Source organism: Equus caballus, chromosome 27 (genome assembly GCF_041296265.1).
Source record: "Equus caballus isolate H_3958 breed thoroughbred chromosome 27, TB-T2T, whole genome shotgun sequence".
Taxonomy (NCBI): domain Eukaryota; kingdom Metazoa; phylum Chordata; class Mammalia; order Perissodactyla; family Equidae; genus Equus; species Equus caballus.
The window spans coordinates 43,978,920-44,038,031 of record NC_091710.1 but is presented as its reverse complement, the minus strand read 5'-3'; the positions used below and the strand labels follow the sequence as shown (position 1 = coordinate 44,038,031).

The following is a 59,112-nucleotide window of genomic DNA, read 5'->3' as shown; positions in this document are numbered from 1 at the left end:
GCAGCCCCGGGGAGGGGATGACCACTCAGGCCTGGCGGGTCCGTGGGAGGTGGAAGCGCGTGGGACCAGGACTCAAAAGGCAGGGGAAGTCCGTCGGCGGTGCCGCTGACAACTATGGAGATGCTGGGGGCAGGAAGAGCTAACCCGGAAAGGAAGGAGGTGCAGGATTCCACTCTTAGCTCTTCCCGTATGGCACGGGCTGAGGGGCTGCAAGCTGGCAGGGGCGGAGCCAGGCGACTGGCCTTGAAGCTGTGTTTGCACGGGGCTGCGTTTGCACGCTCTAACTCGGATGGTCTTTTACAGATCAACGAAAATAGCATTTTCCAAATACAAACATCTTTCCTAAATATGCTTTTATACCTTCTTTCTATAAGAGGGAGTAAACAGCGACAGTCCACATTAAAAGTGGCCTTGGGACGGGGGTTGGCCCCCTCTCCTTGCGCATCGCTCCTGTGACTGACAGCCGCAGTCGGACCCGACAGGGGCAGGATGCCCGGGCCTAGCGCCATCCCGGCTCCTTCGGCGCCACCCAGTGGCGTTGGGGCGGAACTGCAGCCAGCTCCGCGGAGCTGGGGCGTAAAACAACCCTTTGTCCTCGGAAGGTGCTTTTCCTGCCAAAGCAAACCGCCGTGTGTTACAACTCCTGGAAGAGCAATCCCGAGAAACAAAGCCCTGTTTTTTTATAGCAACAGTGGAAACCAGACCCCACTTCCTTCCTGCAGGATTAGGGCTCTATTGATACCGGTGGAATCGGTCCTCTGGTTTCAGGGTTGACCTGCAGCCAGCCATACTCCGAGAGGGAGAGAGGAGAAATATGCCCTGTCTCCCAGGGACTGTATCAAAGGTTTTTCTGTTCAGGTTACCCAACTGTTACAAAGGACTCTCTGATGGGTATTCCTTTCTTTTCTTTTTTATTAATTTTTTTTTTTTAAACATTGAGCCTGAATTTCCCTTCCATGCATGGCTGAGAGCGAATGAGCTTGGGAGCATTAATGAGTGACACCTTAAACGGCACACACCTTTCTGTGCCCTCCTGTAGGGAAAACAGCTTCCGGTTCTCCACCAAGGAGGCTTGCGTCTCGCTGCGGCGACCGAATGCATACAGTGGGTGCTGAAGGATAACTTTCTCGTTAATGAATTCAGGTGAAACCACTTCAAAATAAAGGTTTAGCCAACTTCAAAAATAAAAACGCCGTAGCCAATTATTATGCAAAGAAGGATGGGGGGGTGCGGGGGGGGGGGGGTGCGGGGGGAGGGGCGCAGAAAATCCCTTTCAGGCGGGGCGGGTCCAAGAACCAGCTTAATAGCTGTGAGCAATTCGCTTATCACCCCTTTAAGGCTCTCCGTCCTCTGCAAAATGAGGATGACAATAAAACCTTCTTCACAGGATTATTGAGAGTTTCTAATGAGATAATGCATATTTAGTGGTTATGAATTTTATTCTAAAACAAAGAATATAAAAAATACCACATTCAGAATTTTTCTAAATCATACCAGATCAACTTGCCTGTGTGGGGAGAAATGAAGCCTCAGTCACGTGTGCGGTCCCCACCCCATCTCTAGGGTCACACAAGAATCACTGGTGGATCTGTGGTGTCCAAAACGCCAGGGTCAGCTCTCTAGCCTTAGTCCATCAGGGTCACTGCCAACATCCACCCTTGCCCAAGCCAGCCTGGTGCCTAAAGCCTGTCAGCCCCCTGAGCGTAGGGTTTGGCCTCCTGAGGGGGCTCCTCTGAAGGGTTCAGAATATGCCACCCCAAAATATGCCACTTTGGCATGAGGATTATAACAAATTGAAACAGCAAGCATTAGGATATATTGGAGTATATGAGGAAGACATTTGGTATAAACCTAATTCAGCCTGACTTTGTTTTTTCCAAAAGGGCCTGACTGTGGCCATTGAGCACCCACTGCATATCCGCTTTAAAACATTTCCTATGGCAAGAACAGATGGCTTTAAGATAAAGGTGCAACTTCCCTCCCCCTCCCAACGTTGGCATCTCCTTAAAGACTAAGCATCTTTCCTTAGGCTGGGAACTGATTGCTGTGCTCACCTGTGACCACCCAGCTCAAGGCAACAGACCTGCCACCCTCCTGTGTTCACCGAGACAGCTGACCTATCTGCTGTTTCCATCAATCGCTGTGCTGACAGAGCAGCCTCGTGACTATTGTAAAAGCGACATTTCAATCATATGTGAAACATCCTCTTTGGGGGTATATAACCACTCTGTGCACCCCACTTCTTTGGTGCCCTTTCTTCCTTCTGGAAGAAAGGCCCCGGGCCATGGTCCTCAGATTTCAGCTCAGAATAAACTCACCCAAATTTTCATTTATAGATTGGTTATGGATTATTTTCATCGACAATTATTTTGAGCTGAGGGCAGTTGAGAATCAACCGACTCAGGAAGAGTTCTCTGCTCTCCCCTTAACTGCCTGAAAGCAGGGCATACATCCCCCCTCTCCCTACCAGGATGAGGAGAGCCTCTGTTATCACAGGAGACCTGGGCCAGCACCAAAATGAGTCTGCATTAAAAAGCCTTACTAAAACTACCCTTATCTTCCATTATTTTCTAGTCACCTTCCCACAATTTATCATCTGTCAAAGCCCAAATCCCGTCCTTTTGTCTAATCACTTCTCCACAATTTATCTTCCTTTGTAAAATGGTATATAAGCCCCTATGTCTAACCACTTCTTGAGGTTTTTACTTCTGTTCTATGAAGCCCTGTGCATGTGAAATTAAAAATGTTAAGTTTCTCCTGTTAACCTCTTTCACCAGTTTAATTCACAGGTGTCAGTCACTGAACCTAAGAGGATAGAGGAAAAAGATTTTTTTCCTCCCCTACACCTCACAGCCCAGTCCTCTGAATTCCTTCCTCTTCCCCAGGGGGCTTTGGGTGGGGGTGATGGAACAGGGCTTGTCTTTATGACTTACAGAATCCACTGAAATCTCTGTGGACATTGCCAACCTTGGGGGAACTTCTCCAAGCCTCTTGTCACTCCAGCACCTTCCACCTCTTCCCCTCTGAAGACCTCAGACTCTGTCCTACGCCCCTAAAGAAATATCTCCCACAGTCCCCAACACGACGAGGCAAGAGAGCCAAAACTTGGGATGGCAAAGAGGGGAAAAAAACAACAGGGAGAACAGCAACGCGAAAAACACAAATTACTCTCTCGGTAAATCATCCTGTAAAACAGTAGCACACGTACGAGGTCAAGCTTCAAGGAATGGAAATAATTGTCACTGATGCTAGAGGCTGGACTTGGGACTACAGAATTGTCGCTAGCACTGTACAATGGCTTTGGGTGGGGCCCATTCACGTGTTTCCTTTGTTTTATCCACCCACTCTCCCCTGGTGGCCGCCCTGCTGGTCTGGATGTGCGCTCTGGGAGCAGAGGGCCCTTGCTGGGAGCTCACTCACTGGACCATGCCTAGGTCTTTGCTAGGTGAGTTTCTATTTTTTTTTTTTTTTTTGAGGAAGTGTAGCCCTGAGCTAACTGCTGCCAATCCTCCTCTTTTTGCTGAGGAAGACTGGCCCTGAGCTAACATCCATGCACATCTTCTTCTACTTTATATGTGGGACACCTACCACAGCATGGCGTGGTGCCATGTCCACACCCAGGATCCGAACTGACAAACCCCGGGCCGTGGAGAAGCAGAATGTGCGCACTTAACCACTGCGCCACTGGGCTGGCCCTGGTGAGTTTCTATTTTTTCAGAACCTGGAGAGCTAATCAATTCAAACAGACGGTAGTGTTTAAGTGACTTGCTGCTGGTGAGCCCCCACTGCAGATTTGAACTTTCAACCACAAGAGAGTTGCTCAACTGGAAGAGGACCATGCTGGGTCGGGAGCCTGGGGCTGCCCCTGCTCTGATCCTCACTGGGGCACTTAGGTCAACATCCATAGGTTTCTCCTATGATGGGGGGGGGGGGGGAGCTAAAAGAGGTCCCAGATATTCAGTGGACACATTCTGAAAAAAAACCCCTCTGAAGCGGTCATTCCGTTTAGGGTAATACGACGTGTAGGGAAAAGTCAATTCCCAAAAGTGCCATGTCACAGAATAGCTTCATGCCAGCCTGACACACAGGCAGTGGCAGAAACTTGGAGACTGTGCAACTTTCTGCCCTCAAATTTGCATTCTTCATGCTGTACGACGGTTTAGCCATCTTTTGCATCTACGACCGCCTGCCCCTCGCTGTGGGAGGGTGGGGGGTGGAATCATGCCCACGTACCTCTCAGCCTGTCCCTGTCTCCCCTTCTTCCTCCCTCTTCCCCTCCTCTCTCTCCACCCCCTCCCCTACTTCCCAGCAGCCCGGATCCTTCTCACTGGTCTCCACCAGCAGGAGGCATGTAAATGGGATGGTCGACAGCCAAGAGGAGAGCCAGCGCTTAATGAAGGCGCAGTCTGTGTCGCATGATCTCATCAGACCTCGCAGAAACCTCTGAAGTAGGCATTGTCAGGTTTACAGATGAGGAAACTGAGGCTCGGTGATGTGTTGGCTTTGTGCCCAAGTTCACGCCGCTGAGAAGACACAGAGCTGGACGCTCCTCCTCAGTCCCTGGAGGCTGGTCTCTGCAATCCAGCAGCCCAGGCGGTTCCCACCCCTCCCTGTGGCCTCCTCGGAAGGTACTGTTCCCCAGCCTGGCAGCAGGTGGGGACAGAACACCACTGGCCCCGCTCAATTACCTTTGAAGTGTTCCCAGCCCATGAGGAGGATACCTGGGTGAGGAGACCAGGTGTCTGCAAGGCTTGGAGGAGACAGTGGCCCCAGGAACCAGCTAAGGTGGGTAAGGGCAGGTCAGCTGGCCAGGTAAACATCAGGGCCGGCAAATGTACTTCCTGGCAGAGGGGCCAGCCCAGGAGAGGAAAGGGGCTTTCACCAAGGTGGCCAGTCTGGCACTGTTACCTTGGGCTCACAGTAGAAATGGAAGCAACACTGCGTTTCTTCTTGGCTCTTTTTAAAGGTTATGCCATTTTCCAGTTTTCAGGGGAGAATCGTCCAGGAGGATCATGGTTCCGGTTGATTCTATAAATAAAGAGGAAGGTACTAAGTATTTTTGGTCACTACTGAGAGACCACAAGATGACTAGGAAAAGATTCAGCGTTGACAAGACGCATGTAGGAATTTCACAATGCTTCTCCGCCTCTGTGAATCTTGCAAATATTAATTTAATCTGCTGGGTAAATTGGTAATAAAATTCTCTTTGTATTAAGGAAGTGGTGAAGTTAATAGGCTGTAAACCAGAATAATTCTTGGGTGGTTTTATGGCAGCGCATGCCAGCACCTCTAATTGTACTGTGAAGGACTGAGTTACTTTGCCACCTCTTGTGACTGGAATAGCATTATCGTTGACTCATGTGGCATGCCCAGCCCTGAGACGCGCCCTGGCCCAAAGTAGTTGTTCAATAAATACCATTGTGATAAGTCTAACATTCAGTCTACACAGCACGAAATGAAAATTGAGAGGCTACAGTTAAGCTGAGATTATCTCGACTGATGAATCTTTTTTATTCCGTGGATCAGGAATAGGTCTAGAAACTTCTTCCTGGGTGCCCTAAAGCAGAGATCCTAGAAAGCCTTCCCAAGATGGTTTAGTTTGGGAGTGTTCCTGATTCTTTGGATGATCTAACTGATAGTTGACCCCAGTGCCCAGAACCATAACAAATTCTGAATTTTGACCATACCACCTAGCTATCCCACTGCTGGGTATTTACCCAAAGAACTTGAAATCAATAATCCAAAGAGACTTATGCACCCCTATGCTCATTGCAGCATTATTCACCATAGCCAAGACATGGAAGCGACCCAAGTGCCCATCGACTAATAACTGGATAAAGAACATGCGGTATATGTATATATATATGGAATACTACTCAGCCATAAAAAAGACAAAATCATCCCATTTGCAACAACATAGATGGACCTTGAAGGTATTATGTTAAGTGAAATAAGCCAGACAGAGAAAGACAAACACTGTATGATTTCATATGGATAAAGAGAACAGATGAGTGGTTACCAGAGGGGAAGGGGGTCAAGGAATGGGCACAAGGGGTCAAGGGGCACATATGTATGGTGACAGATAAAAACTAGACTATTGGTGGTGAGCACGATGCAGTCTACACAGAAACTGATATACAATAATGTATACCTGAAATTACACAACGTTATAAACCAATATGACCTCAATAAAATAAAAAAAATAAAAATTTTGGATTTTGTACATTCAATGTGGAAAAAAAAATTTTACCACTGAACTCAACAAAAATAACAACCTCGATCAAAAGTCTAGTGACAGAGGGATATTTTTAACAAATGCGTGCTATGCAGCCCCCAGCTACTCAGGAATCCAAGGGACCAGCTCACCCAGTGCTCACAGCTTGAGGCCAATGCCTACCTTAGGCTCTTTGCGACAACAAAACCCTTCAGTATCATCACTACAAAAGGCTGGCCATCCTCGTGTTTTGCTCACTTCATCACGTGATCAGTCAAGTGAGGAAGGCAGAAGTCAATGAGAGACCGACCCCTTTCCTATTAGACCACTGGAAAGATCCCTGCTTTGTGACCACGTGCTGAATAAATCCTGATGCCGTCTTGAGTGACCCCATTCACTATTTTGTTTCTGTTCTTTTGTTTTAATTCAGGACCCTCTGACCACATCTTGCCTGGATCACATTCTCACTTAATAAAATATTGACAGCTGTGTTGTTCAGCTTTTTGCACTGCACTAGAGTGAGCTAAGTAGTGGGGCTTCATGCACACACACTCACAGCGATGGGGGAACAAGAATCTCGAGGCAGTTGGCAGGCAGGAGTCATCATGAGGGACTGGGACTGGTGGGGGTTCTGGAAACAGGGCAGTGCTTTGTGGATCTTGACGCTAGCACCCCACCCTGCTGTGACTCGGCCACTTTCTCCATCTCTGCTTCTTCCTGTGGGGTTTCTCGCTTCTCCTCCTGCTACCAGGGAGCCACTGCACTCCACAATTTGCGTGGCACTTTTCCATGCCATAAGTTGTGCTCCATGCTCACGATTTCTGCCTCTTTTGAAACGTCAGCCCGCTCATGGTCCATCACGGCCTTCTACCTCATGACCTCTCCTTGTGCACTCTTCCAGCTTCAGAGGCCACTGATTTCAGCCTCTCTCTCTATGTATCGCTAACAGGTAATCTGATAGGCATCGGCGCTTTCATGTCAGGGCCCCCCCAGGCCGATGGCTGCCGTGCCACATGGTACTGAATAAGATCACCATGTGTGGGCAATAGCCTGGGTCCGCATAGGTAGAGCTGTGTTCTAGAAGGCGACAGGGATCACGGGGGTGCTATGATTGACATGTCTAGGACAGCAGCCTAGAATATAGCACCCTGTGATCTGCCGTTTTCCTCTGCCCCTTCATGTTTGGTTTTATTCATACATTCATCCGTCTACTCAGAATCACCAGTGACCTCCATGTTGTTAAACCCAATGGCCAATTCTCAGGACTCATTCTCCTTGACCTTCTATCAGCATTTGACCTAATTATTTATCTCTCTTCCTTGAAAGACATTCTTCCCTGGGCTTCCAGAATACCTCATTTGCCTGCTTTTGCTCCTACCCTCTGGCCGCTCCTTTCTCAGTTTCCTTTGCTGTGAGCATCTCTGAGCTTCAGAGAACATGGGATCTCAGAGAAGCAGGTCATTCTTCACTGAGATCCAGGGAAGGCGCCCACGGACGGCTTGCTGACATCAAATTGGTATGTCTCATCATGAAACTGCAGGACCACCTGTCAAAAAGCAATTATTTCTATGTCAGTATTATTCCAGCCACATTAGAATCTGATGACAAATCTTCTTCTGGTCATTTCAAACCATGTCAGAATGGCATTTAACTCAAAAACCTCAAGGTGAAATTTAGAAGGAAAAATCTTTATATAATTTAGGTAAAACATCCATATATTGAAATGGTCAGTGTTTATTAAATAAAATGCACTTCCTCTCTTTCTCATACATATTTTTTTATACTGTATATTTTTACATATATATATATATACACACATAAAAAAAATCAAGTTCTGGCTGAAAGAGTGACAAGTGGCTCCTGTAACAAGTCATTTGGGGTTCCTATTCATTCCTCCATTCATTCTCATCGCCCCCTCACCGCATTCTATCTAGTCGATCCAGCAGGCACAGGTGGAACTATAAAATTGGAAGAAGTTTTTGATTACTTTCCAGTCCCATTCAGGATGGTGCTGCAGCGGCCTGTCATCCTGCTGGTGATAAAACCTTTCAAATGAAACCTCCTCTTCCGCAAAGATAAAGAAAATGAGATTCACAGTCTAATCTCCTTGCGTCTTATAGCCTTCTTCTTTTTTTTAAACACTGGCTGCGAACATTATTTTTTAAGCCAAGAATGAATCTCTGTGCTTGCACGGTCCAACCTCGTCCTCCATGCCCACAGATGCTGCTGCCTCTGAATCAGAGACTCACTCACTCCCCTCAGTCTCGGCAAATGAAGCGATTCAAAGGCCGGCGAGGCCTGGTCTCCGTTCGCCCCTCTGCCTTCTGTGTTCCAGAGTGCAGGGCTGAAAGAGACAGCTCGGGGGAGATGGCATGGAGGAGTCTGCGGAATTCTGACAAGTGAGCCACGGGGTCAGTGGAGTTTACCCTCTAAGCCAGCTGGGGAAGAAGAGACACAATCTGTTTCATACAACCAACATCTGGAGACAGAATGGCCTGTCTGCCAGCCCAAAAGCCCACCCGAAGCAGTATGTCCAATTGCTCTTTTTCTGCGCTGTTTTTGCACAAACTCGCTCAAGCCAGATCAAGTGGTCATTACCATCGTCCATGCTTTAGGATTGCTCCAGCACACAGAAGAGAAGAAAACCTTTCCAGTTCATTTCTTGAAGTCAATATAACCCTGGAGCCAACATCTGACAAATATCTTGCCAAACTCTCCCCACACAAGACCATATTACTTACACTAGATGAACAATTTTAGAATTTTAGATAAAATTCTAGCAAAAGCACATTGAGAAGAGTGAATGGGTCCCAAGCCAATGTCTCGTATGCATCCTTCCCTTTGGAGGGCCCCCCACATGCCCTCCTTGGCTAAATAAACTTCTGGGGTGGGCAGGGATGAGGAGATCCTTCCATCATTCCTTCCGAAATCAAATCCAAATAAAAGACATACCATTTTTTTGGATGAGAAGCCTCTTGGGATATGGGATTTCTTCCCAAACTGATTTCTGTGTGTTGAATTACTCGACATCTCACATGTTGAGTGGTAGTGGGGCGGCAGTGTCTGTTGGTGGCAGTAATAGACTTTGACAAGAATGAGACTCAAATCCAAGATTCTCAAGTTCACCTGGAAGACATTTATTAAAAATAAGAGACTTCCACAACCATATATTAAATGCATATTTTAAAAACTGCAAGAGTCGCCGTGCAATTTTAGGAGCAATAGGCAGAGAGAGATTTGAGGTGCACAGAGGAGAAGGCCGTGTGAAGGTGAGGGCAGAAATGGGGGTGATGCCAAGGAGCTCCTGGGCCACAAGCAGCTGGAAGAGGTGACACAGCCTCTCCCTGCCGTTCCAAGTCATTTACAACATGCAAGCCCGGGGATGCCCAGCAGGAGTGGCTGCAAGGTCATTTCCTGTACTGCCCCATGGGGGCCAGCCTCACCCTTAGGAGAAATCAGTTTTGCTTCATTAATAAACATTGAGCTAACCTAAGACGCTTGAGTTTGTATTCTGTCATGCCTTTCCCCCCAGAAGACAAAATTTTGTGCTGTAAATTTTATCCCTGGACAAAATGCCTGGAGATGTCTCTCTTAGAGGCTCAGGGGCCAAGCCCCAAAGAGACAGCACAGCTTTCTTTACTTTCTTTCTTTCTTTCTTTCTTTTTTTGGTAAGGAAGATTGGCCCTGAACTAAGATCTGCTGCCAATCTTCCTCTTTTTGCTTGAGGAAGATTATCCCTGAGCTAACGTCTGTGCCAATCTTCCTCTATTTTGTATGTGGGACACCATCTCAGCATGGCTTGATGAGCAGTGTGTATGTCCACACTGGGGATCCAAACCTGTGAACCCCGGGCCACCAAAGTGGAGTACACGAACTTAACCACTATGCCACCAGGTTGGCCCCCTGCACATCTTTCTGGCTCCACTAAACTAGGGTTTCTCAAAGTCTGAATAACGTACCACCTGAAAGTCTAGTTTAAAATTCAGAATCCAGAGCCCTTGGTCTGATTCTCTGAATCAGAATCTCTTGGGGCAGGGCCCAGGAATGTACATTTTTGGGAAGTCTTCTCATGATCTTTACGCACACTCAAGTTTGAAAACCACCACTTTAGTGCATCTGTGATGTCTCTTCCCAGCTCTAGAGCACTTGACGTGGGTTATATTCTTGGTTCTATTACTGCTCATTGGCTGAGCCTCCAACTTCCCATCTAGAAGACAGAGAAATCTCACCTGCTGCTAGGTTGTTTTTTTAAAAGATTTTATTTTTCCTTTTTCTCCCCAAAGCCCCCCCGTACATAGTTGCATATTTTAGTTGTGGGTCCTTCTAGTGGTGGCATGTGGGACGCCACCTCAGCATGGCCCGATGAGTGGTGCCATGTTCCTGCCCACGATCTGAACCTGTAAAACCCTGGACAGCTGCAGCAGAGCACGTGAACTTAACCACTCGGCCACGGGGCCGGCCCTGCTGCTAGGTTTTTGTCTAACATTCTTTGAAATCCCGAGATGGGGGCCAGATAAACAGAGCCCTATTATTTATGAACCCTTCCCTTGCAAAGGCCCCCTCAGCAGTTCGTTCTGCCCTGCACTGAAATGTGCCAAGTCGGGAGGACCTGGCAGTCATGGAGACTATGCCTTCCCTCCCGGTCCACATATATGGGCAGGTTAAAATGGGACGCTTGAAAGAGCTTCAGAGACCTTTTTTCCCCTCTTTGCAATATTCTAAATCAAATCTGCCGACTGCCTCAGGCCCTGTGGAGCCCAGCGTAGTTTGAGCTCTTCAAGCCTCCACCGGTCTCACAGCCAGCCTCTGAAGCCAGTTGCTCAGTCCAATTCCCCAGCCACTCAGGGTCCGCAGCGCCCGCAAGTAAGCTCTCTGTAAGGTGAGCGACTGCTTGCTCTGTATATTATTTTATACTGTTATATAGTATTATTTCATTGATGCTCCAGCAACCCCATGAGCTGGGCTTTGTTGCTTTTATTTTGTAAGTAAGAACAATGAGGCTCAGAGAGGTTAAGTAGCTGGCTGAAAGTCACATGACTGGTGAGAGTGGCATCTCTGTCCTTTGCCTGCTGGTCTGGAGAATCCTGTCTGTGCTCCCTCCCTTTCCCCATCAACTGCTGGCCTATTGTGTGCTATACACTAAATGTTTTTGTCCCCCGCCCCCGCAATTCATATGTTGAAACTTAATCCACAATGTGATGGTATTTGGAAGTGGGACCTGGGAGGTGATGAGGTCATGAGGGTGGGGCCCTCAGGAATGGGATTAGTGCCCTTATAAAAGAGATCCCCAAGAGCTCCTTTCCCCCTTCCACCCTGTGAGGACACAGCCCCAAGACAGGCATCTGTGAACCAGGAAGCAGCTTCCCTCCAGACGCCGCATCTGCTATTGCCTTGATCTTGGACTTCCCAGCTTCTAGAACCGTGAGAAATAAACGTCTGCTGTTCAAGCCACCCAATCTGTGTATGTTTGTAACAGCAGCCCAAACAGACGAAGACACTGTGCTGTTTTCCAGACAGGCAGGGAGGCAGGCTCTAAATATTCTGCTTGCCTTCTGCCTGCTGGACCGTATTTCCACGTAGCCTTCACGAGTGAAGATTCATTGTTTTTCCAGGGTCTGACTGGCCTCAAGGTGAGGGTCTTCATCAAGGGCAGGGCCTATTTCTCTCTGTTTGACTGTGGCGATCACTCGACATCCAATTACACTCACAGACGTGACAAGATGCTGGATTATCGACACGTATGCAGGGACTTACTGCCTAAAGAGAGCGCCGAGCTTCCGTGATTCTTTCCCTCCTGGTGAGCCCATTAACATTACTACAAATTCACATCCTCCTCGACTTAGGATGGGGTAAATTATAAAGTGAAAACATTGTAAGTCAAAAACGCATTTAACACACCTAACCTACCAAACGTCACAGCTCAGTCTAGCCTATCTCAAACGTGCTCAGAACACAGTAACCTACAGTTGGGCAAAATCATCTAACACCAGCCTCTTTTAGAATGAGTGTTGACTATCTCACGTAATTTATTGAACGCTGTATTGAAAGTGACAAGCGGAATGGTTGTCTGGCTACAGAATGGTTGTCAGTGTCTCGTGATCGCGGAGCGGACTGCGAGCTCACTGCTGCTGTCCCGCATCACCAGAGAGTAACATACCAAATATCAGTAGCCTGGGGAAAGATCACAACTCAAAATTCCAAGTACGGTTTCCACTGAATGCCCTCCCTTACGCACCATCGTAAAATAAAAAAATCATAAGTCAAACTGTCGCAATTTGGGGACCATCTGTAATAAAAAAGCACAATCCCACAATGTCAGAGATATAGAGAGGAGCATTCAGCAGACTAGAGACTTCAATAAATTTACAGAAGGTGGAGAGAGTACAAAGCAGTGTGGGGAAAGCTGCCATTCAAAGATGTTGTGGCCTGGGAGGTAGCTGAGCTCCCTGGCAGAACTCCAGGAAGCTCTGGATGCATAGAGCTCAGGTGTGACAAGGAGAGGGAAGTGAGAAGAAACTGGACTAATGAAATGAAAGAAAAACAAACAAAAAATATATATATATATACATATCCTTGTAAAATTTAATTAATATTGAAATGCCTAAAGTAATGAATAGTCTTTGCCTCCCATCCTCCAATGGTTGGAATGCATCGCCTTACCTCCTTGCTGTAATCATTGATAACAACTTTTGTATCTCTTTCCGTGAATTTTCTTTTTCTTTTTTTTTTTTTGTTGAGGAAGATTCACCCTGAGCTAACATCCACTGCCAATCTTCCTCTTTTTGTATTCGAGTTGCCACCACAGCGTGGCCACTGACAGATGAGTGGTGTAGGTCCATACCTGGGAACTGAACCTGGGCTGCCAAAGCAGAGTGTGCCAAACTTAACCACTAGGCCACCGGGGCTGGCACAAATTTTCATTTTTTTTTTTGAAACATACACAAACACATATACATTTAGAGATTTTTAAATATAAAATGAGGTCACACTATACATATGTCTTAAAATGTAAGTTTAATTATCATTCAGGTTTGTGAGGTCAGCAGATCAGGAGAAGACTGTCATTGAAAAGATAGTTTGCTATTCTCAGTTCCCAAACAGAGGGGGCACGCCAAGCACCCAGGACCACCTGGGGAAGCACCACGGTCAGAGGCAGAAGGAGGAAGGGGAAAACACGGGAAAGAGCCTTCGCTGTTGTTTTTGTGGGAAGAAATGGGCGAGGCAGGATAAACGGGCTGGGCAGGTTTAGGATTAGCTGGTTTGAATAAGCGATGTAGGGACCAGCTCTAGTCTCCCGGTACCTGGCCCCGGGGTCATTAGAGCAGGGGGCTAGAGGCTCGACCTGTGAGAGCTCAACAAAGGAGGCAGGCGGTGGCACAGGCTTTGGATTGGTTGGTTTGCACTTGAAAGGTGCGCTCCTAAGGGATTCATCTGCTACCTGGAAGAATGAGCCCTGGGAGAGGCCGGGTCTCCAGCATCAGCAAGGCCTCAGATGCTAGAGCATCACAAAACCGGAAAATATAGTTAATACAACCTATCTCCAACTTTCTAAACCAAATGATATAACGGGAACAATGGTACATACACCACAGCTTTTTGTTTTTAATACCTTCCTAGCATCCCACAACCTGGATATTCCATCACTGGAATGTAAATTCCACAAAGGGACAGTTTTGTCTCTTTTCTTCACTGCTAAAAGTCCAGAGACTAGAATAGTGCCAGACATAGAGTAGATGCTCAAAAATAGCTGCTGAAGGAATAACAAAGGACCACAACGTATTCAACCATTGCCTTATCAACAGACATTCAGATTATCATTTCTCAGGATTTAAACAATGCTTCAATAAACATCCACGTATATAAATCCTTATGACTTGAACTAGTTAGGAGTGGGTTTGGAGAGTGAAGTAAAACCTTAAACACTGAGGCTGAACCCAGACAAATATTTAGCTTTCTCTCCTATGTTCGAGAAGTCTGGAGGTGGTCAGGTCAAGGCTGGTCCAGCTCTCCGTGGAGACGCCTAGGGGCCCAGGCTCCCTCTACCTTGCTGACTCTCACCTTCACGGCCCCCGTTCCCAGGACACCTCACAGTCCAAGCTTGTTGCCAGAACTGCAGCCAGCGATCAGCATTTCCGGGAGAAGACAGAAGCAGGGCCCTAGGAGCATTACTCCTTCCTTTGAGGACACTTCCTGGAAGTTGCCACCTCTGCGTATGTATTATTGCCTTGGACTGGTGTGCATGGCCACACCTGACTAGAAGGGAGGATGGGAAATGTAGTCCAGACTCCAGGTGGCCATGTGCCCCAGTCAGCATCTGAAACTGAGGAAGACAGGGTAGTTGAATATTAGGAAATAACCAGCTTTTATTTCTGCCAGATAAGTTCCCAGAAGTAAAATTGCTGTATTAAAAGATATATGCAGGGGCCAGCCCAGTGGTGTATCGGTTAAGTTCACATGCTCTGCTTTGGCGGCCCGGGGTTCGCAGGTTTGGATCCCGAGCACAGGCCTACACACAGCTCACCAAGCCATGCTGTGGTGGCATCCTACATACAAAATAGAGGAAGATTGGCATAGATGTTAGCTGAGGGCCAATCTTCCTCACCAAAGAAAAATAAAAATCATTTTTAATAAATACTAACAAAAACTTTCCGTAACGACTTTAGTAAGTGAATCCCACCACCAGTGTATAACAGAATCCATTTCCTTCCTTGGATGCTAACATGGGAAAAACTTTTAAAGAGTGATAATTCAATGAGCAAAAGAAGTTACCTCATTGTTGTTTTAATTTGTATTCATGTGACTACTAGTGCGGTTTAACCTCTTTTCACATACTTCCTGGCCATTTATCATTTCCCTTCTATGAATTGCCTTTTCATATCCATTGCCCACACTACTGGATACAATAAAAAAAGCTGTTCTTACAAAAGTGGAATCATGCTATGCATTTGATTTTGCAACTTGATTTTTTTCATGGACATCCTTCCCTGTCAGTACAAAAATAACTGTCTCATTATTTTTAATACTATGAATTAACAGAATTTATTTCACCATACCCCTACTGCTGGACACTTAGGTTGAGTCTAATTTTCACCTGTAGCAAAAAAAATGCTGCCATGACATCCCCATACATACATCGGTACACACATAAGTGTTGATAGATACGTCTGTGACATTATACCCCAGAGAGTTTCTTATTCATAGTTGACTGACTCTAAATTAAAACACAGTTTTTAAATCTTGGTTATGCAGGGGCCGGCCCAGTGGCACAGCGGTTGAGTGCGCACGTTCTGCTTCAGCGGCCCAGGGTTCGCTGGTTCGGATCCTGGGTGTGGACGTGGCAGCGCTTGGCAACCCATGCTGTGGTAGGCATCCCACATATAAAGCAGAGGAAGATGGGCACGGATGTTAGCTCAGGGCTAGTCTTCCTCAGCAAAAAGAGGAGGATTGGCAGCAGTTAGCTCAGGGCTAATCTTCCTCAAAAAAAAAAAATCTTGGTTATGCAGAGTATTAATCAGGAATCCTTTGATTGCAACCTAATCCAAATCGGCTTAAACAAAACAGTAGTTCATTGGGTGGTTAACCACACCGTCTAAAATAGCCCCACTCTGGCACTTCTCTTACTCTGTTCTCTTTCCCTTAATAGAACTTAGGACTACCAGATATTATCTATCTACCTACCTATCCATTCATGCATCCATCCACCTACCCATGTAATGTGGCAGATATGTGTGGTGAAACGGGGACTTGCTCACTGCTAAGGCTCCATACCTGGCACGGAGCAGGTGCTCGGGACTTTCCATCTCCATTTCTGGGTTCCACACCTGCCAGCAGCTTCAGGATCGCATCCTGTGCTCCGCATCCTATGCATCCAACAGACAGACACGTCATTTTCCTAGTTGCTCCAGCAAAAGTCTCCCAGTTGGCTCTCCACGGCCAGGTCTAGGTGGTGTGTCCCCTGGACCCAGGGATTGGGGCCAGCCCCACACAGACCACATGGCCGGCAAGGGAGTGAGAGGCGGAATCTAGGAAGGCAGGGAACTGTTATCGGAAGAATGGGGACCACAGCACACACCCATTATATTTGGTCAGCCTGCCTGCAGCAATTCAGACAGAGGTCAAGAGGGCTCTCAGAATTGACATCTGACAAACAGTTTGATGAAACAGGAAAAAAAAGCAGCACCACCGGAGGCCCCAGACTTCATCAACGGTCCTTCCCTTGCCAATGTTCTGTATGTTTATTTTCTTTCTCACTGTTTTCTCCTAGCTGAAGTTCTCATTAACATACATTCTCTAATCAAAATAGTGTGTGTTATCAACAGCATAAATATTTATCGAACATTCACAGAGCGCTGGGCACTGTGCTAAGATATTTGTGTGGATTATCTCATTTTATCCTCACAACAAGCTATGAGGTCGTCAGGGGTTCAGAAGAGTTAAGTAACCTCCTGGAGGTCAAACAGCTAGTTTGTGGTAGATGCAGTCATGGCTCCCTCACATCTCTGATGCATTCCTGTCTCTGAGCCTCTGATGGCCGTCTCCTCTTGCTCTGACCCAAGACCACGCTTTCCCGTGAGGTCCAGACCTAGACCCTTCCCCCAACGCACCCCAGTAGTCTCTCTCCTCTCTGAATCGTAAAGCACTTGCATCTTTCACTTGATATTTATGAATATTTTGTATACATTTTAGAAATACATGTATTACTGTCTAGTAAACTCCTCGAGGGAACAAACAGTGCCTCAACCATCTTTTTGACCTCACCACGAAGTACAAGGTCTCACCTGTCACAGACAGTGGGTGGATGACCACCTCCAGGAAGCCCACCAGTATGGTCCACTAGCATGCCAGTGAGCAAGGACTAATATTCATGATGGCGACTAAGAGGCTTTGAGGAAAGAGTGAATTGTGTTTAGGGATATCTGGAGAAGGTTTTGAACTGACATTATTGAAATAAAATCTGGGAGGCCTGAGGAAACTCACTTCAGGATTTTTACACATTCATATGAAAAACTTTATTCTCTTATATTCTCTTTATACCCACAAGCCCACTTGCCATCTGATACTTATCTAAAGTCATTTAGACTAAGAGGGTGAGTTAAATGATGACCCAAAGCCAATCCCGTTACTACCCTCCCACCCCTAAATAGACCCACGTTCCACCATCAGAGTTAGACCTAGAATCCTACAACTTCAGAGAAAGGGACTTTGGGTTCTCTGGCCCAATCTCTCCAAATTCCACATAAAGAAAGAGAGTCTGGCTTTTCTTTCTTTATTGCTTCCCCTTACACGCTACAAATTAGTCTCTTCCCATCAAAATAATCTCGTGTGTCCAGGGTCACAGCAGCCCCAAGGTGCTTGTCTCCAGGACATCTAGAAGGATATGGGTAGCCCCTGTCCTTAGAATTCCCCTAGGAGGCCAGCGGTTAACGCTTGCTGTGCCCCGAAGCAGGGGAGTGCAGGCTGCCCCTGGGTTTCTACGAGGAGCAGAAGAGAGAAGGCTCCTCTGTCTTGGAAGCCTTTGGGCGGTGGGGTGGGAGGCTGGGGAGAAGGGACTCTCTGGTCCCAAGACAAAGGGCTCTGTGGGGTCTGCACCAGGAAGGGTGGCTTTCTCAGCCCCAAGGAGCAGGCTGGAGCCTTTACTGACTCCTCGGGGGGCTCAGGACCCGGTCAGTAGACTCGAGTGCAATCCACTGAGAATACACAGCTCTCGCCCTCTGCCTCTCTCCTCCAGGCTGAAGCCAGAATTCTAAGAAAGATCGAGAGTGACAGGGTGAGCCCCAACCGGTGTTTCAGAGAGAGGCTTCGATTGGTCTGATGTCCTTTGCTTTGGGGCCCGTTACACTGTTTGGGTCCTGGCACTTGCTGCCAGGCAGGAATTCACGCGTCTTCAGAGGAAGAGGAAAGAAAGCAGAGTTAAGCAGATTGACTGAAGCTAATGAAGAGCCAAAGTCTGGAGCACTCAGCAACTTCCCTCGGATTCCTGAGAGCCCGGCAAGCACAGAGAGAGATGAAAGCGTCTCACTAACCTGGAGGGAAACTGAAGATCCAAGAGTGGATGCTACAGACAGTCACGTGACCGAGTTCATAGAAAACCGATATAAACATCTGAAGTTACCGAAGCCCCTTCCTGGCTGTGTTGGGAAAGATATCACCGTACTTAGAGAAAAATGACCAATGTGGTAAAAGCTAATGTAATATCATACATATTATTCTGGAACAAAATTAATAGAATGATACACTTTGTATTTCTAGAGTGCTTTTTTTTTTGACAATTTCAGTACCAGAGCACTTGGCCAACACTATCTTATGGCTTTACCATGTTCCCTTTATAAAAATTTCCCTTTATAGGGGGCTGGCCCGGTGGTGCAGCGGTAAAGTGTGCATGTTCTTCTTCGGCGGCCTGGGGTTCGCCGGTTTGGATCCAGGGTGCGGACATGGCACCGCTTGGCACGCCATGCTGTGGTAGGCATCCCACATATAAAGTAGAGGAAGATGGGCACGGATGCTAGCTCAGGGCCAGGCTTCCTCAGCAAAAAAAGGAGGAGGACTGGCAGTAGTTAGCTCAGGGCTAATCTTCCTCAGGAAGAAAAAAAAATTGCTGTTATATGTTCAAAACCAACTTCTTGCTTATGGAAAGACTCAAGAACGCCTTGGGAAGGAGGAAGTTGGGTTTGTAAATGTAGAAGTCTCCAAAAGAAGGAGACTGCAATAGATCTCCCGGGCAACACTTGGCCCTCCCCACTGGGCTCATGTGGGGCTTGGTTCCTTCTGGAATCTCGGGACAGTGGGTGTTCTATGTGCTGTGCTGCTCAGGCCCACGCAGAAAAGGGAATGGCACGTGAGGTGGCCCTGTTGCTCCAGACGCACGTCCAGCCCTGTAGTCACCAGGCTCTCTGCTTGTGGTTGTGGGTTTGTACTGTTTTCTCCTTGCCTTTTCAGGCACTGTGGATTCCCCAAATGAACCAGCCTGTTCCCTGGAAGTGATGGTGTCTGTGTGTCTGACGCATGGACTTCAAGTGGTTAGACGCTAACCCTTCCTCTTCTTGAAACTACAGCTGGCAGAAAGAGTGCCCGCCTGGAAATCAAGTGTCATTAGGCATTGCTCAACGGCCTCTCTGAGCCTCAGTTTCTTAATCATTCCTAAGTTCCTAAAAATGAGGAAACAGCCTCAATTAACCCTATGGAGTCTGCCAGTAATAGAATTCCATGAATCTATGATGTCACAGAGAATTGAAGTAACTCCCGAATGTTTTTTTTTTTTAAATGGGCGTATTACATCTCCTTTCTCTGAACCAATAACTTAGCATTTGGTTGTCTTTCAAGACAACCAAAAGTGACACCGTCACCAACTAGTTACCCCAAGGAACTCAAGGATGGGTTTGGATATTTTAACTGTTTTTCCAAATTGTTCTTTTTCCTTTTGTTACGTTAAGGAGATGCAATCACCAACCTCCCTGAACCAGAACAGGCCTCACCATGAGAGCTACGCCTGTGGCCTTTGCCTTATTTTTAATGCTCAGATCTCTCCAGGAGGAGCTTAGGCCTTATTACCGTAGCCTGCAGTGTGTGTGGATGCATGTTTTCCAACTGAGCCTGCGCAAGCGAATACCCACCTCTCCCTTTTGAATATTCATTCCCCATCCCAAATAAATGTCCCTGCTCCCCTTTGTTCAGGGGACGTCATGACTCTGGAAATGATTCCTCTTGGTCCCCTATTTGCCGCAAATATACTTTACTTTGTGAGATGACTACTTCTGGTGGACAGTCTGATTTAACTCGCCAGGGGGAAACCCACTTCAGTTTCAGTAACAACACCAGGTCCAGAATCCTACGACCCAGAGCCACTGAGGCAACGACAGTGCCCAGCTTGAGCCGCGGGACAGTCCCATCACTACAAGCTCCTCCTGTAATTCTAAACTGAAGCTTTCAGCTAACGTCTGATTCTACTCATATGTTTACTGAAAAGTGCGATCTGATTTTTCCCCGTCACAAGGAGCAAATTCATGGCGTTGGAGGTAATCTAACTACGTTCTTTTCCCTTCCTATTGACTAGTTCTAGTTTCATACAGCAGCAATAAAAGGAGCATTCTGATCTTCTTGGGCTCTAGCTTGGAACAATAAACAAATGCGACTAAACCCCCCCCCCCCTTCACTCTGTATCAAACCCCTGTGGAATCAATTTCACGATAGCAAGTCCCCCTGAAATCAATGGAGTCAGCTCCTGCATTCATTGCCATGGGACTTGGCATTGTGAAAATAATTGGATCCTGCTGCACTCCAACTCTCCTTTCAGGAAATAGAGAAAATAGGCTTTTGCTCGTAGGTGGCGGTGATAACTAGTCTCGGAGCTGGTAGGTTTCATCCTGTGTTCGGTATTGTCTTGTCAAGAGGAGCTATTATCAAGTCCCAGATGAGCCTGGCGGTACCACCCTCAATGAGGTGTTTAAAACTGCCTTCCCTTGTGGCAATGAAAACACTTCTTTTGTTCCCATCTTTAAAATTAACTGCATAGTGTTACCACTATCAATGAGGTGTTTAACATCAAAATTGCCTTCCCTGGTGAGAAGAAAAACACTTACTTTGTTTCCTTCCTTAAAATTAATTGAGGTTTTAAAAAACTCATCCTTATTCACCCAACAGTCGCACAGAGGGAGAGAAGATAAGATGGGATTTCTAAGTGTTGCCTTGGTAGCCCATCAAACCTTTTGAGCACGTTCTTTCTGTTTAGACTGCTTGCTGAACAGTCTTCTGCTCCTCCGCTTTCTTTTCCTTCCATGATATTTGATACCACTGGTCTCGTCGGTGTGACCCTTGGTAGGGAGTTAATTAATAGGTATTTGCTAGAATGAGGGAATGACTCCATCGATCCAGATATTCCTTATGAGCTTGCAAATTTTCCATGAGCCTACTCTACTTGTTCGATGGGGTTAAAGAAATTGCTTATTAAAAATTAAAATTAGGGCCAGCCTGGTGGCGCAGCGGTTAAGTGTGCACATTCTGCTTTGGCGGCCCAGGGTTCGCCCGTTAGGATCCCGGGTGCGGACATGGCACCGCTTGGCAAGCCACGCAGTGGTAGGCGTCCCACATATAAAGTAGAGAAAGATGGGCACGGATGTTAGCTCAGGGCCAGTCTTCCTCAGCAAAAAGAGGAGGATTAGCAGCAGTTAGCTCAGGGCTAATCTTCCTCACAAAAATAAATTAAAATTAGTCTCTATTATTACTATTTGAAGGGGCGTTGGTAGATTTGGCTAAAGATGCTCCCGTCCCCCATTTCCCTCAGGAATTCCAGAGGCGGCTCTACCTTTCATAATTGTCTGGCTAGTATTTGAGATGTGAGGCATTCTGTAATCACTGACTTCTGCAAGATGCAGCAGAATGCAGAAGGCAAAAGAGACAAAGTTTGCACTTTTACAGGTCAAAAGTCCAGGTGGGGCATAATAGTAACAGTTTTAGAAGAACAGATAACCAGGCTACTTCGTATCCAGATAAGAAATTCTCCAAAGGAAAGAGAGTTTGAAGGGGGAGGGGAGGGAACCAAGAGAATTAGAAGGCTGGTGTGTTTCCCCGAGAAGGGGCCCCATGTCCTGCCTACCCTTACCTGCAAGGCTGGACTGCAGACAGAGGGAGAAGAAAGGGACAAAGGCTTGGGGGAATCCCTGAGCATGGTGACCCATGCCTCATTCCCAGCAGAACCCAGGGAAGCTGCGAGATATTCAGAGCACCCTCCCTCCTAGTGATGCAGGCTTGGTGAGTCAAGGAGTCGAAAGAAAGATTTCTTGGACTCTCAAGGTCTGGCAGTAGTGCTCGTTTATTCAGAGAATAGCATGCAGTAGCATGGTGACACGACCCGTGGGCAGGAAGAGCTGCAGGCATGGGGACAGGACCCATGGGCAGTAAGAGCTGCAATGGGTTGAGGGCAGGACTAAATTTATAAGGCATAGGTATGTGAGTTATTTCTTTACAAGACAAAGGACGGATCATGAAAAAAATCATTAAAATGGTATCAGTGCAGGTGGGGTCTGGTTATTGGGTGGTCCTATAACTTTAGATAAGAATCAGATCGGATTAAGTCAGGACTTCCTATGCTTCCTGGAGGATGATATAGATCAGTATGTAGGACAGGTCACCTTGGGCCTCTCTCCCTGGGGCAGCCTTGATCGTCACCACTAGCATGGCATAAAGGAGAAGACTAGAAACTACGTAGGACATATCTGGGCAAGTGGATCTGAGATGGCCTCACAGAGAACCCTGCAGCCCCAGCATGGTAAGACAAGCAATGGAATGTTTATTTGTGTCAGAGAGAGGCATGCGTATAGAAACGAGAGTCCTGGGGCCGGCCCGGTGGCACAGTGGTTAAGTCCACACATTCCACTTTGGCAGCCTGGGGTCCACCGGTTCGGATCCCGGGTGCAGACACGGCATCGCTCATCAAGCCATGCTGTGGTGGGCGTCCCACATATAAAGTAGAGGAAGATGGGCACAGATGTTAGCTCAGGACCAGTCTTCCTCAGCAAAAAGAGGAGGATTGGCAGATGTTAGCTCAGGGCTGATCTTCCTCAAAAAAAAAAAAAAGAAACGAGAGTCCTCTGACTTAATGAGGCCCTGCTGTAGGGCTGAGGAGGATGAAGCAGTGGCCTACATGGACCTACATGGACCAAAAACTGATAGGAAAGGCAGATATTTCAGGGGATCTCTGGGAACTCCTCACCTTGACCCCACCCCCAGCCCCTCTGCCTCCACCCTATGTTAGCTCCCTGGAATGGAGACTCAAAATCCTGAATGGACTGAAATTAAGTTTCCACCACCTGGTGGAATGGGACCTTAAAAAGGAAAAGGAATTCAACCAGAGAAAAATATTTCCATTTCTTTGCACACCTTGAGTTTGCGGACTGAGATTTGTGCCTGCTGAACTCAGTTCATTTGCCAAGATGTTAATTGCATAAATCAAAAAACCAATTATTACAATTGCATTATTACCAAATAAAACCTGAAACATGTTTCTAAAGTCCCCGTGCTGAACGTAAGCTGTGTACCAGGTGCTGACCTATTCTCTAATACGTGATGTCATTTATTCCTTACAACTCATAGATGCAGCTGTCCCCACTTTATGATTAAGAAAATGGTGACTTAGAAAATTTAAGTAATTTGCCCAAGGCTGCAACGGTGGTAAATAGTCAAGTCAGAATTTAAACCCAGGAACGTCTGACTCCTAAATCAACATTCTTAATCCCTAAGTTAAGCGACATACTTTTCTCTCATTTGGCAACCCAGATCTCTCCAGGAACATTCCTTCCTACTACCTCTGCTGCCCACAGTTTCAAGGCAATCACGCATTCATGTACCGGAGCCCAGGGTACAAAGCAGCACTAATTTCATACCCTTCCTGCTCCTAGTTTCCAAATTGCCCAATAATTAAGTGGATTATTACTGTCATATCTTAGTGCCGGAATTAACAAGTTTTAGCTCAGTTCCTATTTCTTTTGCAGCCGCTACACCTTGTAAGTGAACCAAAATTGCTGATTAATTAAACTTCACCAAGGAGTAATATGTGCCAGGAGACAGAGACTAGACCAGAAGTCTGTAGACCGACTATGTGCCTTGATTTCTCATTCTCGCTCTTCCATCAACCAACTGTTCGACCTTGGGCAATGACTTAACCACTGTGACCCTCAGTTTCCTCATCTACAAAATAAGCACAATCTTAAGGTCCCCTTCTTCTCTAACTTTCCATGATTCTGAAGAGCCACTATTAAGTTTATTATTTTATGGGAACTGGAATTGTACTTCTCCAAATACTAGCTCTGATCTCTATCTGTATCCCTTTCCTAGATTTATCCCACATTCTGGGATAAGGCACAGGTCAAGAGTTTCACAAAGGGATGGGAAATTACATATAATAATACCTCAACTTGTTGGCATTAGGAGGAACATGAAGACTAAAGAGATGGAATTATTTTCAGGATGGCTCTATATAAAACTATATAAAGAAATATAAGAACTGCTATTAAAAGATTCCATCACTTTGGCTAAGGTAAGTCATCCTGATAACAGGGACCCCTGCAGGAGCATTGTCTCATGTCATTTGAAACTGCTTACTATCATCTTTTCTTTAAAATCATTTGTGGTATTCAGTGATCCTTCTGTTCATATCGATGTTATCTCCCTTTCCTTGAGTGTAAATTCTTTGATTTATTGAGTTTGTTATTTCCCTAGAATGATATGGACCTACTCAGATGTTCTATTATTCTTAGGGTGGGCACAGGACTTAGACCTGCACAATCAGAGTATTTCACACCCCTGGCTAGAGTGTTTATGTAAGGGATAGATATATGACCCCACAGAACCGATGGATTCCCAGCAGAACCTCAGGACGTTGGCAGAAACTATCAAGCAAGATAAGTTCTCTTTCTACTGTGGTTGCTGAGCTATGGAGGATGTGTATGCCATAGGCTGTCAGGAACCATCTTGCCACCAAGTAAGAAGAGCTTGCCCAAGATTGAAGCTAACACAGAGAAAGCAAAGTCTAGAGCCGAAGAGAAACAGGCTTCCTCATTATATCATCTGAGTACCTGGATCCCACAGTCTACTCCCTGGACTGTTAATAACACAGCCAATAAATTCCCTTTTTGTTTAAGCAGAAGCCATTCTAAGCCACAATTTTTTGTCACTTGCAACTGAAACTAATAAAAATAGAATTTGTGAACCTGTAGAGAAAGTCCATAGTTCTCTACTTTCTCACATCAGTAGATGCCCAAGGGCCTTTCTAAAACGGAAGCAATTGCTACACCACAGGAAAAGACAGTAAAGTGGGATCTTACCATATCTGACTTTCATTTACATGCTGATTTTGGAAACTAACCCACATGAAAGATGTAACTTCACAATCTTATTTCTCACAGCAGCAAACAAATTTATTGACATTTATTAATGTTAAGGCTTAATGTAAAAACGAGAAGGCACAAACCCTGCAGGTAAGAAGGAATACTTCAGAATTCCCCATCTGCTGCCAATTCACCACTAGCGATTAGATTTTCTCTTAAAGCCAGATTTTTTGAATGTTCAAATATCTGCTATATGGTCTCTCCTCCAGAATTTTCTTACATTATGTGGGAATCAGGAGCTAAGTGTCTAAAGATGACAGATTAAGAAATTAAAGATAAAGTATAATGTTTAAATTTATGAAAGGTGGCCAACAGCAGAACAATAAAAATATAACAAACAAAAATTGGGAGAAAGAAGGGGTAGTATAATGTGGGTTTATTATCTTTCACATTCAGCAGTGAAATAAGTACTGCTTAAAGCCGAAAAATCAAGAAATAGAAACATAAGCATATAATTTGGAGTTACAAAAATAAGCACCCAAAGACAGAAATTGACATTAATGCTGATATCGGCAGAGTGGGACCCAGGATGAGAGGGTAGGATGGTTTTTCCTTTCATTTATGCCTTTTAATTTTCTTTAAATGTTTCGTTTTTGTGGGCATGCATAATTTATAATTTATAAAAAATTGGCCAGAACTTAAACTATGTCTTTCTAGACAGCTTGCTCCCCTGCTATCTAAAATGTCCGTTTCAAGCAGTCTCTACTCCATCACACGGACTCTATCTCAGCTTCCCGCATCCAACCTTACAAACCTTTTTTTCCTTTTAAAATGGAGCAAGTGTCTCTCCATCTACATGAGGTTAATCTCTCCACTTGTGTGTTGGATCCAAGCCCCTCCCATTTCTTCAGAAATTGCTCGTTACCCTCTTTTTCTTAATATCCTTAAGCTCTGTTATCTCCTCCCAATCTGCAGATGCACATGCTCAGGCTACTCCCGTCTTAAATTTAAAAGCTGCCTGGACCCCATGACCCTCTCCAGCTTCCTCTCTCTTCTCTCCTTCGAGGTCAAATGTCTTCATTTCCTACTCTTGAACTCACCCCTATATGGGGTCTGCCTCCATCACGCCACCAGCGCTGCTTTTGCTCAATTCGCCAGCGGTTGCAATCTCTAAATCTGACCCGTAAGACCAATTTTCCTCTTACTTTATTTCTCCACAGCTTCTGACACAGGGGACCACTCTCTTCTTAAAACATTCTCTTCTCTGACTTTCGGGACACCACATTTATTATTACCTGCTACCTACACAGGTTCTTTACCCGCCACACAAGAGGGACCAAATAAAGACTGGAATGCCAGGCTTATGGCAAGGAAAGAGTTTTTATTTTGGGTGACGTCAGCCGGGAGACGAGAGTGAGCCCTCATATTCCTCTTGTCTCCCCTAAAGATGGGAGGCCAGGGGTTTTAAAGGTTGTAAGGAATGTGGCTGCTTGTAGGGAGAGGGGAGTCTGTGACCTTGCAGGTCAGCACTTTGCCACCAGCCTGCGTTTGGCCTTGTGAGGCTGCCTGCATGGAGGAGGAGATAAGGAATTCTGCAAGTGGCTGTCCTTGATTATCTGCCTCTGTAGGGGATGGTGGATTCTGGTGCCAGGAAGCCAAGGAGTAAGCAGGGAATGGGGATGAGTGTTTTTATTTTAACCCCATATATGCTGGGTTTAATGTAGGGGAACCGATATCAGGGCTGGTATCATTACCACTACTATGATTTGACTGACTTGGGACCTCATATTTGGTTTTGTGTTGAAGTTTCCCCTTCACCGTGGACTGTTTTTCAAGTCCAGCCATACCCTCAGCCATGACATTGACTACAGCATTTGCTCTGCACAAACCTCTGTACTCCACAGGCAGACCTTCATACCGAGTGCTTCCTTAATCCTCTGCTTGCTTCTGTAATCACCTTCGGGAAGAGGGGCCATCCCCTTCAGGTTGCTCTACGGGGAAGCCATTCTGCAGAAAGGCCAGCTTGCCACTGGAATTTTTATTGGATTTCTTCAGAGACACAATGTAGCAGCAGTTTTAACGAATGTGCTTCCATTTGTAATGGAAAACTTAATCTTGTGAAATTAAGAGAGTGCAGTCACCTGTGGCTTAAAACTCAGTTTGGGGGTGGTGGTGGGTAATTCCCAGTTGATTAGGATTATTTCCCTGTGCTCCTCTGGTCAGGATTCCAGTGTGGGCAGTGGGAGGGGGAGAGGCTTAAGTGTCATCCTAGCATCGTCTCAGTGCTTCTTTCTGGGTCTTCTTCCCTGTGGGATCCACTGAGAGTGCACTGTCTGATCTCCCACCCAAGTGCACACTGGTCATTGCAGGACAGCTTGAGGGCTCTTCCATGTTGATCTGGCCCAGCCTGGATCTCAGGGGCCTGATGACTTGGTACCAACTAGCTGTAGGCTCCTTTGCCAACCTGGGCTGTCCATCCCTCTAGCCTCATATGGACCATGGTTCCTGGGAGGCACTTCAGCATTCCTCTAGGGCCTGTGAGAGAAAAAGGGTGTGGGTGTGTGTGTGTGTGTTGGGGGGAAGGAAGGGAGTGGTATAGTTGGTTATCAGAGCCATAAAGGGTCCTCGCTATGCTCTTTTCTACTCATCCAAAGGTCAACCCAAGCTGGCTCAGGGTACTACCAACAGGCTGTCTTCTCCCAAAGATTCAGGCCGAGCCAACCTTCCCATCCTCATCCCCATCCCCACTGATTTTCAAGAGTTCTCTTCTCACCTTTTCTTTCTAAATCACTCGTCCAGCCCAGAAGGGAATTTGTCTCCCTATGGTGAGAAGGCCTTTTTAAAAAAATATATGCTATCCTTCTCAACTTTGTGGTCCATGGTCTATGTTCTGAATCTTTATATGCAAAGTCAATTCAAGAATCAAAAAGAAAAATACACATGGGGCTGGCCCAGTGGCACAATGGTTAAGTTCACACATTTCGCTTCGGTGGCCCGGGGTTCACTGGTTCAGATCCCGGCTGCGGACAAGGTACCTCTTGGCAAAAGCCATGCTGTGGTAGGCATCCCACATATAAAGTGGAGGAAGATGGGCATGGATGTTAGCTCAGGGCCAGTCTTCCTCAGCAAAAAGAAGAGGATTGGCAGCAGATATTAGCTCAGGGCTAATCTTCCTCAAAAAAGAAAAGGAAAAGAAAAAAGAAAAATACACATATCTTTTCTGCCAAGTACTTGGCTCTTGCAAATAAGAAGTACTCTAGCCTCAGATCACATTGCTTTTATTATAACTTTAAAAAAAATTGAAATTCAGGCTCTACTTGCTCTCCTTTCAAGGCAATGAAGCATATGGGGGGAAGGCTACAGGGCAACCAGAGAAAAAGTGAGAAAATTCTTGGTTTAAAATGCACAAATATCTAGGCATGTAAGCATACATTCTTTCACTTGCTGTCTCCCTCTTGCCAAAGAATTCATGAAAGGAAAAAACCACGAAATTTCTCCAGCCTTTTAAACTGCCAGATTTCTGAATCTTTTCACCCCGCTAAAGTTTCAGGAATTTTCAGTGAAAAGAAGAGCAAAACTAGAAGCAAAATTCCAAGCTTCAAAATTTCTTTGTGCCTGTTTTTAATGCAGTTTCTTTTGTCATGGCAGGAAAGTGGGCAATATCATTTTCATGTGATAGCTGGATTTTGATTATTCCAGCACATACATAAATTACATGCCTTTTTCGGGTTAATCTTATCTAAGCATTCATTTTGTTTCGTTATTCTGACTCAAGCATTTTAAAATCAAAATCCACATTTAGTGGAAGGAAAATTTCCTTTTATTTGGTAAATTTATCATTATATATCACTCATTTTAACTTATTAAAATCTATTAATCTGAAAGTACATACACGCCTCAAATTGGAAAGGTAACAGCAAACAATCGGGCAGTTATGCTGTCAAGTGTGGACATTCTCAAGCGGGGAAAAAAATAGCTCTAGGAGAGAAAGGTTTGGGGCGGGAGAGAGAAACGGGCGCTTTTCCAAGCCACTTCCTGGCTATCTATCCAGTTGGGGGGTACTGTTTGTTACTTTAAGGAAATACGAGAGCTACAGAGGGTCCACGACGCAGTGATGTTACTGACCACAGACAGACACGACAGGAGGCCGGCCCGGCGGGGGCTGGACCGCGGAAACGAAACCAACCCTGCGGGCGAGGGCGAGGTTCAACGACTGCAGCCCCAGGGCAACGGGGACCCGGGTTAACCGAGTAACCTGATTCTTATTACTATTTAAGTTCACCTAAGCGCCCCGCCACCGCGACGACCTCGGAATGCTTCGCTCGCCTACATTCAGAGACTGCTTTCTGACAATCGAAAGATGGAGGCGAGCTTTTGTGGATGCGGACCCCGCTCGGCAGCAGCGTCTTCGGGCGGAAGCGCAGACCTCGCACCCGCACGGCGGATCAGGTCCGCGCGCATGCGCGCCGCGGCCGACGGCTGTGGCCGGCCCCCTCCGCTGCCCGCGCCGCTGGGGCCGGGCGGGCAGGGAGGCGGCGGGGGCGCGCGGCGTCACAAAGCCCAGCAGGAACGCGCGGTTGCGCTGAGGCTCCGGGCGCCCCGGGAAGGGCACTCGCGGCCCGCCCCCACCTCCCCAGCGGCGCACCATCAACCCCGCCGCCTGCCGGGGCCGCCGCGCCGCAAAGCGTCCTGGGAGGGCCGGCTCGCGCCGGAAGGACGCGCGGGCGCGCGGCGGCGGCGAGCTTATAAAAGGGAAGGCGCCGGCGACGGGCGGAAGTGGGCGGTGCGGCGGCTCGGGGCGCTGTTGTCTGGCGTGTGGGCCTCCCGAGGGGCGTTCTCGGGCGGGCCGCCGGTGCAGGCCGCAGGGACAGGGCCGCGCGCCCCCGCTCCTTCCCGCCGCAGCGCCCGCTCGCGGCCGCCGCGCCCCGCAGGCCCAACATGGCGCAGGAGGTGTCGGAGTACCTGAGCCAGAACCCGCGGGTGGCCGCCTGGGTGGAGGCGCTGCGCTGCGAGGGCGAGACGGACAAACACTGGCGCCACCGCCGGGAGTTTCTGCTCCGCAACGCCGGCGACCTGGCCCCCGCGGGCGGCGCGGCCCCGGCGGGCGCTGCCGACGCCGAGAGCGGCGCCAGCAGTCGGCAGCTGCAGCAGCTCATCTCCTTCTCCATGGCCTGGGCCAACCACGTCTTCCTCGGGTGCCGGTGAGTGAGGACGCGCCCCGAAGCCGCGCTCCCGGTCCGTTTGCAGCCCGCGGGCTGGGGCCCGGCGCCCTCGGCGGGGAGGGGGTTGCGAAGCGCGGGAATCGGCGGGCCCGGCTGCCCTGTCGGGGCGGGGAGGGCGCCTCTGCGCGGAGCCGACGGGATTTACAGTCCCGAGGCGTCCCCGGCGGGTGGGGGCTGCCGGGCGAGCTGTCGGCGGACGACGCTCCTGCGGATGGACCGCGCGTTTGAAAGTTGGCCAGGAGGGACCCCGCCTCCCAACCTTGGGGCATTTGCTGCTGCGGTTCCAGGAAACCGAAAGTTCCCGGCGGTTGGTACGCTTGATTACAACCAGGAAATGCAGTTCCTGTGGCCCGTTTGTGCACACCAGAAGTCGTGGTTTAGAAAAAACACTTTTTTTTTTAAGTGTCTTTTCCTTCTTTTTCAGGTACTCTCAAAAAGTTATGGATAAAATACTTAGTATGGCTGAAGGCATCAAAGTGACAGATGCTCCCATCCATACCACAAGAGACGAACTGGTTGCCAAGGTGAAGAAAAGAGGGATATCGAGTAGCAATGGTTAGCAGATCATAGATGTGAACATACATAGGAGTTTAGAACATAAGTTTGATATAATTAGGAATTGCTGTTTTTACTAATTTTTTAATAAGTTAGAATTTATATAATGTTATTACTCAAGTTGGAACATTAAACCTAAATTATGTCTCTTTATTTTAGGCTGTGAATTTGATCGTCGCCCTTTGACTGCTTTAGATCTTGAAGTGTCACACATTGTACTGTTGATTTTTTAATGTTAGAGATTAATGATGTCATTTAATGCAATTTTAAGAAATTTATTTGTATTCCACTTTAAAGAATCTACTAGTCTTGAAATGTTTTCGCCTTTGCCTTTATTTTAATGAGTATTTGTCTTGTAAATTTTCACCTGGTACGTATGAAGTAGACTTAGTCACATATCTGTCTTCCTTTCTAGAAGGGGTAGAAGAGCCATCGAAAAAACGAATCATAGAAGGAAAAAACAATTCTGCAGTTGAGCAAGATCACGCAAAAAGTTCTGCCAAAACAGAACGTGCATCAGCTCAGCAGGAAGTCAGCTCGACATGTATGGGGTTGTCTACCAAATCCGAGAGTGGTGGGAACTCAGCTCGGGGCTCTGGCACCTCCAGTCAGAACAGCTCTGCAAGTGACGGGGATCGGTCTGTCTCCCGGCAAAGCAGCAGCAGCCTTTCCGCTCAGGTGACAACAGCAGGGTCTGGAAAAGCTTCTGAATCTCAAGCTCCAGATAAACATGGTTCAGCATCGCTGGTCTCTTCGTTGTTGAAATCCAGTGTGAATAGTCATGTGACCCAATCCACTGAATCCAGACAACGAAGTGGATCACCTAAAAAGAGTGCTTTGGAAGGCTCTTCAATCTCAGCTTCTCAAAGCATCTCAGAGATAGAGGTGCCCTTGTTGGGCTCCTCAGGAAGCTCAGAAGTAGAGTTGCCACTGTTGTCATCTAAACCTAGTTCAGAGACAGCTTCAAGTGGGTTAACTTCCAAAACTAGTTCAGAGGCAAGCGTTTCATCGTCGGTCTCTAAAAACAGTTCCTCATCAGGCACCTCCTCGGTAACTCCCAAGAGCAGCACCTCAGCAAATACATCGGTGCTGACTTCCAAGAGCACTTCGCAGGTGGCCACGTCGCTGTTAGCTTCCAAGGGCAGCTCCCAGACCAGTGGGTCTCTGGTTTCCAAAAGCACTTCCTTAGCAAGTGTGTCCCAGCTGGCTTCTAAGAGTAGTTCTCAGACCAGCACGTCACAGTTGCCTTCTAAAAGTACTTCACAGTTAAGTGAGAGTTCTGTGAGATTCTCTTGTTGCAAGTTAACCAATGAAGATGTGAAACAGAAGCAGCCTTTTTTCAATAGACTGTATAAAACGGTGGCCTGGAAGTTGGTAGCTGTTGGTGGCTTTAGTTCCAGTGTGAATCACGGAGAGCTCCTAAACGCAGCTGTGGAGGCTCTGAAAGCTACACTGGATGTGTTTTTTGTCCCGCTGAAAGAACTGGCAGATCTGCCTGAAAGTAAGAGCTCTCAAGAAAATATCGTTTGTGAATTGAGATGCAAGTCTGTCTATTTGGGCACTGGCTGTGGAAAAAGCAAGGAAAATGCAAAAGCAGTCGCCTCCAGAGAAGCTCTGAAGTTATTTCTCAAGAAAAAGGTGGTGGTAAAAATATGTAAAAGGAAATACAGAGGCAGTGAAATAGAAGACCTGGTACTCCTTGATGAAGAATCAAGGCCTGTAAACTTACCTCCAGCATTGAAACATCCTCAAGAATTACTATAATACGTCCAGAATACCACTGCATACGTGATCTGGTATTTGAAAAGAAAAACTGGCTTACTTTTGTACAATATAAAACAGGCTTTCACAAATTTTGTATTGCTTTTTTCCAGTTTTGCAGAAAATTTACATTCTAGTTCTCTTCACACAATAGAAGTTGTAAATAACTTACGAATGACAGTCCATGTTAAAAAGTATGCATTAACAGCATATCAGTATGCTGTTTCGTTTGCTGAAGAAAATACTGTCTTCTATTTTTAATGATACATTAGGTACGACGTGTAGATCCTGTAGTCTTAAAACTTTTGTACTTTCGATTTGGTGAAAATGTATTAAGTTGTCTACCATGCTTGTTTTTTTCTAGCTGAATAAACCTCCACATCAAAGAAAAGGGGACCATAGTATTTGAATGTCTGAAAGTCTGTGAAGCTTAAGGTTTTAAGAATGTTGCCCATAACGTTGAACATGTCTCTTAAAGAATAAAAGAAAAAATAGTTGCCTCAGACTATTTTTATGAGAAGTTGTAAGCATTTTTTAGATATAAAGCAGTATAAAGTACTTAAGGTTATTTTATTCTGAAATTGTTTAAAATTCACCATGATTTTGACTGCTGCAGATTCTTTAAGTGGGTTAATTTATGTTTTGAGGTAAAATACAATTTACATGTTTTCTTAAAGACATAAATGTGGGTTTCTATATTAAGCATATTTTGTGACTACTATTAACAGATTGATTTGTTTAGATATTAAATGCTTTAAGCTATTTTACCTTTTCAAGAAGTTGTGTTTTTTTTCCCCCCAAGTCAGAACCAATTCCTGCAAATAGGCTTCCCACTTCTAGTCGTGGTAAAGTGCAACCAGGTAATTTTGCATAGCTGCTATACAACTTTTTATAAATAGAGAAGTTTGTTTGCAAATCTAGAACTGGATGGTTGTTTTGTTTACAAATGTCATAGAACACTGGGAAGAATGGAGAGCCAAGCTCAGCTCTTCAGTGAGCCTGATTAACGATTGTTAGTAATGAAATGGAATCCTGTTTCTGTCTCTTTGGTGATTCTGACTGTATTAGTCTATTGTGAGTAATATTGTTTCATTTTTCTTCAAATTCTGGCCCAAAATGTTTTGTTATTTTTGTGGCCTTCTGGCTTTCTAGATGCTGCACAGTGAGCAGAAATGGTGATAACAGAAAAATCAAGTAATGACCTTTTAGGGGCTGGCCCAGGGGCATAGTGGTTAAGTTCACATGCTCCGCTTCTGTGGCTGGGGGTTCGGATCCCAGGCACAGACCTAGCACTGCTCATCAAGCCACCCTGTGGCAGCATCCCAGGTGAAGTAGAGGAAGACTGGCACAGGTGTTAGCTCAAGGACAATCTTCAAAAAGAGGAAGATTGGCACAGATACTAGCTCAGGGCCAATCTTCCTCACACATTCACATGTTTGCATTCACAGTTGTATTGGAATAGGAAAATTGAACATAAGCACAATTTAAGTGCGTAGCAGTTATTTCTAGTTTATATTCTAGAAGTAATAGACAAGGATACTTTATATACTTGAAATAATCAGAGTTGTTTTTATTTCACCAGATAGCCTTCAAAAGTGATTCATTTTTGAGGATGCTGAGTTGGATACCAAAGCTAAGTCCATCTTTTGTCAATGGGTTGCTTTCATGTGTTGTGAGAAGCAGTAACAGGAATGTTGTAAAGCACTTTGAATTACCTCACTTTCCTCAGTTTTGGAATGTATATTTTGCAGGACAATGATTGCCAGAAAAGCAAGCCAAATATTACAAAGAATAATAAATTTCTGTATCTAATTAGGTGATTTGGTAATTTCATGAATTGGCTAATTTCAAGTTAATATAAAGATTATTGAAAATATTTTAAATTATAGTAACCTTTTGATAATTTGAATTGGAGGAAGCTGCTTGGTGTACAGACAGTTTAATTTCTGAACATTTATTTGCTATAATCTTATTAAAAGCTGATAAAATGCTTAAAGAACCCCTGATTTAAGAGCAACACATGTTTTACAATTCTTCAAGATAGTGTACTGAGTGCAGAAGAAAACAAGCTTTGGAATCTTGACTCCCGGGAATTTAACCTTTTAACTTCATTTGAAATAGGGCTATGAAGATTTAACGAGATAATACATTTAAAGAGCCCAGTATAGTGCAGTACACCATAGTCTATTGATTGCTTATATACATGTTCTCATTTCCTCACAACTTATGAGTAGCTATTCTCATTTGACCCTTTTTTTGGTGAGGAAGATTGTCCCTGAGCTAACATCTGTTGCCAATATTCCTTTGTTTTCTCGAGGAAGATTGTCCCTGAGCTAACATCTGTGCCAATCTTCCTCTATTTTTGTATGTGGGACACTGCCACAGCATAGCTTGAGCAGTGTGTAGGTCTGCACCCAGGATCCAAACTCAGACCCCAGGCCGCCAAAGCGGAGTGTGAGAACTTAACCATTATGCCACTGGGCGAGCCCCATCGTTTGGCCTATTTTTCAGATGAAGAAACTGCAAAAAGTAATTTGGTCCAAGATGGGATTCAAGTCCATATCTGATTCCAGAGCCCAAGCTCTTACTATGTCGTATTGCTTAATATCTTTCTCACTTCTATAAATGTAAAATTTCTGACAATCCCCCTCAGGCTGGTCTTCTACCAGTTTTTTTTAAAGATTTTATTTTTCCTTTTTCTCCCCGAAGCACCCCCGGTACATAGTTGTACATTTTTAGTTGTGGGTCCTTCTAGTTGTGGCATGTGGGACACAGCCTCAATGTGGCTTGATGAGCAGTGCCATGTCTGCACCCAGGATCCGAACCGGTGAAACCCTGGGCCGCTAGAGCGGAGCGCATGAACCCAGCCACTTGACCATGGGGCCAGCCCCTCTACCAGTTTTATTAAGTGATCACAAAATCTTTCCAAAGCCTTGTTTTCTTGAAATGAGTCACTTCAAAAACTAATTCATTCTCCTTAGTACTTGCCTGTGTTGAATATTCTAACTAGGGAGTGATCCCATGTGGGTGCAGTTGAAGTTTGTTTAAAAAAAAAAAAACCTAAAATAATTTGCAGTGAAGGTTAGTGAATAGAATAGATGATCAAGAGGGGGGAAATACTGATTTTTGTTTTCAATCAATGAGGTGAGATGATGCCCTGAGACTGAATTTTCTTGGTGGTGCTAAAATGGGGAATTTTTTTTTAATGGTAAAGTTAGATGACTTTGAAAAATGGTATTGTCATGTGAGTTTTTAACCCCAATTCTCAGGGCCTGCTGCTGCCGCCGTTGGCTGGAATAATTGTCATAAGGATATGTGTAATTTCAAGGCTTTTGATATGTATTATCAAAAATGTAAATTGTGTGTGAGAGCGTGTCGTTTTCCCTGCCGAGCGCAGCTTTACTTGGCACAGATTTCTCCTTGGTGTTTGGATTCCTGAGTAATGGCAGTGAGAAGGTAAGCAAAGCAGTCATCAACTGGAAACCAGGTCAGTCCTACAGTTGTGTTGAAATTGTAGTTTTAGGGGAATTTGTAGCTTTGTCCTCAATAATTGTGCCAAAGTCCTATATTGACTCACTACTTAGACACTGGCAAATCTGTGCATAACAGTTTCAGCGTGACAAGTATTTTCTGTGGTTGATGAATAAAAAAGCTCTTCGTAGCTTTCTGCCATTTAAACAAAAATGGATAAATGCGGGAGTTGTCAAGCCACTAATTTTCCCTCTACCCCTCCACAAGAAAAATAGTGATCGAGTTCACATTTCCTTGGCTTTCCTGAATGCAGCTTGCTACCCAGCTAGAACCATTCCTTTTTACTTTTCTTCCCTTACTACCATAAGCTTTAATATCTCTCCACTTTTCTGTTTTCCTTCTTTAGAAAAATTACTGAAGGGAGATCATTATCTGATCTTTTGTTCTTGTTTATACAGCAAGAAAAATAGGGTAGTTAGTGGACAAGGTCCCCAACTAAACTAACGTGGGAGGGAAAAAAAGCACAGGAAGGTTAGCTGCAGGACATTCTTCTTAGTCAAAACTAGAGATTTCATAGGTCAGTACTTAACAGGAAGCAATCAAATACTTGTGATTTTGAAACTTTTATGAGTAGAATCAGAATCCTCTTTGGAAATCACTACGAAGCAACCACACTAAGGTAACATAAACAGCAAGCACACTGAACTGTGAAACCGTACTGTTATATAGAAATGGAACTACTATATGTAACGTATGTAGCTTGAAATAAAAAGGAATGCAGACAAGTGCACGAAAAGTTAAGAATCACCTAGTGTTGTCCTTACGACTGTTTTCATGTAAATCAGTTTACCAGGGCTTGGACACCGGGCAGTAATAAAACCTGAGCTCTGAATGTGTGATCAGTGGTTTTCAAACTTTGTTTCAGCCATATTCCTTAAAGGAAAAATGGGAGCCCTGTGTGTGTAAAACAGATAAGAGCAGACCTAGGTGGGCGGCCACACCCCACCACGGAATTCCTTCTGCCTGCCTTTCTCACGGCCTGCAGCACCTTGCCCTGTGAGCAGAAGGGGTTTAGCAGCCGAGGCCCAGTGAGTAAGGCCAGCCTTCTTCTGCGGCAGAAAGCCACCAGATTACTACGAAAGGGAAGTGATCTGTTTATAAGGAATGTGCCATATTAGAATTTGAAATTAGTAGGGACTCAGGTCAGGCTTAGGGGACCATCACGTAAATTAACATTTAAATAACGCTAAAAATAGCTACCGTTTATTTCTTCTTTATTGTGAAATATAATTTCAGAAGTCCAGAAAGCCCACATCATAAAGTTCAATAATTATTGTCCACATAATGATTACCTAGGTAGTAAAATAAAAATGTCAGCACGGCCAGAACTCACCATGTGAATAGCTACCATTTATTGGGCGCCTACAATATATTGATGTGTTACATGTCTTATTTCAGCCTCGCCCACCCTATGAGGTGGGTTGGCACTGTTGATCCTTCCTATGTTACCAATGAGAAAACTGTTGACTATATTGTCAGTCAAATCACAGGACCAGTAAATGTTGAAGTGGGGACTCAAATCCAGTGTTCTTAGAGGAGATTAAACAATGACTTGGTTCAAATTTGGGGCACTGAATGTGAACGCTGGTGAGATGTTTGGCCCCATGATGTTTGTTTCCTATGTTCCAGAAAATACTAAGTATAATCACACTTGGAGGAAATTTTTGAGAAATTTTATTTAAGTAAACTAGGAAGCTTCTAAAGAAATAAACCTTAAAGGAAACTGTTCAAATATGTATCTGAAATGACCATTGGAAAATATTTTCTAGTCATCCCATTTGTAGAATTCAAAGGGACAATTTAGAGGCAATGATATAGTCAACAGTCGAAACATTATATATCTTATGAATCCTGTCTCATTACTCTTCATTTGAATATTATTATTTTTCTATACTAGCTAAGGAAAAAACTGGTTCTCATCGAAATAAAAACTAATAGAGATCCGTGAAGCATTCTGGTTTCTCTTACCTGTGTGCACTGATGGTGGACCATTCTTTTTTTTTTTTTTTTTGAGGAAGATTAGCTCTGAGCTAACATCTGCTGCTAATCCTCCTCTTTTTGCTGAGGAAGACTGGCCCTGAGCTAACATCCGTGCCCATCTTCCTCCACTTTATATGTGGGACACCTAACCACAGCATGGCTTGCCAAGCAGTGCCATGTCTGCCCCTGGGATCTGAACCAGCGAACCCCGGGCCACCAAAGCAGAATGTGCGCACTTAACCACTGGGCCACCAGGCCAGCCCCTGTACCATTCTTAATGAGGGAGTTATGGCATATGCTCTGGAACCTGCAGGTTGGAAACCAGTGTGGGGTAAAGCACATGCACCTTTCTGTCCGCGATTTTCATTTCAAAATATTGAATGCAGTTAAGAGAAATAAGATATAGGTAAAATAAGAATACTATTTTGAAAATATTCGTTCCTTTTCCCTGTAATTCACATTCTCTAGCAGTCATCCTGCCATTCTGGCTTTTATAGGGAAGGAGAGAAGGATAGTGTGACTTTAGGGAAGTCCATCCCAGGGATAGCAAGGAAGTAAAAATCCTCCCGTTCCAGCCCTGGCAGATGCTGAGGAGGAGAAGGGTAAGGAGGGGAAGCAGGCATCTGAGACATGTGGGCCCTGCCCTCTACTTCATGGCGTGAGCCTCACCTGTGTCAGTATCGCAGAGGTGGCAGTGATGACAGTTTTCATTTAAGGAGCCTGCCTCGTTTATCCCTTGACTGTAATCAAAGAATGCGTCACTCCTTAGGAGAGTCCAAGAGACTGAAGCAAAGACGGCTGGAGTAAGAAATACTGAAGGCGTCAGGAACTTAGCTCCAGAGCCGCTGAGTTGCACAACACCAGGGGGCGCCATTCACATGGAATACAGTGGGTGTCATTTAATACAATAAATAACATCCCTTGGAGTTGTGGAACAAGGTGGCCCTTTTCGGCCCCTGAGATTGCCCTACGAGTACACTTATTAGAAAAATCTTACTTTAAAAAGTAATTTGAAATAAACATTCGTGGTTCTGTGAAGCATGGATAGCGTGTAAATTCTAACCGTTCTTAGGGGCAGCATATACTAATGTTATTTGATGATGTTGGGAGCACTATACTTGGTCACCAATTACTTTGCCCAACACATTCTTCTATAGGAGGAAATATTTCAAGACAATAGCCTAAAATCAAATCATATCAGGTGAGGTAAGGCTGCTTGGGTTATGTTAAGGGTTTGTTTCTTCTCTCTATTCACAAACCTTGGGGGAAATTCAGGACTAGGCAGATAAAGAATTATGTCAGCTCATGTGTGGAATAAACCCGGGCATCTGCTTTGTGTTCCTTCCTACAGATGACGTCCTCTAATTGCATCAAGTTTGCTTCCGTACATTCCATGTAAACCCACCATCCCTTACTCGTTTTCCCTCTCATCTTTCTTGTTCTTTGCTTCGCTAATTTTTCTTGGTGGTTACCTTTTGCCGATGGGAGCTAACATCAATGAATAAACATTTTGAGATTTTTACTTTCTGAAACCATGGAAGACAGTACTTCAGAAGCCAGACATCCTATCAACTTCAGTGTGGTGATGGTTCTGGGAGAAGAGTGAAAAAGAAAATTGTGGACCCCTTTTGATCTCTGTCTGTATCCCACAAAATAATGTAAGGTCAGTTCAACTCTGTTCCCATGAAACAGATCTGTGAATTTTTGGTAGACTTAGTGGTTTTTTAGAATTTAAGATTCTATCCCTTCCTGTTGTAAGGGAATCCATGGTGCCATGTATCAGAGGAAAGCTTACCCGGAGAGAGTTGACCTCCAGCAGACAAACTAAGATAACATCAACAGCATGCTGATTTTGTGTGAGGTCAGACAAACTAAGATAACATCAACAGCATGCTGATTTTGTGTTGCCGCTGTAGCAAATTACCACAGGTTTGGTGCCTTAAACAATCTACGTGTGTCTCCGTGAGCTCAGATCAAGGCTTTGGCATCTGGGCGCTCCCTTCTGGAGGCTCGGAGGAAGAGTCTGCTTCCTTTTCCAGCTTCCGCAGGCCGCTAGCATTCCTTGGCTCATGATCCTCTTCCTTCACCTGCAAACCGAGCAACAGTGGGTTGAGTCTTCAAACTGCATCACGCTGACCCTGCTGCTGCTGTCCCATCTCTCTTTCTGACCGTGACTTCTCTGCCTCCCTCTTCCACTTTTTCTGTCTCCCATTCCCACTTTATAGGGACCCCCGTGATTACATTGGGTTCACATGGATAATCCCCCTGTTTTAAGACCATCTGATTAGTTGATCGTCTGATCAACTTTGTTACTTCCATGTGCAGCCTTAATCCTCCTTTGCCATGGAACGGGAAGTACTCACAGGTTCTGGGATTAGCACATAGACACTTTGGGGGGTCCACTATTCAGCCTACCACACAGAGGTTTGAATTCACCACCACCACCACTACCAGTTATCTTAAGACTGCTGGCTTTCTAACTTCATAAATGACAAGTGTTGACTGCTTGCTGCTGAGCAAGATGCAGTATGGGAAATGGAATAGCTTCAAAATGAGTTCTGGAGGGCAACTGGATAAATTCTGTAAGACAGATGTACTTGCTTTAAGTGATGTCTGATCACAAGTAGTTTCTCTGCTATTTAATCCTAAAAGCCTAGTAAGGGAGCCTCTTTCTGTTCCATGTATCTTTCAACAAGAAAGATTTTCTGGGGCCCGCCCCGTGGCCGACTGGTTGGGTTTGCCCGCTCCACTTGGGTGGCCCAGGGTTCGCCAGTTTGGATGCTGGGTGCAGACCTACACACCGCTTATCAAGCCCTGCTGTGGTGGCATCCCACATAGAAGAACTAGAATGACTTGAAACACTGATATACAACTATGTACTGGGGCTTTGGGGAGGAAAAAAAGAGGAAGATTGGCAACACATGTTAGCTCAGGACCAATCTTCCTCACCAAAAAAAGCATTAAAAAAATGCAGTTAAAAAAAAAAGATTTTTCTCTTAAGAGTCAAGGAGTAGAAGTAAAATATCAGTTGCAATGGCAAACAAATTGTTGACAGTTTTCCAAGCCTTCTTTTGGGGCCGAGTAGATGGAGTAGAATTGCGACTGCCAAAGTGAGGCTAGAGGGTGTGGTAATGGCTACACCAAAGTGCTCTATGGCTCCCGTCATTCCTTGTCGCCTGACTGACCTCATAGATGCTAAATGTCAGCCTCTCACTGCTGAGCAAAATACATTTGAAATTCGTAGCTCTCAAGCGTAGCTGGACAAATAGCCAAAGGGCACATATGATTATGAAAACACTCGATTGTACATTCTTCATAGCCATTAACAGTTGAATACATCCCAGGCGTTTAAAAATATCACACAGACTTTGCATATTTAAATTTTCATTGCAAGTATCCTAAAGAGAGGAAAGGGACGGGTTCATGAGGAACACGACAGCACATGTTTCGCTCCAGAGAATATGCATAATTCTAAAATCAGAGATTGGTTAAAAAAAAAAAAAACAACCTAATTTACAAATCCCAATTCTGCATAGTTCAAAGAAAAAATATCTTTATTTGGAAAGAATATCTTTATTTCATTATTTTACCACTTTCAAAACATTTTTAGAACACCTCTTTTGGAATTGCCTTTTGTTCCAGAAGTGTATTCTTTGGAATTGCCTTAGTGATTTAGTGGTAGAAAATATTTGTTTTTTGTGGATTGATCGAGTTTTACTTTTACTTGAGTTTAGGGGACAAAGGGCACTTATCAGATAGGACCTCAAATTTCCTCATCAGTTTTGATGATTCACCAGCCCCAGCTAAAGGGCTCTTTCATCACTTGTCAACTGGTTTAACACAAAATTGTCCAATCTCACTATTTGTTGAGTACCTATATCAGATAGTTCGTTTCAAGCTACAGAAATTAACTCTAAAACAACCAAACAAAAATTACTGAAGGGATCCTGGGTAGCTCACTGAATCAAAGGACTAGTTAACCAGATCTCGAGGATCTCAGCAGCGGAGACAGACAATTGAATCAATGTACTGCCATCAAAACAATTCAGTTCCAACCATTTTATGTTCTGTAACTTGACTCAAGCTTCTCATTCTCAGGAAAGAGGGTCCAAGTGGCCAAGCTTAGGTTACATGTCTGCATCTGGTGGGGGGGGGGGGGAGGTTGGTACATGAATAATTTATTATTGACAATGTCAATAGTAGGTGTGACTTGATGAAGGGCCAGGTACAGATACCACCTGGATACATCAAAGTTCACTTTTGTGTGTGTATGTGAGGAATATTGGCCCTGAGCTAACATCTGTGCCAGTCTTCCTCTATTTTGTATGTGCAATGCTGCCACAGCGTGGCTCGACTAACGGTGCTAGGTCTACACCCAGGAACCGAACCTGCGAACCCCAAGTTGCCAAATCGGAGTGCATGAACTTAACTACTACGCCACCAGGCAAGCCCCAAAGTTCACTTTTTAAAAGGATATAGAATAAAGTTAGCACAGTCAGCATACTCTGCAGAGAGATCAGCAATATTCTCCAAAGACAAAAAGAGGTGGAAACTTCTGGACCCAAATCCTCAGTAGATACTGCCTGAGTTAGTGAGAGTCAGACATCTGACACAGACCGTCTGAAAGCTCAGCAGCATCCCTCAGGCCCACTCTGACGTAGCAAAGGTTAAAGGTCTGAGATACAGGCTGTCTACTTACATGCCGGAGGCCACCAGACCTGAGCCAAATGCACCCCACATTAGAGTCACAGTCTGTACACTATGATTTCTAGGGTTCAATATATAGTACTTTTAGGCCTGGAAAAACTTTTCACCTATTGCTCTTAGCTATCCCAAGATAGCATGGCTTGAGTCAAGAACATACTTGAATTCAAAGTTCTAGGAACAGAACAAAGGTCAGTTACTTATGTGTCCCAAGGAGTTGGGCAATAGCCCTTGGGCCAGCTAACGAGGCTCTCCTGAGCTGGGAACCTTGATTGACATCCCCACTGAGACCATATGGCTGGGGTATGGGAGGGGGCGGGGCAGTGGCGGTGGTGAGGAGACAGTTCTCCCAAGTTCCTGTTGCCTCAGGGATAATTCTCCAGAGGGATGTTTTAACCACAGAAAGGCAACAATGTGCTGGGCAGGCCGAAATAGACGTCCTGTAGAATGACCGCGGAACCCTGGGTTCTGCAAGATGTCACCAGGGGTTCCACAAGAGCCTGTGTTTGACAAACAACAAAACAAAACTTTTTTTGAACTTTGCACTGTACAATGCTACCACTCACAGAGATCAGTTGTCCTGCTAATTTCGTGAGAGGTCTCTTAGCCGTGTAGGGCAGGGCGCAGCAGCACAGTGTTCATTTAACTGAGTGCAGTCTCAGTTTTTGACACTAGATGAGGGAGTCGTTGAAAATTTGATAATTGATAAGTGCTATTGTGGGGGGCTGGTGAGGAGAGGAGAAGATGGGAGGCTGAAGACGGCAGCCTCACCATCCTGAATGCCTCAACTCAGCCTCACCATTCTGAATCACCTCAACTCCCCCATGCCATCAAGTGACGTGCCACCGACTGACAGCAGCAAATAAGCACTACCAGTTAGAACATTGGAGCGAAAGTTCTAAAAGAGGAATTTTTTAATGCACGGTGACTCAGCTGTCCACTCCTGCTGCTTTGCCTACGTAGAAACATTGCAAAACGTAGACTGCATGGGGTAGAAGTGAACTGTCACTTTTTTTTTGCTTGTGATTCTCTTGTTTAGTTTTTTATTATGCCCTTCTGTTTTATGTTTGTGTGTTTTTTTTAAAGTCTAATCGTCCAATGCGGCAATTTTTTAGGAAAATATATAGGATTGAAGAGGAAAATTCTGGGCCTACACATATGGATGATCCTGATTAAGGTTAATTACAACCCTCTGAGTCATTTCACAGGAGTAATAAAGAGTACACAAAAAAGTAACAATGAAAATTACTTATCAGTGGGTTTTAGGTGGGCTGGTAATCCAGGCTGACCATTGTCGGTTGTCAAAAAACTTAAAAACGCAGCAGGGGCTCCAAAAAATTGGAAAAGAACTTAACTATAAACCACAGCTATTTGATAGTAAAGGTGCTGATTCTTTTACATGGCTATTGGAAACTCAAAACAAAGGGAAAAAAGCTTTTGTTTAAAAAAAAAAGTTGCATTCAGTAGAAAAACTCAAGAAGCTATTTATGTAGTAGCCGAATTTATTGTTCAGAAAAGAAAAAGTCGCATAGTTGGTGAGACTCTCATAAGGCCAGCGTGTAAAATGCTAGGATAAGACGCAGTATTCGAAATTGAGAAGACTCCTTTTTTTTTAAATTGCAGTAACATTGGTTTATAGCATTATATAAATTTCGGGTGAACATCATTGTATTTCGATTTCTGTGTAGATTACATCATGTTCAACAAAGACTAATTACAATCCATCACCACACACATGTGCCTAATCACCCTTTTTGTCCTCCTCCCTCCCCCCTTCCCCCATGGTAACCACCACTCCCATCTCTGTTGCTATGTGTTTGTTGTCCTTGTTTTCATCTTCTACTTATGAGTGAGATGACACGGTATTTGACTTTCTCCCTGTGACTTATTTCACTCAGCATAATACCCTCAAGGTCCATCCATGTTGTCACATGGTGGGATTTCATCATTTCTTATGGCTGAGTAGTATTCCATCATGTATATATACCACATCTTCTTTATCCATTTGTCCCTTCTTGGGCACCTAGGTTGCTTCCAAGTCTTGACTATTGTGAATAATGCTGCAATGAACATAAGGGTGCATGTATCTTCATGCATTTGTGTTTTCATGTTCTTTGGATAAATAACCCAGCAGTGGAATAGCTGGATCATATGGCAGTTCTATTCTTAATTTTTTGAAGAAGCTTCATACTGTTTTTCATAGTGGCTCCACCAGTCTGCACTCCCACCAGCTGTGTATGAGAGTTCCTTTCTCTCCACATCCTCTCCAACACTTGTTTCCTGTCTTGTTGATTATAGCCATTCTGATGGGAGTGAGGTGATATCTCATTGCAATTTTGATTTGCATTTCCCTGATAGTTAATGATGTTGAACATCCTTTCATGCGCCTTTTGGCCATCTGTATATCTTCTTTGGAGAAATATCTGTTCAGATCTTTTGCCCGTTTTTTAATCGAGTTGTTAGTTTTTTGTTGTTGAGATGTATGAGTTCTTTATATATTCTGGATATCAACCCCTTATCAGATATATGATTTGCAAATATGAGAAGATTACACTTTTTTTTTTTGCTGAGGAAGAGTAGCCCTCAGATAACATCTGTGCCCACCTTCCTCTACTTTACATGTGGGACACCTGCCACAGCATGGCTTGATAAGTGGTGAATAGGTTCACGCCCAGGATCTGAACCGGCAAACCCCGGGCCACCAAAGCAGAGCACACGAACTTAACACTACACCACCAGCCAGCCCCAAGATCCCACTTTTAACAGTAGGATCAGTTGGTGTGGTGACGACATGTCACACGATGCTGAAGAGTTTTGTGTAAAGAACTGGAAAACAATACAGCTTCTCTATTCAGGTTGATGAGTCAACAGATTTCACCAATAAACATCACAGTGTAGCATGGGTAAGATTCGTAAATGAAGAAGAATCTGAAGAAAACTTTTTCCTGCTGCAAAGATCCAACGGAAACAAGGAAAGGCCAAGACACATTTACTAGTTCGTCTTCCTATCTGGAAACAAAAGTTTCCTCTTAGAAGGCACTGTGTTCACAGTCTATGCTGTTGGCGTCCCATGAATGGATGGCTCCATAAGAAGTTTCACCTCTTGGGTCAAAAGAGAAACTCTGAGGGGCTGGCCCCGTGGCCGAGTGGTTAAGTTCGCGCGCTCTGCTGCAGGCGGCCCAGTGTTTCGTTGGTTCGAGTCCTGGGCGTGGGCATGGCACTGCTCATCAAACCACGCTGAGGCGGCGTCCCACATGCCACAACTGGAAGGACCCACAACGAAGAATATACAGCTATGTACCGGGGGGCTTTGGGGAAAAAAAGGAAAAAAATAAAATCTTAGAAAAAAAAAAAAAGAAACTGGACAATGTCACACGAGCTGCTCTCTTCACAGAGAGGTGCTGGAGTAAAAAAACTCATGGAGATGGAATGACAAAATTCTGAGTGATTTTACAAAAATGGTAAACTACATTTAAACAAAGCCATTTCACTTGAGTATGTTCTAAAAACTGTGAAAAGCTGTGAAAAACAAGGGCACTTAAGTCTCCTGGTCCATAGAGACATCCGATGGCTTAGCGGAGGAAGAGTTCTCAACCCTCTCGGGTGTTTCAGCTGAAAGGTGACTTACAGGAGTGCTTTTGAGAAAACAGTGAGCCAGATTTTTCTGAGTGCTTTGAAGATAAAGAATGGCAGCAGAAAGTAGCCTATTTAGCAAACACTTCAGCACATGAACTAGTTGAACAAGTACGTACAATGCCCTGGAGAAAAGGTTTTGACTCCAACTCATATGATTCTTAGGCTTAAAAAGAAACTGGATTTTTGGAAAAATCACGTTGAAAAAGAAAATCTTGAAATGTTTCCACTGCCGTTTGGCCCTAAGAGTGAGGAAGGAGCTCAGGAAGCCTCAAGTCTTATTGAACACCACGTGGAAGAATTGCAAAACAAAATGGAACAGGATCTTCCTTCCTTTCAACACCTCTGAGCGGCTGGACGCGGGGCCCCGTCTGGATCTGCCGCTCAGTCTGAGTCCAGAGAAGAGAAAGAACTGTGTTAACTACAGTCCGAGAGTACATTCTGGATGAGATTCCTGACCGCATCCTAGACAAGTTCTGGATTTCTGCAAAAGAAGAGTACCCTGCTACTCACAGGCAGCAAGGAAAATTTTACTGTCATACTCAACTTCGTACTTACACGAGCAAGTTGTTTCTCGTTTAACAAGCATCAAGAACAAGGACAGAAATGGTCTCATTTCAGTTGAAAATGAAATCTGTGGGTGCTCATTTCAAATTCGCTCCAGGATCGAGTATTTGTGTAGCCAAAAATAAGCACAGGTTTCTTTTAAAGAGGCAAATTTTACTCTTTATTTTTAGTTTTAAAAACAGTAATTGTTATGCACATACAGGCCTGCAAAAGAGATCAAGAAACCAATATGTGTCACCAATAATTTTGTAACTGCTGGGCTAAGACGTGAGTCTGATCATTTCACTCAATAAGAAAGCGGTTTTTCAAAGTCTTATACAAAATTGTGTTTTAGAATCTATTTTTATTAATAGTACTTAGACAAGGTTTTAATAGCTTTACTATTTAACATTGTCAACACATTTTCATGCTGTAAATAACATTAATTAAAATCGATTTGTAACCTTAATTTAAAGTCAATCTGCTGAGACTACATTTAAAAAATTACATTCCAATTTTGGCTTAAACTGGTTATTTATTTTATTATGTTTGCCTTATGAGTTTTAAAGATTTATGAAAAAGAATGATTTATCTCAAGAAAGGAAAGCTAAATTTAACCACTTAAAAAGAAAATTTGCTTAAAAAGTCATTTTTAGTTTTAAATAGGGGGAAAAGTACCCTTGCACATATCCATGTTATAAACCACATACCATAACTTATTACTCTCTTACATGGTAGAAATTTGTAATAAAACTTCTAAGCCAATTTGGAAAAGGTTTAAAAATATTTGAAATTTAAAAGAAGGAAAAACTACTTTATTCTCCCTATGCTACCGATATCCTGTGACATCCTTAATATCCTTTCTGGGGAAAGGGAAGCATACAGATAAAAAACTAGAACGTAGGGTCCCAGGGGGCAACACTGCCTGGCAAAGTTTAGGCTTAGCAGAAATGTCCAATGAGGGGATCCTCGAGCCACGAGGGGGCAGCATTAGGCACTGACTTCTTAGGAAGTGAAAAAAATAAGGAGAAGGCAGATAAACATCTTATTCAATGAATACACATTGGGCATCTTATGTGAGGAACACTTAGGGAGTTTTCATTTACTGGAGAATGGAATGGTGCTAACAGGTGTCAAAGCAAAGTTGCCTGCTTCCAATTTTGCCTATAGTTTAGCTCAATAACATTCTCTGTTCCAAATACCCACGTCAGCCTTTCAACAAGCATTGTATTTCTCTCTTATTTTTACTTCTAGCTCCTCCTCCTGTTATTAGTCCCACTGTTGGATGGATGATAGTTCGGGTAAGGCTCTGGTCACTTCTAAGGAGAAGAGAGAAATTTTCAGTACTGCCCACTCCTTGCTTAAAGTTATAGACATTGTGTCATACTTTCCTCCTAACAACATTATCGTAAGAATTTATTTATTTTTTCTTCTGGGCCTGAATTATTTATCTGGTCCATTACAGAAGAGTTGGCTGACCCTTGACAACTGTCATCATCTCTTCGTTGCACAAACTCAAACGATTCCAGGCCAAGCATGATGTGGCTTCTGTCTGCTTCTTCAGTCACCCTGGCCTCTTTTCTCTTCCTCATATACATCAAGTCCTTTCCCTTCTCAGGACTTGCTGCATCCTTTACCTGGACTGCCTCTAACGGTTTATACTCATCTTTTAGTGTTATCTCAAATATCACTATGTAGAACGAGAATCCTCCATCCCTACTTATTCTCTATCACAAATTCACCCCTTTATTCCTTCAGAATGATTTCACTTATTTATCTTTTACTTAGTCCTTATCTGTTTCCTCACTAGAATGGAAGCTTCATGAGACCAGGGACCTTACTATCTTGTTTATCAGTGACTGGCACATAGTAGGTACTCAATAATCTTTTCCTTTGTGGTAAAATACATATAACATAAAATCTACCATTTTCTGGTTTTTTTGGTGAGGAAGATTGTCCCTGAGCTAAGATCTGTGCCAATCTTCCTCTACTTTTTGTATGTGGGATGCCACCACAGCATGACTTGATGAGCAGTGTGTAGGTCTGCGCCTGGGATCCGAACCTGTGAACCCTAGGCCTCCAAAGCGGAGTACGCGCACTTCACCACTACACCACCAGGCCGGCCCTGAATCTTCCATTTTTCAAGTGTACAGTTCAGTGGCCTTAAGGACATTCACATTGTTGTGCAACCATCACTACCGTCCATCTCCAGAACTTTGTCATCCCCATCCCTCCCACCCCCAGATGCTGGCAACCGCCATTCTACTTTCTGTCTCTATGAATTTGATTACCCTGGGTGCCTCGTATAAGTGGAATCATACAATATGTGTCCTTTTGTAACTGGCTTATTTCACTCAGCTTAATGTCTTCAAAGTTTATGCATGTTGTAGCATGTGTCAGACTGTCCTTGCTTTTCAAGGCCAAATAATATTCCTTTGTATGTACATATCACATTTTCTCTCTCCACTTGTCCATCGATGAACACTGTAGGAATTTCTTAGTTAAAAGAAAAACTTATTCATAGTAAACATTCCCTGGGTCTCTTAAATTGGGCTTAACTGAGCTTTACTATTATAATCAATGTACAGTTAGTATACACTTAATTTTATATGTAAAATGCCCACAGGCAAAACCAAGAGAGTAATCAGCAATAATCTCCAGGGACTTTATCAAACAGCTGTTACAAAGCATTAGGTGGGCAGCTTTTTTCTTCTTTCAGTTTTTATTATGGAGTGTATCAAACACACATTAGACAAAATAATATAATGAACTCCCACGTAATCACCACCCAGCTTAACAACTACCAACTGAATGCCAGGCATATTCCATCTATACCTTCATCCACGTCCCCACTTCCTACAGGATGGAGGAGCAAACCATTTGTCTATAGCTATTTCAAATGTCTCCCTAAAAGATGAGTAAACGGTTTTGATTTCTCAACATTTCATCAGGAAGATCTTTTTAGCTGAATTTGTTTATGGTGGTATCAGATCCATGTCTGTAACTTGGTCAGATAATTAGATGGAAAGCACTGCATTAATAAAGCAAATTTGAAATTGAATATTTAGAAAGGAATTATAAATGCCTGATTATTTCAAGAATGTAAAACCTGGAGGAAAATATTTGCCAACGTTCAGCCACAAACAAAAATAAAAATTGCTGAGCTACAAGGTGACCACTTCTTTGAGGACCGGCCCCCGGGCAGGACGTGGGAGACCAAGCCCCTGTTCTCCGCCGCAGTGAGGGGGAGAGTCGAGAGGAGCTCATTTGAAAAGCAGATTCCAGGCCCCGCTTCTGAAGACTTCTGAGTTAGCAGGTCTGTGCTGGGGCCCAGAAACACGCATCTCTAATAAGTGCTGAGGGTGATTCTGATGGACGGGCTCCAAGACCCCACTGTGGGAAACTCTGGCTAAACACTCTGTTTCTCACTTTAGCACTGATTTGCTCCATGGCTTTGCCAATCAACATTCGTGCCTTTTAGTCTTCCCTTCGGTGAAATTTTTCATGTCCTGACCAAATAATTATACCATAACCCAGCACTGCCCTCCTTTTAATTCTCTACTTTGAATGATAGACATTTCCCCCACAAGTTTACATGATCATATATTGCTCTATTGTCTCACTTCTGAGTATGATTGGTTTTCATGGGTTTTGGGAATTTTGATGACTTCATTGGTTGCCAAGAACAACAATCTCAGTAAATCAGGATGACATTGGCCTGAGCAATTTATGATACAGGCGTATTCAATACTACTGAGGATAAGAAAAAAGGTAAGAAGGTATTATCTGTTTTGGTAATATTCATAAGTTCTTTGGTATCAGACTGTGTTTGTTATAGCAGAATACAAACGCAATTTGTCTCAATTTAAAAACATCGCTGAAATCAGCAATGCTTTTTATTAATTAATAGCAATCTTCTTAGAAAATCATTTTATGCTAACTAATTAAAATTTCCATTTCACAGTGATGGAGCCAAAGCTACAGAAAAAAGTAAAAGAACAAGTGGACTAAATACGAGGAAAATGTAACAAAATAAAAAAAGAATAAAGTAAAGCTGAGTTTTAGTTATTTATCTAATCACGTTAACTGGCACTGGTATATTAGCATCAAATAAAATTGGCACGCCTTTTCTCCTGTGAATCTCTCTTTTGTCAGTATAATTAGCAGGCCCCATACACAAAACCTCAGAGGGTAGAGGAAAGTTTTTCCTCCCTACATAATTATTTGAGAACTTAATCTACCAGGCATTTGCTCACACAGTTTTCTTTTAAGTAGGAAGGAATAGTGGTATAGTAGAAATAACTGCATTTATAATTTCTGCATCTATAAAACAAAGATGATATGACTGACTTAATATAAGTCTTGTGAGGGCTAAATAAGATGAAACACATACAATACTTAGCACAGAGTAGAGCCTTGGTCACATTTACTTCCTCAATTTTGATGCGTATCTCTGTTGTTAAAGTAAAGATTGCTGGGACAAGATAAGAGTTTAGGAAGAAGGATGGATAAAACGTGAATCTTGAGTTTTTCCCTATGTCTCTAGGTGGGGCTGCCACAGAAACACATAACGTTCCCATAGTGTTAGCTGGCAGTCAATGCAAAGGACTTTGCAACTGAAAGAGGAATTCGAGAAAAATCCAAGATCCCAAAGAGTATAAAATAAAAGCACAGAAGTGAGGTAACTATGATTGTGGATATCGCTGAAGGATTCGGAAGGAGGAAGTAAGAGAGGAGGGGAAAGAGAGTGTCTGCCTGATTATCAATATGGAGCAAGAGCTTTTACCCAATAATTTTGCTATAATGGGCCCCTATTGATGAAATAATCTGAAATACATAAAAACAATTAAGCACATAAATGGTCATCTCAACTTTATAAAATGGAAAAACTAAACACACCTTGAATGACCAAAAATTGTAAAGTCATTAACTTACAGTATTTTTATATGATGGAATATTACTTAGCCATTGTAAACAATACAAATGAGTATATACATTATCAGCTCAATTATGTAAAAAAAAAAGTACACAGATGAAAAAAGATTGGAAGGAAATGTAAAACAGTATTAAAAGCACATAACTTTGGGTGGTGGGTTGTGAATGTGGAATTTCAACTTTCATCTTTTTAGTGCTGCCTATTTTGAAAATTTCTACCCTTAACCAATGCCATTTTTATAACGCTTCCTAAAAAAAACCCACCAGCACCATCACCACGACCACAAAAATTATTCAAAAACCAAATGCATGGAAAATACCTGTACTGCAGGCATTCTTTTTTATTGGTTAAAAGAAGATCCACTCGCTTTAGGTTTCAGACAGATTTGCAGGTGGCAAGACGGAAATTTCTGTATGTAATTTAAAGAGCCTGAGATGTGTGTTTCCTCCAGTGTGGGAGGGTCTCCCCGACCCCACATGGAGAGGGCCTTCAAAAGAAAGTCGAGGCCCCTTCAATGATAGATTTAGTTCTGCTTGAGCCAAAACGTCAACCAAAGCCTCAGATTTCTGTCTTAAAGCCTGGAAGAAAGAACGGTGGCTTAGACCTCGAGGGCTATAGTTACTAATACTCCACATTAGCATAAAAAGACCTCGATAGGACTTTCAGACACATTGGATTTGAACAGGACTCGGCCCATGTTTGACCATAAGAGATTTAAATCCGATAACTAACTCAGACGACTTCTCATTCCTTGGATCTGGCAGGAGTTTAAAACTGCTTCTTTCTACAAAAAAGTAGGTGCTTTTATCCTTCAGAGACCACTACTAGGAGTGTATGACTGTATTTCCCATGACTCGATATATTTTCCTCTTGCTGACATTTCCACCACTAATAGGATTTTCTGGTTCACTCCACCGGGACTTTTTCTTTTTGGAGTCCCATTGCTTCCCTTGGTCAGGATTTTAAATAACTCCAGGCTCTGTGGCTCTCATCTGATTGGCAGGAAATATTCAAGCAACTTTAGGCAAGATGAATTCAAGAATGGCAGGCTGATTCCAGAGTGTCAACCACCCCTTCTTCATTCCTGCCTCCTCAGGAGCTAACCAGCTCATCTTTTAGATTTTCTAGGTGAGTGTCAGCTAATGCACGGTGTGTCCTTAATTACAGGTGAACATATTAGACTTTCTGAGAGTTCTCACTGAAATCTCTCTCTCAGGGCCGGCCTGGTGGCTTAGTGGTTAAGTTCACACACTCTGCTTCAGCCACCCGGGGTTCACAGGTTTGGATCCCAGGGGCAGACCTACACACTGCTCATCATCCCATGCTGTGGTGGCATCCCACATACAAAATGGAGGAAGATTGGCACAGATGTCAGCTCAGGGCCAAAATGCCTCAACGACAACAACAACAAAAATGAAGGAGAACTCCCTCTCTCTTGATGTTAAGCATTCCCCACCCTCTCTCTCTGGATGACTCCACGGCACAGCAATCTCTAAAGCAATCTTCAGATTACTTTCAGAAATCTCTCTTAACCTTTTCATGTCCTTAATGTGGTGGAGAGGCTTAAGACTCATGCATCTATGCTGATATTTTTGCATGGTGCTCTGTCTAGAATAAGACATATAAAGACTTCTTCCCTCTGCTGAAGAGTCCCATTTAAACATTCTATTACACATATGCCTGTATATGCACAGAAAATCTCTGGAAAGACTGATAAGAAATTGGCTTTCTCTGGGAAGAGGAGCTGGGAGGCAGGGGTCAGGGGTGACAGACTGTACTTACTTTCACTGTAGACCTTTTTTTACCGTTTGGATTTACTATGTGCATATATCTTTTAAAATATTCAAATAAATTAAAGTAAAAAATTTAGAAATAAAGAGAGGATATGAAATCCTGCATAAACAGATATTAATATTACATTCTTGTCAGGACAACTTATCATTGTAAAATTGTTCAGTCTCCCAAAATTAATCTATAAATTTAGTGCAATTCCAATAAAAATCCTAGCAAGATTTTTTACAGGAATTTGACAAATGAATGCTAAAATGTATGTGAATAAATAAACCTCCATAAACTAGATAATTTGATAAAAGAGATTCACCTATCAAATATTAAGACATGGTATCAAGCCAACAAAACTTTAAAGCAGTGTATTTTGGGTAGAGAACAGACAAAAAGACCAGAACAGAAGAAAGTCAAGATGCAGAGCCAGGAAGGGTACATGATGGAATGCACATGAAGGTTGAGTCACACAGAGATGGTGTAACAAATTATAGGGTAAGTGAAGGATTATTTAATGGAAAATGGAAAAATGGTTTGCTTCGTGAAAGAAAAAATAAAATTATGTCTCTACCATACACCATATACAAAAATAAATCCCAGTTGGATTACAAGTGTGAAGGATTTTTAAAAAACCTATGAAAAAGAGGAAAATGCCTTTAAAATTTCAGGATGGAATGATTTCTCAAACAAGAGCCTCAATTCACAAATGGATACGAATACACCAAAATTAAGTAGCTTTGTTCAAAGAAAGCAGAACGGCAATGTTAACACATAGGCAACAGACTGGGAAGAGATACTTACAATATTTGAAACAAAGAAAGGGATAAATAGGTACAAAGAATTTGTGCAAATCAGTAAGAAAAAATAGGAGACCCTACAGGAAAATGGTCAAAGGCTACGAGTAGGAATTGTCATAAAGAGATTCTCAACCTCACTAGCAGTCAAATCCAAGTTGAAACAGTAATGAGATTTTTTTTTTTTAAGATTATGATAGATTACAACCTTGTGAGATTTCAGTTGTACATTATTGTTAGTAATGTTGTGGGCACACCACTTCACCCTTTGTGCCCTCTCCCCACCCCCCCTTTTCCCTGGTAACCACCGATCAGTTCTCCATGTCTATATGTTAACTTCCACCTATCAGTGGGGTCATATAGAGTTCGTCTTTCTCTGTCTGGCTTATTTCATTTAACATAATACCCTCCAGGTCCATCCATGTTGGGGCAAATGGAACAATTTGGTCCTTTTTTATGGCTGAGTAGTATTCCATTGTGTATATATACCATATCTTCTTTACCCAGTCGTCAGGTTCTGGGCATTTAGGTTGGTTCCACGTCTTGGCTATTGTAAATAATGCGATGAACATAGGGGTGCATGGGATTCTTGGGATTGCTGATTTCAGATTCTTAGGGTAGGATTTTTTTTTTTTAATCCAGTAAATTGGCCAAGATTAGGAAGTCAGATGGTACCAAGTGATGGTGAGGATGTAGGGAAGAAAGAACCCAAATGCATAACTCGTGGGAGTGTTCATTGGTGTGGCCATTTTGGAGATCAATTTGGCAGTATTTAGTGAAAGAGAGAAAGTCCACGTGCTACTATCTAGTAATTCCATTCCTAGATAGACTCTAGAGAAAATTTTACACTGGTTCACAAGGAGATGGATATGTAAGCATTCGCTGGAGAGTTGTCTGTAGTGGCAACGTTGGAAGCAATTGCTACTATTCCATAGTGGGGAATACACTTCTCATCAATTACAAAAATGCTAAATACATTGCAATAGTTAAGTAGTTATAAAAAAGCAAATAGGTGTCACTTTAAGAAAATGATACTTCTATAAAAGTCTAAATTTATACAACAAAGTAAAATGAGTATTTGTATTACTAAAATATGCTTTTAATTTATATCAGGATAATGGAAAGACTTTTATTAGAAGCCAAAATATCTGCCTCCACTATTCAGCAGCTATCTGACCTCAGGCTGGAATCTAGCAGACATACTTAATCTCTTTAAATCTATTCCTTCATCTGTGAAATGCTGTCTACTTCAGTGAAGAATAAGCGTGAAAATATTCCATGAAATATAAAATGTTATAAACAAAAATCTAAGGACTTATTAAAATTATTCTTTTGATGTGAAATAGCAGGTCTCCTAATGGTGTTTTAAAATGGATTTATAAAAACTGAATTTACATGGAGCTACAACATCTGTCCTCTATATATAGACTAATCTGTTTCTGGGTCAATTACTTTCAAACAAGGTAGGAGATAGGATATATACATTAGAAGATTCTGGAGAATTTAAAGACAGGAATGACAATTGGCTATGAGGAGACCCTATTGCCCTTTAGAATAAACTCATCACTCTCAGGAGGGAAATGTTCATAGTTTCAGGATGAGTGTTATTTATCACTGTACAAAGCACCTTGAATTTGGAAAAATTTAAAATGTATTTTAAGTTGTTTTAATCAGCCAAAGGGAGGAATGGAGATCTAACTTTGTAAATAAAAATATGATTCAATGGTCAAAGGGCAGGAGAGCCACCTCCAAACTCACCATGAACATGTTTACACTTTGTTCTTCTAGAGCTGTTGGTCAGTTAGGGGTTAGTGGTCAATGGTATTGTTCAGACCTTAATGTCTTTACTGAATTTTTAAAAAATATGTTCTATCAATTTCTGAGAAAGAGGTGTTAAAGTTACCAACTATGATTCTGGAATTGTCTATTTCTTCCCTTAACTCTGTCCATTTTTGCTTCATGTATTTTGAAGCTCTGTTATTAGGTGCATACACACTTATATTGCCTTTCTGATGTACTATTTTATCATTATCAAATATCCCTCTATAGCTCTGATAATTCTCTTTGTCTGGAAATCTACTTTATATGATATATAGTGACTTCAGCCTTCTTATGCTTATACTTTGTGTATATCTTTTTTTATCCATTTAATTTCAACCTCTCTGTGCTTTTATATTTAAATTACATCACTGGTAGACAGCACATAATTGAAACTTTTTAATGCATCTTGACAATTCTTACCTTTAATCGGAGTGTTTAGTTCATTTACATTTAATGTAACTATTCAAATGGATGGATTTAGGCCTATGATTTTATTGTTTTGTCTGTCTCATCTGTTTTTTTTTTTTTTTTTTGGCACTCCTGTTATTCCTTCCTTATTTTCCTTGGGATTAATTGAATACTTTTTATTTATTTATTTATTTTTTTTTTAAATTTTTTTTGAGGAAGATTAGCCCTGAGCTAACATCTGCTGCCAATCCTCCTCTTTTTGCTGAGGAAGACTGGCCCTGAGCTAACATCCGTGCCCATCTTCCTCTACTTTATATGTGGGACGCCTGCCACAGCATGGTTTGCCAAGCAGTCCCATGTCTGCACCCGGGATCCAAACCAGTGAACCCTGAGCCTCCGAACCGGAATGCGGGAACTTAACCAATGCGCTACTGCACCGGCCCTAATTGAATAATTTTTAGAATTTCATTTTAATTGATTAATTTTAGCAAAACCTCTGAGGTTTGTTTTTAGTGATTGCCCTAGGGATTACAATACGCATCCTTACCTTTTCAGTGTTTCGGTTTGTTTTTTTTTTAAAGATTTTATTTTTCCTTTTTTCTCCCAAATCCCCCTGGTATATAGTCGTGTATTTTTAGTTGTGGGTCCTTCTAGTTGTGGCATGTGGGATGCCACCTCAGCGTGACTTGACGAGTGGTGCCATGTCTGAGCCCAGGATTCAAACTGGCGGAACCCTGGGCCTCCAGAGCAGAGCGCATGAACTTAACCACTTGGCCGTGGGGCCAGCCCCATTTTTCAGTGTTTGTAAAGTTAATATTGTACGACTTCATATAAAACACAAAAACCTTGCACCCAACCCATACCTTTAAGCTACAGTTGTCATATGTACCACATCTACATATATTATAAACCCCATTATATAATGCTGTATTTTTGCTTTAAAGTCATATATTTTAAAGACATTATGAGGAAAAAAGCACCTTTTATAAGTACTTTTCTGGTAGTCTTCATTCCTTCTTGAACATCCAAGTTCCCGTCCAGCATTATTTCCCTTCTATCTAAGGAACTTCACTTAACATTTTTTGCAGTACAGGTCTGCTGGTGACAAATTCTCTTAGTTTTCTTTTAAATGAAAACATCTTTACTTTGCCTTCATTCTTGAAGAATATTTTCATTTCATTTCATCTTGAAGGATATTTGCAGATAGATAACTTGAGGTTCACTTTTTCTTTTAGCACTTTAAAGATGTCATTTCACTTGATTCTGCTAAGTCAGTAGTATTTCAAATCTTTGTTCCCTTCCTATAACATTTTCTTTGGCTACTTTCAAAATTTCCTCTTTGCTTTTGATTTTCAGCCGTTCGACTGTACCTAGGTGTGATTCAACAAGCTTCTTGAATCTAGTAATTTATACTTTTCACCAAATTTGGGGAAATTTCAGCCATATTTCTTCAAAAATTTTTTATGCCCCATTCTCTTTTCCTTCTGGAAGCCTACATGTTAGATTTTTTTTGTATTATCTTATAGGTCCCTGAGGTACTCTTCATTATTTTATTTTATTTATTTTATTTTATTTTTTTTTTTTTTAAAGATTTTATTTTTTCCTTTTTCTCCCCAAAGCCCCCCGGTACATAGTTGTGTATTCTTCGTTGTGGGTTCTTCTAGTTGTGGCATGTGGGACGCTGCCTCAGCGTGGTCTGATGAGCAGTGCCATGTCCGCGCCCAGGATTCGAACTAACGAAACACTGGGCCGCCTGCAGCAGAGCGCGCGAACTAAACCACTCGGCCACGGGGCCAGCCCCCTTCATTATTTTATTTTACAGTCTTTTTCCTCTCTGAACAATTTCTGCTGATCTACCTTCAAATTCACAGACACTTTCTTCTAGTATTTCCACTCTGATCTTAAGGCTACCCAGTGAAAATTTTATTTCAGACGTTGTGCTTTTCAGTTCCAGAATTACCTTGTGGTTCTTTTAAAATTTCTTTTCTCTTCTGAGATTTCCTATATTTTCATTCATTATGAGTAAATTTTCTTTAAAGTCCTTAAGCACAGTTATGACAGCTGCTTTAAAATCCTTGTCTCTAATTCCAACATCTGGCTCATCTTGGGGCTGGTCTCCCTTGATTGACTTTTGGGTCACATTTTCTCCACATGTGTAGTAACTTTAGCTACAATCCTGGACATTGTGAATGATCTACTTCAAGAGATGCTCAGTTCTGATATGCTTCTCTAAGGAGCAGCGATTTTTTGTTTCAGCAGGCAGTTAACTTAGCTAAACTCAAGCTCAGTGCAGTTCTTTTAGCCTTATCTGGGCTTAGAGTCCACCCTGCATGTGTGTAGTTTAGGGGTTAGCTAGAGATCTGGGCAGTTTCTACACAGGCTTTAAGGCTCCCTCTCTGTGGTCTTC

The 59,112-nt window shown here is 43.5% G+C and overlaps 1 protein-coding gene, 1 long non-coding RNA gene and 1 other non-coding gene across 4 annotated transcripts; 1 reads left to right on the top strand and 2 right to left on the bottom strand.

Annotated features, from left to right (window-relative positions):
• Window positions 1-4,943: 4,943 nt before the first annotated feature.
• LOC138921065 (uncharacterized) lies at window positions 4,944-39,939 on the bottom strand. Its single transcript, XR_011433330.1, has 6 exons — window positions 39,877-39,939; window positions 15,983-16,074; window positions 14,273-14,534; window positions 9,167-9,340; window positions 7,568-7,760; window positions 4,944-5,028 (listed from the first exon to the last, which is right to left on the bottom strand). It is a non-coding gene; the product is annotated as an uncharacterized lncRNA (long non-coding RNA).
• Window positions 25,454-30,497, bottom strand: LOC111770877 (uncharacterized). Its single transcript, XR_011433329.1, has 2 exons — window positions 29,995-30,497; window positions 25,454-27,567 (listed from the first exon to the last, which is right to left on the bottom strand). It is a non-coding gene; the product is annotated as an uncharacterized protein (transcript).
• CDKN2AIP (CDKN2A interacting protein) lies at window positions 29,494-33,349 on the top strand. 2 transcript variants are annotated; one of them, XM_023630883.2, is made up of 3 exons: window positions 29,494-30,233; window positions 30,679-30,809; window positions 31,225-33,349. In XM_023630883.2, exons 1-3 carry the CDS (start codon window positions 29,971-29,973, stop codon window positions 32,571-32,573), a joined length of 1,743 nt encoding a protein of 580 aa, XP_023486651.2. In that variant the 5' UTR covers window positions 29,494-29,970; the 3' UTR covers window positions 32,574-33,349. The 2 variants fall into 2 exon arrangements, with proteins under 2 accessions (XP_023486651.2, XP_023486652.1); XM_023630884.2 differs by having other exon boundaries at window positions 29,516-30,233; window positions 30,679-30,778.
• Window positions 39,940-59,112: the final 19,173 nt, after the last annotated feature.

Bases quoted from the DNA above. Each gene is read 5' to 3' on its own strand.
- CDKN2AIP (XM_023630883.2), top strand. From the start codon at position 29,971: ATGGCGCAGGAGGTGTCGGAGTACCTGAGCCAGAACCCGCGGGTGGCC. The intron at 30,234-30,678 runs GTGAGTGAGGAC...CTTCTTTTTCAG, and splicing joins CACGTCTTCCTCGGGTGCCG to GTACTCTCAAAAAGTTATGG. The intron at 30,810-31,224 runs GTTAGCAGATCA...CTTCCTTTCTAG, and splicing joins AGGGATATCGAGTAGCAATG to AAGGGGTAGAAGAGCCATCG.